The sequence below is a fragment of the Callorhinchus milii genome, unplaced genomic scaffold (genome assembly GCF_018977255.1).
Source record: "Callorhinchus milii isolate IMCB2004 unplaced genomic scaffold, IMCB_Cmil_1.0 Scaffold33, whole genome shotgun sequence".
NCBI lineage: Eukaryota > Metazoa > Chordata > Chondrichthyes > Chimaeriformes > Callorhinchidae > Callorhinchus > Callorhinchus milii.
In genome coordinates, this window is record NW_024704774.1 from 1,343,376 (window position 1) to 1,395,717 (window position 52,342).

General features: G+C 48.2%; 1 protein-coding gene and 2 long non-coding RNA genes across 3 annotated transcripts; all 3 read left to right on the top strand.

Moving 5' to 3' along the window:
- The first annotated feature begins 686 nt into the window (after window positions 1-686).
- Window positions 687-8,470, top strand: LOC103171579. The gene is made up of 4 exons (XR_486832.2): window positions 687-1,297; window positions 3,445-3,517; window positions 5,566-5,677; window positions 7,853-8,470. It is a non-coding gene; the product is annotated as an uncharacterized LOC103171579 (long non-coding RNA).
- A 21,646-nt stretch (window positions 8,471-30,116) lies between these two features.
- Window positions 30,117-34,727, top strand: LOC103191513 (NLR family CARD domain-containing protein 3-like). Its single transcript, XM_007912505.2, has 3 exons — window positions 30,117-31,223; window positions 32,909-32,995; window positions 34,653-34,727. Exon 1 carries the CDS (start codon window positions 30,338-30,340, stop codon window positions 31,082-31,084), a length of 747 nt encoding a protein of 248 aa, XP_007910696.1. The 5' UTR covers window positions 30,117-30,337; the 3' UTR covers window positions 31,085-31,223; window positions 32,909-32,995; window positions 34,653-34,727.
- A 1,176-nt stretch (window positions 34,728-35,903) lies between these two features.
- On the top strand, window positions 35,904-38,258 carry LOC121851369. Its single transcript, XR_006085892.1, has 3 exons — window positions 35,904-36,068; window positions 37,579-37,746; window positions 37,909-38,258. It is a non-coding gene; the product is annotated as an uncharacterized LOC121851369 (long non-coding RNA).
- The last annotated feature ends 14,084 nt before the right edge of the window (window positions 38,259-52,342 follow it).

Genomic DNA, 52,342 nt, shown 5'->3' on the forward strand with positions numbered 1-52,342 from the left:
AGGAGAGAAAATGGGATGGAGAGAGGCGGAAAGGGAGGGACAAACGGGGCTGAATGTCCTCGCAGGTGAAGCTGTTTCTCAATCACCTTCAGTGGAACAGCGTCAACTCCAGTCTGTATCTGGTCACATTAGGAGATAAGAGTCTCTGTGTGTCTGTCTGTGTGCGCGCCAGTGTGTGTGTGTGTGTTTGTGTCTATGTGTGTGCCTGCGTGTGTGATGTGTTTGTGTGACTGTGTAAGTCTGTATGTGTTCCGGTGTCTGTCTGTGTTTGTTCGTATGTGTGTGTTTGTGTCTGTGTGTTTATATCTATTTGTGTCTGCGTGTGTGTCTATCTGTTTGTCGGTTTCAGCGAACACATATCAGAATATCTCTGCCAGGATAAAACAAATAACCTGCTGAGTTACGACAAGAGATAAAATTCCTTTGGTCACACGGACAGGTAAATTTGGAGAGCGCCTTTGATGCTGGACTTCGCAAGAAAGCAAATGTGTATAATAACAACGATCAGCCTTGCAGTTGTACAGCGCCTCATCACGTCATCGAGAAACGACTTTACATACAGTCGTGGGTTGAAGCGGTCGAATTTTTATCAGTTTTACAAAAAATTGAAGGGATTATAAGCCCCGTAAAAGCCATGCCAATGGACTTTGAGGCTGGTTCCCACTGACAGCTGGTAAACCCAGGCTGGGGGAAAAGAGGGGAGACATGAAGGACTGGGAGGGCAGAAGATTGACAGCTGGGATGACCAATCCAAAGCTGGGAAGTGTTGGAAGGAGTCAATCGGCAGCGAATTGGCGGAGAGATAGTGACGGTTGGAAAGAGTGTGCGAGACAGGAAGGAGGGCAGATAGTTGACCTGGCGAAGGACATATCAGATGAAATAATATTATTGAAAACGCAACTGACCAATGGTAAGCTCTGGCTTTGTGGGCGTGTGTTTGAATGGACCAATGGAAAGCGAGTCGACGTGGAAAGTGTGGCGGGTGGTGAGACCGCGAGGTAGGAGTGGATATGATTGATAAGGACCTGGACCTATCAGAGCGCGACTATTGATTCAAGTGGAGGCAGACCAATGGGAAGCTGCGGCTGAGGGTGCGGGTTTTGGAATGAGCCAATGCGTAGGCGGTGACGTAGTAACGGTGCTCTGACTGAGGGGGCGGTGTTAGGAATGGACCACCCGGGAGAGAATGGGCGGGGACAGTGTAAAGCTTGACGGAGGAGAAGCTCAAACATGGTCGAGGAACATCCGCAGAGAGCGGCCCCGAACTGCTGGACAACTGGGGCTGATAGAGGCTCAGGTCAGTGGGAAAGAATGAGAGAGCGAGAATGTGGTAAAGAGAGAGTCTGTGACAGAGAGGGACTGTGACAGTGTGTGTGTGTGTGTTTGTGTAAGAGAGAAAGAGCGAGAGAGAGAGGATTTGTGTGAGAGTGTCTGTGTGAGGATTTGGGTGAGTTTGAGTGAGAGTGATTATTTTTGGTCACTTTAATTCACCAGCTATGCAGGAACCTGGTTGATAGTCGATTGGTAAATGACTTTCCGTTGTTATATTCCATGCGAAAAATAACAAGTTGGTCCCTCACCAGACGGCAGTTTGTGGGACACTGCTGTGCCCTTGGCTACCGGGTTACACTCACAAAATTTACAGTCACTGCAATCTTGTTAATACCACCCATGCCATTAAAACCACATTGATGCCACACACCTCTTTAATACTCGATACCCCATTATTATCCCACACAACATGAATACCACACACTCCATTGGTACCCCACAACACATTAATGCTCCACAATCCATTAATACATCATATTCCTCATTAATTACCCCCAACACGCACCAATGATAGCCCACACACCCAATTCATACCACATTAGTACCACAAACCCCATTAATAACACATATTCAATAAATACCCCCACACCCATTAATACCACACACCGTATTAACACGACACAATACATTAATACCCAATGCACTATTAACACCAGAGCCTCCAATAATACCACATACACGCCGTTGCTACTCCACAGACCACACTAATACACCACATACCTCATTAATATACGCCAAATTTCCATTAATTCGTCAGACTCTCCATTCCTAGACCACAAACCCAATGATTACAAAACGTACCCCATTTGTACCCAACACCACTTTCATAATCCCAACTAATTAATACGCCGCACCACATTAGTACACCACGTATCCCATCAATTCCATGCATCGCGTTACTAACACCCTGAATTCATGCGCCACATCCACTAATATCCCACATTCCATGAAAACCCCACACCCAGTTAATACCATTCACGCCACAATAATATACCACATACCCCATTAATACCATACACCCCATTAATAACACCACGAATTCATACCCAATACTCTATTAATAACACCAACTCATTAATACACCACAACCCATTGTTACGCTACACTCCACTGTGGAGTCCTGTAGCACAGTGGTTAGAGCACTCGCTTTGCAAGTGAGAGACCTGAGTTCAATTCCAGGAAGAGGGCCAAACATTGGGCAACATTCCTTACTCCACACAGAGCCTAATAATAATCCCTCGAAAACAAAAAACATTAATAAATCGGTCATTTTCAATCTACGGCTGGTTGTGGCACACTGCTGTGCGCAATTGGCTGCCGCGTTCGCCCACAAATATACAGTCAATTCACTTTACAGTGTGATCTGTGAAGCGCTTTGGGACGTCTTACCGACGTGAAAAGCGCTATATCAAAGCAAGGATTATTATTACTATTATTATAATACCCTGCACACCCCGTTAATAACCCCTACACCCAAATAATATCACACATAATACTAATATAGCATAGAGATAATTTATATCCAAACACCCGATAAGTACTACATAAGCCATTAATACCAAATGCCATATCAATACCATACAGCGCGTTAATACTACTCAGCCCTTAATAACACGCACCCCATTAATATGTCACACACCCCACTGATAACCCACAAGCACCATTAATAGCATATACACACAAGTAATACCTCACACACATCATTAATACCACATACCCCATTAATGTCACACTTATTGGCCCTTCACGTGAGGTAGCATCCCACAGCGCCTGACAGCGGAGGAGTCTGAGAGAGCGAGAGGGAGGTGTATGTCTCCGTAAGCACAATCAAAAAGTAGTGGTTTTAGACGAGTTTTGACAGAGGGGAGAGAGGGGGGAAGATGGAGAGTTTGTGGGAATAAGTTCCAGCCACTTAATCGTGGAGAAGACGAGAGATTATCAGAACGTCGGAGCCAGCCGAACGGAGATAGCTGGTGGTGGAGTGGCTGGTAATCAGATGTGAAAGGGAGGGAGGTGCGAGAGCATGAAGGGATTTCAAAAGTATCCAGAAGATCTTGAAATCAATCTGTTTGGAAATCAATCCTTGATATGAGCTGCACTTTGTTGTTTAAGTCTCAGCAGCGAACGCTACAAATTGAGGATGGAAGCCAGGAAGAGGAATCTAGCAAGAAAGAAAAGGGAGGAGGTAATTAGCACAATACTAAATATATTTTACATTTATTTCCAGCACGGAATCAGACCACTTGGCCCAGCGAGTCCATGCCGGTGTTTGCTGTCTCTCCGTGCTCCAACCTCCCTCGCTTCTATTCCCTCTTTCTTCATGTGTCTAACTTCCTCTAAAATCCGTCATATTTGGATCCCATCGTAACAATTAGATTTGTGACCCTTTGTTACGAAATTCATCGTCCATTTTCTAACCTTAAGAAATCATTTTATAGTTGTAGATCCTTCTTTGGCGTCCCATGTTGAACATCTCTTCTCTAGTGATGAGAGGCCTAATGTATACAATCTATCCAGATAGCAGTAATCTGTCACACAAGGATGATCCCAGTAGATTTGCATTTCTTTTCGGGAGAAGCGCTTCTCCGTGGACTGCATATGGATTCTCAAACGAAGGGTGTCACCTCCAACAATGTAGCTCATCCCCAGCATTGTATTACAGTGTCAGTTTAGAATAGGAGGATTCCATGACCCGACGTGGAGCTTCAACACGCAACTTCCTGACACAGAGACGAGAGTGAGTCAAACTGAGTCAGTGTGGCATATGCCTATAGCATTCTTACGTTCCGCATTTCAGAGCAAAAAGTAGAGATCACACATCCCGTCAGGGTACAGTCACAAAAAAGATGTAGCTGAAGCCGCGGGTTCAGTGTATAAAGGAAGCAGTCTGGGTAACAGAGGAGGAATCTCAACAATGAAGATATCAAAACAACGTATTCTTCCTGAAAGAAGCTACACAGAAAGATTGAGCATAAGATGTAAATTATCCCATTGTGTCTTTGCCAACGCCAACTCTATTTTCCCTTTTTATGATTAATCCAACATTCGAATTCCATCCCTCCATGTTCATCTTATTGATGGTCTGAATGAAGGAATTCCTTATGAGCTCTCACGTCTGGTAACCCTCTTGAGACATTTTGTCCTCCTCCTTCCCCCTTAACATCAACCATTCCGAACGATATGAAAAAAGATTTTACCACAATTAAGGACAATAATAGTTCTTTAATTTGATAAAGCGTCTTATCCTTTGTTGAAGCATCTCAAAGTGCTTCACAGGATACACTCTAAACTGGTGTAAATATGCAGTTTGTGGGATGATGTAGCAGCCAATATGCAAACAGCAATGTGCCACAAACACCCTTGGATGGATTGATTAAGGTTGACTGGGGGCGATTGTCTGTAAGCAGGAAATTTCCTCACCCTCACCTACAAGGCCATTCACGGCCTTGCTCCCTCCTACCTTTCCGACCTACTATCCCCCTACCTACCTGCCCGTACCCTCCGTTCCTCTGGCTCCGGTCTGCTCCACATCCCCCGCCCCAACCGGCCTACCATCGGTGGCCGGGCCTTCAGCCTCTCAGCCCCGAGGCTCTGGAACTCTATCCCCCAGTGCCTTCGTCGCTTCCTCCCTTTCCTTCTTCAAGGCCGGTCTCAAGACCTTTCTCTTTGATCGTGCCTTAATCTCACCTTTCGACTCTCTAGCACCTCCTCGCTCCCTCCTTTCCCTCCCCTCACCCTGAACATTTCCCCACTGCTCGGGTCCTGACCCAACTGTACAGCGCCTTGGGAAGTCCTCCCGACGTGCAAAGGCGCTCAATAAATGGAATCTTGTTGTTGTTGTTCTCTTTTCACGCATTGCAGTGGACTTTTAATCCTCATCAGGCACAGACGGACAGAAAGCTTTAACGTCTAATTTATAGGGCTATTCCCACAAACTTTACGGTCAATTCACTTTGCGGTATATTCTGTGAGGGGCTTTGACACGTTTCAAAGATGAGATAATGCTCTATATCAAACGGAAGGATTATCATTATTATTATTAATATAGCACTTCCCCCCAGTGCTGGCACTGAGGAGTCAGTCTGCGCTTTTATTTCAGTTAACACTGAACGGAATTGCCGACAAATTGAGCATCATTTTAATATTGGAATAGTTGCCAGTGTTATAAGGGCTTCATGGACTCTGTGTACACTGTGAGTCTCATTCCTGCAATTTTGTTTATTTACTCCACAGGGGCCGAACCGGAAAGGCTTTGAGCTCTAAAACAAAAAGCGAGTGGAGGAGAGGCCTGAAGCTGCCGATATGGATTGACAAAAAGCTATAGAAGAACTTACGCTGAAGAAAGGTATCAGCTCCAAGGCCTTGCGGAAATCCAAGAACGCATTGTAGCTGATTATCCTCTATATCTTTAAACTTTCTGTGATATTATACAGAGGCGCAACCTGTCCCACACATCGATCAAGGAAGAGAAGCTATTCTGCTCCTTCCTGATCAAACCAGGAGTCTCCAATCCGGCAAACTATGTGTAGTGACTGCCCAAAGCATCACTTTAAGAGCCACTGAAATCAGTGAGATTCCTGGCTGGTTGTAGATCTCATTTATGGAGGACACCACAATTGCCCTCTCGATACTGAATGAGAGGGCGTAGAGCGTGTCCCAGACTTCATGTTGAAGCTTAACATATTACTTCTTCTGGGCTTAACCAGAATTATTTTACCGTCAGATTTCAAATAAATTACACCAATTGGCAGAATTTTTTTTCTCTTATATTTGCTTCCCGTGTGGCCACCCGAGGTATTGCAGGCTGGAGTCTGGCTTCATTATTTGATTGCAATGTTCTCAAAAGCCATCAAAGCAGCAGGACTGAGCAACTCTCAAGTTAAATCTTTATTACTGAAAGCAACAAAAATGTGTGGATAAACACAGCACAATAGTAAAAACATGTTGCTTTATTCACCACGATTTTGCAAATATATGTTTAATTCAACAATATTTGAGATACCACAGTTGAGCTCATTATTGATCCCTAAAAAGTCCCAGTAATTACCAATACAGTGCAAATGTCATAATAGAGTATGAATGTATGTATGTATGTACGTACGTACGTACGTACGTATGTATGTACGTATGTATGTATGTATGTATGTATGTATGTATGTATGTATGTATGTATGTATGTATGTATGTATGTATGTATGTCTGTATGTATGTATGTATGTATGTATGTCTGTATGTCTGTATGTATGTATGTATGTATGTATGTATGTCTGTATGTCTGTATGTATGTATGTATGTATGTATGTATGGAGTCCTGTAGCTCAGTGGTTAGAGCACTCGCTTTGCAAGTGAGAGACCTGAGTTCAATTCCAGGCAGAGGGCGAAACCTTGGGCAAGTTTCCTTACTCCACACAGAGCCTAATAATAATCCTCCAAAACCAAAAACAATAATAAATTGGTCATTTTCAATCTACGACTGTGGGACATTGCTGTGCGCAATTGGCTGCCGCGTTCGCCCACAAATATACAGTCAATTCACTTTACAGTGTGTTCTGTGAAGCGCTTCGGGACGTCCTCCCGACGTGAAAAGCGCTATATCAAATGCAAGGATTATTATTATCATTATTATTATTAACAACGGAATGTCTATCATCAGCTCAAAGATATTCTGGAGAAAGAAAACTCACAACTGATTTGTAAATTATTCCAAACGCTTCTATTTCTCACAAACACTCACCTACTCTCTACTACTCTATTTATGAGCTGCAGATTTTCTCCATTTCAAAATTGGTCAAAGCGGGCCGGTGCAGTTTTGTGTTAGTGGAATGTTGTGTATTGTGGCGCTGGGGAGACCATTGAGGTGGGCAATGGAATAGTCAGCTGGGAAGTGACGAAGGCCTGGGTGAGTGTTTAGGCTGTCGTGGATGTAAGGTATGGATGGAGCTGAGCAATATGGGGGAGGCGGAAAAATTTGTTCCTGGTCAGGGAATGCATGGGGGAAAGAAAGATAAGTGGTTGATGTCCAGTTTTGCTCATTCTGCTGATTACAATTGTGAGTTTCATGTGCTTACTTCCCGTGCTCTGATAGAAATTCACATTGATTCTGAATAATACTTTGTCTGAAATACTGAATACTTCTCTGAAACGTCTCGAAAACGTGTTGAGACATCATATCAAACGCAAGCATTATTACTAGTATTATTAAAAAGCAGATTGGAGATTCGAAGTGAGTTTACTGTCCAGAGTAATACACAGATAAAACTCCACTAATGAAATGCTGCTGTTCTGTTCAGTTTTTTTCCCCTTTAGCAGTTGAATGTTTGAGCCCGTTTTGCAGGGAGGTATTGTGTTCTTTATGCATCATATCCGGAAACGCTGCTAAGTTAACGCTATTACAATGTTTCAGCTATACATCTTCCTTTGCCATTTGCCATCATGTCCCATATAAGCGATTTCATACAGCTGCAATTGAGCTAGTATGGATTTTAACACCTGAAGAAACTCCCTTCTCTTTTTCCAACAGCTTCTCCACATCGTTAGCTTCTGTCCTTAACTCAGCAGGAACTGGACCTTAGTTTATCATTCTTTCTGAAAGACCTCTGGTAGAGCCACCGTAAGACACGGCTCTGAAGAAGCCCACCGGAGGCTCCCTATGAAGAACCTCCGAAGTCCCACCCAGCCAAGACTCCCCCAAAGACAAAGACTCAGTAGACCCGTCCCGAAGAGCCCAACCAGGATATTGGTGGCAGCGACCAAGACTGGCATTGTGCAGCAGCCGAGAGTCGGTGTCTATCAGCGTTGATTTGGGGCTGAGTTGATTTAGAAGTTGAGCATTTTGGATTCAATGGTTGAAGATAGAATTGTTTTGGGAGTAGGATCCACCCTGGACGGTCAGAGCACACAATGTGTGCACTGCTCTGCCTACTCGCGCGCGCACACATACACACACACACAGCCCTGGACACGCGGAGCTCACCGTGTGGCCGTACTATACACAGTGACACACACACACACACCGCCCTGGACATGTGGAGCTCGCAGCTCGCATAAAGATCCAATATACTATCAACACAGATCAACGGGTCAAACTGGAGCCGTTTGTTTCATTGACAATCCAACGATTGAGAATATAAATGTGGTGTAAATCCTGTTAGTTTGAGCTGTAAAACCATGTTGTATTGAGATCTTTTGTGTCACCATAATTGGCGTTATCCACACAGTTTATATCTTTATTAACAGAGAAACAGCGGCATTTTCACAAACAATGGGGTGCAATGGGGTTGCCAGTTGGGCTGGGCTGGGCTGGGGTAGGGTGCGCAGGCTGGGTGGGGTGTTGTGGCCAGACTGGGCTGGTGTGACCAGAATGGGCTGGGTTGACCAGGATGGGCTGCGTTGGGGCAGCCAAGCTGGGGTGGGATGGACGGGCAGGGCTGCAGTGGTGTGTCAAGGCTGGGTTTGCGTTTGCTGGGCTGTGGTGGCCAATCTTGGGTCTGGTGGCCAGGTTGGGCTGGGGAGGCAGAGCTGGAAAGGTGGGGTGGTTAGGATTGGTTGGGCTAGTGTGAGTTGGCCAGGCTGGGATGCGACGTCCAGGTTGAGGTGGGGTATCCAAGCAAGGATGGCGTGGAAAGGCTTCATTGAGGTGGCAAGGATGGTGTAGGGTGCGCTGGCCAAGCTAGTCTGGGGTGTTCAGGCATTTATGGGCAAAGAGGTCTGAGCTGGGTAGGGGTGGCCAGGCTGAGTTTCCCAGGCTGGTATGGGATGGCCAGGCTGGCCTTGGGTGGGGACGCCAGGCTGCGCTGGAGTGGGTTGGCCAGGCTTCGCTGTGTGTGTTCGCAAGGCTAGGGTGGGATGTCTAGGCTAGTGTTGTATAGCCAGGCTGGGGTTAGGTGGCCAGGCTGGGGTTGGGTGGCCAGGCTGGGATTTGGTGGCCAGGCTGCGTTGGGGTGGTGTGGCCTGGACAAGCTGGTCTGGGGTGGGCTGGGGTTGCCACGCTGAGCTTGAGAGGAGTGGGGTGGCCAGATTGAGCTGTGTGGCCATCATGTGCTGGGTTGGTTAGCCTGAGGTGAGTCGGGGTACCTAGGGCAGGATGATGTGTCTGGACGTATGTGGTGGGCGGGCTGGTTTGGGATATGGTCGCCAGAATGGGCAGGGTAAAACAGTCTGGGCTGCGCTGGCCTGGCTGGTGTGGTGTGTCCAGGCTGGGCTGGGGTTGGTTGTGATGCGATGACGAGGCTGAGCTAGGGTCGGGAGGGCAGCCTGGAGTGATCAGGCTCGGCTGGGGAGGCCAAGCTGGAGTCACTATACTGGGCTGTTGAGCGGTGGCCATCCTGGGGTGGAGTGGGCAGTTTGCTCTGCGGTGAGGTGGCCAGGTTGGGCCGGGTTGGCCAGGCTGGGCTAGGTTGGCCAGGCTGGGGTAGCCAGGCTGTTTGCGATGGCCAAGCTGGGCTGGACGGGCGTGGCCTGGCTGTGGTGAGTGGGATGAGGGAACAGGCTGGGGTGAGTTGGACAGCCTGGGATGTGGTGGCCAGGCTTGGGTTGGGTGTCGACTTTTGGATTGGGTGGCCAGGCTGAGATGGGCTGGGAAGTGATGGCCATGCTGGGATCTGACGTGGTACCCAGGCTGAGGTGAGGTGGCCAGGCTGCAGTGAAGTGGGCATGCTGCTCTGCGGTGGGGTCGCCAGGCTGCGGAGTAACCAGGTTGGTTTGGGTTGGCCAGGCCGGAGTGTGATGGGTTGGGATGGGGTGGGCAGACTGAGGTGGCCAGGCTGAGGTGGCCCAGCTGGGATGCCCATGCTCGTTTCGGATGGCCAGACTGGGCTGGTTTGGGGTGGTCTGCCTAGGGTGGGGTGGATAGCCTGGGGTGTGGTGGCCAGGCTTGATGGGGTGTCCAAGCTTGGGTGGGGTGTCCAGGCTGTGGTGGGGACGCAAGGCTATGATGTAGTGGTGTGGCCAGGCTGGGTTGACCAGTCTGGTCTGGGCTGGATTGTGGTGGTCAGACTGGGGTGGGTTGGTCAGAATGGGCTGGACTGTTGTGGCCAGGCTGGGGTGCGGCGGGGAGGCCAAGCAAGTATTGGGTGGACGGGCTGCGCTGGTGTGTGGTAACCAGGCTGGGCTGATTTAAACATTCTGCAGTGGGCTGGCTAGGCTGGATTGCGGTGGTCAGGATGGGCTGGGCTGGGGTATGCAGAGTGGAGTGAATAGCGTGGCCCGGCTAGGATTGAGCTGCAAGGCTGGTCTGCGTTGGGGTGGCATAGCTGGGCTTGGGCAATCAGGCTGGGGTTAGCTGGCCAAGCTGCGGTGGGGTGTCCAGATAGATGTTGCCAGGCTGGGGTGGCCAGGCTGATTTGAGATATCCAGGCTGGAGAGGTCTGCGGTAGCCTGGCTCGGGTAGCCAGGATGTGGTGGTCAGGTTTGGGGTGGGTGTCAAGTCTTGGAGTGAGTGGTCAGGCCGGGGTAGAGATGCAATGCTGGGATGGTGTCGGGTGGCTAACCTGGGATGTGGTGGGGTGGGCAGGATCGGCTGGGTGGGATGGGGTAGCCATGCTGGGCTGGGGTGCGGTAGCCAGGCTGGGCTATGGTGGCCAGGCTGGGATGGACTCATATGATCAGACTGCGCTGACCATTCCAGGCCAGGACAGGGCATACACGTACTGGCCGGACACGGTTTGGCCGTTGCTCACTAAACCATTTGACGCCTTGAATCTCCTCATGAAGCCGGGCCTCACCATCATCTCTGCCGCTCCATTATGTCGTTGGGCGTTTGGCTGGCAGTACGTTATCACCGCGTCTGAGTGGGAGGGGAAGAGTCTGGGCATGCGCCTCGGCTCCCTGAATCCCTCCACTTTGCTCCCACTTTCTCCCCCCTTCCTCTCCGTCTCTGTCCAGCTGAATGCCTCCGCTAGGACCCCTCTCTCCACACACTCTCTCCCCCTTCTCTCACTATCTCTTCGCTCCCTGCACACACACACAATTGCATCGACAGGCAGTGCACACAATATGGGGCTGCCCTAGCGACACACAGAGACACACACTGCCCTGGACATGCAGAGCTCTCAGTGTGGGCGCTGCCTACTGTGCTCCATAGTTGTCCACAGTGAGAATTCAGAGGTGTTTTTTGTCAACAAGTAAAGCCTCGGCTTCTTGTCCTGCTTTTATGTCATTGCTTGCTGAAAAAGACAGGAAACCAGGCGCCGGGGTAACTAAACACATCGGATGTGCAGAGCTAAACTTACAGCCTATTCTCCTCTCGGCTGCTGACAGTCACTGCAAGAGAACAAGGAGCAAAAAACAACATGTCATTCATACACAACTGAAATATGCCATCAACACATAGCAAAAGCTCAAACTGGGGCCGTTTGTTTCATTAGCAGTCGAATCACAATGTAGATTTGATGTAAATCCTGTTAATTTGTGCTGTAAGACCATGTTGTATTGTGATCACTTATGGCAGCATACTTAGGCCTTAACCACTTAGCCTGCAGTTTATATCTTTATTAACGGAGTAACACACACGCACAGGGACTGCCAGACTGTTGTGGTGCTTATTAGGCTGGGATGGTGTCGACAGGCTAGTTTGGGTGAGTTGGCCAGGCTGGGGTGAGATAGCCAGGCTTGGATTAGGTGGCCAGGCTTGGGTCAGGTATCCAGGCTGGGGTGAGGTGACCAGACTGGGGTGAGATGGCCACGCTGGGGTGAGATGGCCAGGCTGGGCTGGGGGGAGGTGGCCAGGCTGGGGTGAGATGGCCAGTCTGGGCTGGAGTGAGGTGGCCAGGCTGGTGTGACCAGGCTGGGGTGGCCAGTCCAGGCCAGGACCTACACTGTCTTACCGGACACTGATCGGACATTGCTCACTCAACCATTTGACGCCCGATTGAATCTCATCGTGAAGCCCGGCCTCACCATCATCTGTGCCGCTCCATTACGTCATTGAGAGGCTGGCTTCCAGTGACGTCATCACCGCGTCTGGTTGGGGAGGGGATTGTCTGCTCTTTTGTATAGGCAGTCTCTCTCTCAATCCCCCCACTTTGCCCCCACTTTCTCACCTACCGCTCCTTCTCTGTCCAGCTGAATCGCTGCCCGCTATCTACCCAAACGCCGCTCACTCTCTCTCACTCTCTATAATAATAATAATAATAATAATCCTTGCATTTGATATAGCGCTTTTCACGTCGGGAGGACGTCCCAAAGCGCTTCACAGAACACTGTAAAGTGAATTGACTGTATATTTGTGGGGGAACGAGGCAGCCAATTGCGCACAGGAATGTCCCACAAACAGTCGTAGATTGAAAATGACCAATTTATTATTGTTTTTGATTTTGGAGGGTTTATTATTAGGCTCTGTGTGAAGTAAGGAAACTTGCCCAAGGTTTCGCCCTCTGCCTGGAATTGAACTCAGGTCTCTCGCTAGCAAAGCGAGTGCTCTAACTACTGAGCTACAGGACTCCACGTGTCTCTCTTCACTCCCTACACACACACACGCACACACACAGCTCTCGACAGGCAGAGCACAGAATGTGGGGACTACCCAAGCGACACACACACGCACACACAGAGACACACACACACACACACAGAGCCATGGAAATGCAGAGTTTACAGTGTGGGGACTGCCCTCCCTGCTCCATCGCTGTCCACAGTGGGAATTCAGAGAGTTTCCAGGCAACAATTCAAGCCTCGGCTAATTGTACTGCATTTGTCTCATTGCCTGAAGCGAAAGATAGGAAACCAGGCGCTGTGGTAACTAACCACAACGGACGTGCAGAGCTGAACTCACAGCCTCTTGTCCTCCTCGGCTGCTGACAGTCACAGCAAGAGAACAAAGAGCAAAAACAATATGTCAATCAAACAGAACTGATAGATACCATCAACACATAGCAACAGCTCAAATTGGGGCCGATTGTTTCGTTGACAATCGGACGGCTGAGAATATAGATTTGGCGTAAATCTTCTTACTTTGAGCTGTAAAACCATGTTGTATTTTGAACGTTTGTGGCAGCATAAACAGGGCGTTAGACACACAGCCCAGGAATATAAATTATATCTTTATTAACGGAGAAACGCACACACTGGAGTGGCCATGCAGGGCTGGGGTGATCAGGCTGGGGTGTGCTGATTAGGCAGGGGTTGTGTGGCCGTCTCGGCTTTCGTCGGGTGGCCAGACTGGGTTGGCGTGGCAGGCTGGGCTGCGGTGGGGTTCTGTGACCAGGCTGGAGTGACCAGGTTGGGCTGGGCTGGGGTGGCTAGGCTTAGTTTATCAGCCCAGGCCAGGACAAGGCCTAAACTGCTTGCCGGACACTGTTTGGCCATTGCTGACTCGCCGCATTTAATCTGCACCAGAAGTCGAGCCTCACCATTTTCTCTGCTGCTCCATTATGTCATTGGGCACCTAGTGATGTCATCACAGCATCTGGGAGGGGTCTCTCCCTCAATCCCTCCACTTTGTCCATCTTTCCACCCTCTCTCTGCGCTCTATTTCCCTCCCTCTCCCCTTTCTCTATACCCTATCTCCCACCCCTCTCTCTCAATCCTCTCTTTCCTATTCTCTCTCCTCTCTTCTTTCCCCGCTGTCCCATTCTTTCTGCCTCTATCTCCCCCTCTCGCTCCCTCCTCTCTCTCCCCCATGTTCTCACCACACTCTGCCACACTCTCTCCCGCTCTCCCCCTGCACTTTCTCCCCCTCTCCCCCCATCTTCCCCTCTCTCTTCCTCCACTCTCCCACCTCTCTTCCACTCCCTCACCCCTCTCCCACTGCGCTTTCTCCCCCTCTCCCCCCATCTTCGCCTCTCTCTTCCTCTCTCTCCTCACCCTCGCTATGATTCTCTCTCCCCACTTTGTCACTCCCCTCTCTCCGATTCTATCTTCCACACTGTCTACCCCTTCTGTCCGCCTCTCCCCTCTTTCTCCCTCTCTCTCCCATCCTTTCTCCTCCTTTGTCCTTCCCTCAATCCCTCCACTTAGCTTCCTCTCTTTCCTGCTCTATCCAGCTGACTTCCTCCACTTTGCCAGCTCTCTCCCAATCGGTTCCCCCTCTCTCCCCTCAATCCCTCCGCGTTGCCACATTCTATCAGCCCCCACTCTCCCTTAATCCACCACCCTTGAACCACCCCTCTACACCTCCCTCTTCCCGTTTACCACCCCCTTCTTCCTCCCCCCGTCTCTCCCACTCTCCCATCCTCTCTCTTCTCCTCAATCTCTCCGCTTTGCTCCCGCTCTCCCCCCTCTCTCACCCCCTCTTCCCCATTTCGCCCCACTTTCTCTCCCTCTCCTTCATCCTCTCCTCCTTTCTACGTCCCCTATCCCTCCCTCGCTCCGTCTCTCTCTCTCCCCCCTCTCGCCTCTTTCCATCTCTATTCAGCACAATCCCTCTACTTTGCCCCTTCGCTCTCTCTCTCCTTCCTTCGAAATCCCTCCAGCTTGGCCCTCTCTGTCCCTTCTCTCTCCGCTTACCTCTTTCTCTTCCTCACCCTCAAACCCTCCACTTTGCCTATCTCTCCCCCTTCACTTTCCCAATATTAATTTATCTCTCTCCCGCTCATTCCCTCCACCTTACCCCTCTTTATCTCTTCTCTCTTCCTCTCTCTCCCCCTCAATCTATCAACCTTGCCCCCTTTTCCCACTCTGTCCCCCAACAATCCCCCCACCATACTCTCTTTCTCCACCCTCCTCCCTCATCCTCTCACTCAATCCCCCACATTTCCCCCTCTCTCCCACCCCATCTCAACCTCTCAATCCCTTCACATTGCCCTCACTCTCACACTGTTTTCCCCCTCTCTCCCCTCAGTACTGTGATGGCAGGAAGTGGGTTTCGTAAAGACGAAAATTAGGCTGAAGTGTTTTCTTCCTCCAAACTAAAGAAGTCTTTCCAGTATACGTTGAGGAACTGGGGCCAATCAGCATCAGAGAAGAGTTCGCGTCACCAGAAAGCGGGCAGACAAGCAAACAGACTGAGGCTTTGTAAGTCAGTGTGTCTGAAGCAGAAACGGCAATTGACCATTCCCTTTGTTGTTAACAGGAGATCGGCAGCTCAGAGAGAGAGGGAGAGAGAAAGACAAAAGGACCAGGAGATGGCAATTCACACTCGTCAGCGACTGGACAAAGAGAGCAGCACGAAGGTAGGCTCAGGGCATCAATGACATCAACATCGTCATTTAAATTAATGTCTATAATCAACAACCGGTCACTTTACATCTGGAGATTTGTGGAGTCCTGTAGCTTGCCACAGGAATAACAAGGACAACTTGCGTTTACAGATAGCCCATTATGTGAGTTACGTTCCCGGAACGTTTGGCAGTGGTGGAGTCCGACCCGAGCCTGGGGGAGAGGGTGGGGGGAGCTGAGCGTAAGCTCCATCAAAAATGAAGGTCTTTAGGCAGGATTTGAAATTGGGGAGGGAGGGGGCAAGGCGGAGGGTTTGTGGGAGAGTGTTCGTTGCGTCGTTACTGAAGGCACCGCCATCAATAGTGGTGCGGAGGGTACGAGGGACAAACAGGAGGCTTGGGCCGGCTGAGCAGAAGCAGTGGGTAGTGGAGTGGGCAGTTAGCAGGGCGCAGAGGTAGGGAGCTGCGAGTGAATGAAGTCATTTGAAAACGAGTGAGAGGATCTTGAAATCGAAGTTGAAACTTTGTGGTTAGACCATTCGTCTCGCAGTTGAGAGGGCCGTGGTTCGATTCCCGTGAATAGCAAAACCTTTGGCAAGTTTCATTACTCCACAAACACACTTCTGTTTATATAATAATGCGCAATAATTATTCTTGCATCTGATATAGCGCTTTTCACGTATTCTAGACGTCTCAAAGCACTTCACAGAATATAATGTAAGGTGAATTTCCCCTCTGTCTGTATACATATCTGTATATCTCTCCGTGTTTCTGTGTTTCTGTGTGAGTCTCTCTCTGTTTCTCTATATGTGTGTGGGTACGTCTCTGTATCACTCGCTCTGGGTCTATATCTCTCTGTCTCTGTCTGTGTGTGTATATTTCCTTTGACTCTGTCTCTGTGTGTCTCTGTGTTCCAGAATAATAAGTCTCAATGAGGCCCAGAGAGGAAATTGTGTGTTTGTGGAAAGGCTGCTGTTTCTCTGTTAAAAATCTGCTGTTCTGGGCTGTGTGGGCAACGACCAATTATGGTGACACAAATGATCTCAATACAAATTAAATTTACAGCACTTACTAGCAGGATTTACACCTATCCTAGATTCTCAACTTTACGATTTACAGTGAAACAAATGGCTCCAGTTTGAGCCGTTGATGTATGTTGATGGCTTAGTCAAGTGTTTTGATTGATATATTGTTTATGCTCTTTGCTGTCGTGCTGTGACTGTCAGCTGCAGAGAGGAACAGGAGTTTGTGAGTTCAACTCTGCACGTCCACAGTGGTTAGTTACCCCAGCGCCTGGTTTCCTGTCTTTCTGTACAAGCAACGTGTCAGGCACAGAACAAGAAGCTGGGGTTTTAGTTGATTGAAAACCCTCTAAATTCACCCAGTGGCCAACTATGGAGCAGGGAGGGGAGGGGTGGGGGCGGTGGGATTTCAGTGCTTACATTATGCGCTATATCTGTCTCTGCCTGTGTGTGTGTGAGTGTGTATGGGTGTAAGGTGGGCAGTGCCCACACTGTGTGCTGTCTCTTATCAGACCTGTGTGTGACACCAGGAGCATTTAAACCAGACAGTCCTGACAATCAGCTGTTAGTTTAACAACAAAATATATGTTGAGTTTCAGATATATTATATTCAAGCAAACTAATCCTTGAACAGAAACAAACGCTATTGACTATTATCGCGTTACAGATGTGATAGCAGCTGCCCCTTTTGGCGGAGTAGGGTGCGGCGGACATTTCTGCGGTGCCCTCTTTGGTGGAGGGACCAAAGCTGCCCCATTTCGGTGTCCTGCCCCCTTTAAGTGCACAGTTGCCAAATAGCTCTTATACCCCCCTCTCTGTAGTGCTCCTCTTTATGGGAAGTGTGGATAGGTTAACAACACACGTGATGCACGCACATTTTTTGGGATATATCGTTTAAACTCAATTAGGAAACGCTGTCTGTGACCTGCTAACCCCGTATCAGCCTATATATGTCAACCCACACGTAGCTGTTCCTGAAACCCCTTTAAAACTGAGCAATTTATTGTATGTTGCCTCTCCCCCTTCTTGCTCCTATAATGCATCATCTCACAATACTCTACAATAAACTTCATCTGACGTGCGTCTGCCTAATTCACCAGCCTGTCTTTGTCCTGCTGTCACCTGCTGCCATTCTCCTCTCTGCTTATCACATTCCTAATTTCCGTGTCATCTGCCAACTTCAAAATGTTGCTTTTTATATTCAATTCATTCACATATATCAAAAAGAGTAGTGAAACTCCTACCGAACCATGGGGGACACCAAAGTGCACAGTCTGAAAATAAATCATTTTAAACCGAATGGCCTCTTTTTGTGCTGTACGATTCTCTGAGTCTATGATCCTCTGTCCAGTTGAATCACTTTACTTTGCCCCCTCTCTCCCCACTCTTTCTCCCCCATTTTCTTACTCTCTCTACACTCCCTGTACACAACACACACCCACGCAGCCCTCGACATGCAGAGCACACAATGTGGGTCTGCCCTACCGAAACACAGAGACACACCCGCAGCCCTGGTCATGCAGATCTCAGTGTGGGGGCAATGCCCGCTCTGTTCCCTGGCTATCCACAGTGAGAAGTCGGAGGGTTTTCAGTCAACAACTGAACCCCGGCTTCTTGTCCTGCATCTGTCTCATTGCTTGCACATAAAGACAGGAAACCAGGCACCTGGGTAACTAACCACAACGGACGCGCAGAGCTGAACTCACAGCCTCTTGCTCCTCTCGGCTGCTGACAGTCACAGCAAGAGAACAGAGAGCAAAAACAATATGTCAATCAAACACAACTGAAATATACCATCAACAAATAGCAACAGCTCAAACTGGGGCCGATTGTTTCATTGACAATCGGACGGCTGAGAATATAGATTTGGTGTAAATCTTCTTACTTTGAGCTGTAAAACCATGTTGTATTTTCAACGTATGTGGCAGCATACACAGGGCGTTAGACACACAACCCAGGAATGTAGATTATATCTTTATTAACGGAGAGACACACACACTGCAGTAGCCAGTCAGGGCTGGGGTGTTCAGGCTGGGGTGTGCTGATTGGGCTGGGATGGTGTGGCCGTCTCGGCTTTCGTCGGGTGGCCAGACTGGGTTGGCGTGGCAGGCTGGGTTGCCGTGGGGTTGTGTGACCAGGCTGGAGTGACCAGGTTGGGTTAAGCTGGGGTGACTAGGCGTGTGTGATCACCCCAGGCCAGGACAAGGCCTAAACTGCTTGCCGGACACTGTTTGGCCATTGCTCACACGCCGCATTGAATCTGCACCAGAAGTCGAGCCTCACAATTTTCTCTGCTGCTCCATTATGTCATTGGGCACCTAGTGATGGCATCACCGCATCTGAGAGGGGTCTCCCCTCAATCCCACCACTTTGCCCCTCTTTCCACACACTCTCTGCGCTCTATCTCCATCCGTCTCCCCTTTCTCTCTAACCTGTCTCCCACCCCTCACTCTCAATCTTCTCTTTCCTATTTTTTCTCCTCTTTTCTCCCCCCGCTGTCCCATTCTTTCTGCCTCTCTCTCCCCCCTCTCTTCCACTCCCTCCCCCCTCACCCGCTGCACTTTCTCCCCCTCTTCCCCCCATCTTCCCTTCTCTCTTCCTCTCTCTTCTCACCCTCTCTATGATCTCTCTCCGCACTGTGTCGCTCCCCTCTCTCCCATTCTATCTTCCACACTGTCTACCCTTCTGTCCGCCTCTCCCCTCTTTCTCCCACTATCTCTCATCCTTTCTCCTCGTTTGTCTTTCCCTCAATCCCTCCACTTAGCTTCCTCCCTTTCCCGCTCTATCCAGCTGAGATCCTCCACTTTGCCAGCTCTCTCCCAATCGGTTCCCCCTCTCTCCCCTCAATCACTCCGCGTTGCCACATTCTATCAGCCCCCACTCTCCCTTAATCCACCACACTTGAACCACCCCTCTACGCCTCCCTCTTCCCGATTATCACCCACTTCTTCCTCCCCCCGACTCTCCGCTCTCTCATCCTCTCTCTTTCTCTCAAACTCTCCGCTTTGCTCCCGCTCTCCCCCCTCTCTCACCCCCTCATCCCCATTTCGCCCCCCTTTCTCCCCCTCTCCTTCACCCTCTCCTCGTTTCTACGCCCCCTCTCCCTCCCTCGCTCCGTCTCTCTCTCTCCCCCCTCTCCTCACTCTCCATCTCTTTTCAGCTCAATCCCTCCACATTGCCCCTTCGCTCTCCCTCTCTTTCCCTCGAAATCCCTCCAGCTTGCCCCTCTCTGTCCCTTCGCTGTCCCCTTACCTCTTCCTCTTCCTCACCCTCAAACCCTCCACGTTGCCTATCTCTCCCACTTCACTCTCCCAATCTTAATTTATCTCTCTCCCTCTCAATCCCTCCACCTTACCGCTCTTTATCTCTTCTCTCTTCCTCTCTCTCCCCTTGAATCTCTCCACCTTGCCCCACCACTTCAGCTCTCTCCACTTCTTTCTCCCCCTCAATCTATCCAGCTTCCCCCTTCTCCCACTCTGTCCCCCAACAATCCCCCCACTTTGCTCTCCTCCTCCATCCTTCTCCCTCATCCTCCCCTCAATCCCCCGCATTGCCCCCTCTCTCCCATCGCATCTCTGCCTCTCAATCCCTTCACATTGCCCTCACTCTCCCACTGTTTTCCCCCTCTCTCCCCAAAGTACTCTGATGGCAGGAGGTGGGTTTCGTAAAGATGAAAATTAGGCTGAGTGTTTTCTTCCTCCAAACCAAAGAAGTCTTTCCAGTATACGTTGAGGAACTGGGGCCAATCAGCATCAGAGAAGAGATCGCGTCACCAGAAAGCGGGCAGACAAACAAATAGACTGAGGCTTTGTAAATCAGTGTGTCTGAAGCAGAAACAGCAACTGACCATTCCCTTTGTTGTGATCAGGAGATCGGCAGCTCAGAGAGAGAAGGAGAGTGAAAGACAAAAGGACCAGGGGGTGGCAATTCACACTCGTCAGCGACTGGACATAGAGAGCAGCACCAAGGTAGCCTGAGGGCATCAATGACATCAACATCGTCTTTTAAATTAATGCTTAACCTCAGCAACCGGTCCCTTTACATCTGGAGATTTGTGGAGTCCTGTAGCTTGCAACAGCAATAACAAGGACAACTTGCGTTTACACATAGCCCATTATGTCGGTTAGGTTCCCGGAACGTTTGGCAGTGGTGGAGTCCGACCCCGAGCCTGGGGGAGAGGGTGTGAGTAGGTGAGCGTAAGCTCCATCAAAAATGAAGGTCTTTAGGCAGGATTTGAAATTGGGGAGGGAGTGGGCAAGGCGGAGGGTTTGTAGGAGAGTGTTCGTTGCGTCGTTACTGAAGGCACCGCCATCAATAGTGGAGCGGAGGGTACGAGGGACAAACAGGAGGCTTGGGCCGGCTGAGCAGAAGCAGTGGGTAGTGGAGTGGGCAGTTAGCAGGGCGCAGAGGTAGGGAGCTGCGAGTGAATGAAGTCATTTGAAAACGAGTGAGAGGATCTTGAAATCGAAGTTGAAACTTTGTGGTTAGACCATTCGTCTCGCAGTTGAGAGGGCCGTGGTTCGATTCCCGTGAAGGGCAAAACCTTTGGCAAGTTTCATTACTCCACAAACACACTTCTGTTTATATAGTAATGCACAATACTTATTCTTGCATCTGATATAGCGCTTTTCACGTCTTCTAGACGTCTCAAAGCGCTTCACAGAATATACTGTTAGGTGAATTTGCGCTCTGTCTCTATGCATATCTGTAGGTCTCTCCGTATGTCTATGTTTCTGTGGGAGTCTCTCTCTGTTTCTCTGTATTTGTGTGTGTATGTCTCAGTATCAATCGCTCTGGGTCTATATCTCGCTGTTTCTGTCTGTGTGTGTATATTTCGCTCTGACTCTGTCTCTGTGTGTCTCTGTGTTCCAGAATACTAAGTCTCACTGAGGCCCAGAGAGGAAATTGTGTGTTTGTGGAAAGGCTGCTTTTTCCCTGTTAAAAATCTGCTCTGCTGGGCTGTGTGAGTAACGCCCGATTATGGCGACACAAATGATCCCTACACAAGTTAAATTTACAGCACTTACTAGCAGGATTGACACCTAGCCTAGATTCTCAACCTTCCGATTTTCAGTGAAACAAATGGCCTCAGTTTGAGCCGTTGATGTATGTTGATGGCTTATTCAAGTGTTTTGATTGATATATAGTTTATGCTCTTTGCTCTCGTGCTGTGACTGTCAGCAGCAGAGAGGAAGAAGAGTTTGTGAGTTCAACTCTGCACGTCCACTGTGGTTAGTTACCACAGCGCCTGGTTTCCTGTCTTTTTGTACAAGCAACGTGTCTGACACAGAACAAGAAGCTGGGGATTTAGTTGATTGAAAACCCTCTAAATTCTCCCAGTGGCCAACTATGGAGCTGGGAGGGTAGCGGTGGGGGCGGTAGGATTTCAGTGCTTACATTATCCGCTATATCTGTCTCTGCCTGTGTGTGTGTGAGTGTGTATGTGTTTCGGGAGGGCAGTGCCCACACTGTGTGCTGTCTCTTATCAGACCTGTGTGTGAGACCAGGAGCATTTAAACCAGAAAGTCCTGACAATCAGCTGTTAGTTTAGCAACAAAATATATATTGAGTTTCAGATATAATATATTCAAGCAAACTAATCCTTGAAGAGAAACAAACGCTATTGAGTATTATCGCGTTACAGGTGTGACAGCAGCTGCCCCTTGTGGCGGATTAGGGTGCGGCGGACATTTCTGCGGTCTCCTCTTTGGTGGAGGGACCAAAGCTGCCCCATTTCGGTGTCCTGCCCCCTTTACAGTGCACAGTTGCCAAATAGCTCTTATAACCCCCTCTCTGTAGTGCTCCTCTTTATGGGAAGTGTGGATAGGTTAACAACACACGTGATGCACGCACATTTTTTGGGATTTTGCGTTTATACTCAGTTAGGAAACGCTGTCTGTGACCTGCTAAGCCCGTATCAGCCTATATATGTCAACCCACACGTAGCTGTTCCTGAAACCCCTTTAAAACTGAGCCATTTATTGTATGTTGCCTCTCCCCATTCTTGCTCCCATAATGCATCATCTCACACTACTCTACAGTAAACTTCATCTGACGTGCGTCTGCCTAATTCACCAGCCTGTCTTTGTCCTGCTGTCACCTGCTGCCATTCTCCTCTCTGCTTATCACATTCCTAATTTTCGTGTCATCTGCAAACTTCAAAATGTTGCTGTTTATAATCAATTCATTCACATATAATCCTAATAATCCTTGCATTTGATATAGCGCTTTTCACGTCGGGAGGACGTCCCAAAGCGCTTCACAGAACACACTGTAAAGTGTATTGACTCTATATTTGTGGGCGAACGCGGCAGCCAATTGCGCACAGCAATGTCCCACAAACTGTCGTAGATTGAAAATGACCAATTTATTATTGTTTTTGGTTTTGGAGGGATTATTATTAGGCTCTGTGTGGAGTAAGGAAACTTGCACAAGGTTTGGCCCTCTGCCTGGAATTCAACTCAGGTCTCTCGCTTGCAAAGCGAGTGCTCTAAGCACTGAGCTACAGGACTCTTAAATATATCATATATATATATATATATATATGTCAAAAAGAGCAGTGGAACTAGTACCGACCCATGGGGGACACCAAAGTACAGTCTGAAAATAAACCATTTACTACCGAATGGCCTCTTTTGGTGCTGTACGATTCTATGAGTTTATGTTTCTCTGTCCAGTTGAATCCCTCTACTTTGCCTCCTCTCTCCCGACTCTTTTTCCCCCATTCTCTTACTTTCTCTACACTCCCTGTACACAAACACACACCCACGCAGCCCTCGACATGCAGAACACACAATGTGGGGCTGCCCTACCGAAACACAGAGACACACCCGCAGCCCTGGTCATGCAGGTCTCAGTGTGTGGGCTATGCCCTCTCTGTTCGCTGGCTATCCACAGTGAGATGTCGGAGGGTTTTCAGTCAACAACTGAACCCCGGCTTCTTGTGCTGCATCTGTCTGATTGCTTGCACATGAAGACAGGAAACCAGGCACCTGGGTAACTAACCACAACGGACGCGCAGAGCTGAACTCACAGCCTCTTGCTCCTCTCGGCTGCTGACAGTCACAGCAAGAGAACAAAGAGCAAAAACAATATGTCAATCAAACACAACTAAAATATACCCTCAGCACATAGCAACAGCTCAAACTGGGGCCGATTGTTTCTTTGACAATCGGACGGCTGAGAATATAGATTTGGCGTAAATCTTCTTACTTTGAGCTGTAAAACCATATTGTATTTTGAACCTTTGTGGCAGCATAAACAGGGCGTTAGACACACAACCCAGGAATGTAGATTATATCTTTATTAACGGAGAAACACACACACTGGAGTGGCCAGGCAGGGCTGGGGTGATCAAGCTGGGGTGTGCTGATTGGGTTGGGATGGTGTGGCCGTCTCGGCTTTCGTCTGGTGGCCAGACTGGGTTGGCGTGGCAGGCTGGGCTGCGGTGGGGTTGTGTGACCAGGTTGGGTTGGGCTGGGGTGGCTAGGCTTGGGTGATCAGCCCAGGCCAGGACAAGGCCTAAACTGCTTGCCGGACACAGTTTGGCCATTGCTCACTCGCCGCATTGAATCTGCACCAGAAGTCGAGCCTCACCATTTTCTCTGCTGCTCCATTATGTCACTGGGTACCTAGTGATGTCATTACCGCATCTGGGAGGGGAGGAGAAGCGCCTGCGCACGCGCGTCGGCTGTCGCTCCCTCAATCCCTCCACTTTATCCCTCTTTCCACACTCTCTCTCCGCGCTATCTCCCTCCCTCTCCCCTTTCTCTCTACCCTGTCTCCCACCCCTCTCTCTCAATCCTCCCTTTCCTATTCTCTCTCCTCTCGTCTCCCCCCGCTGTCCCATTCTTTCTGCCTCTGTCTCCCCCCTCTCGCTCCCTCCTCTCTCTCCCACATGTTCTCACCCCTCTCTGCCACACTCTCTCCCGCTCTCTCCCCCTCAATCCCTGCACTTTGCCCCCTCTCTCCTCCCTCTCTCCCCATCTCTCCTATCTCTTCCTCCACTCTCCCCTCTCTCTTCAACTCCCTCACCCCTCTCCCCCTACACTTTCTCCCCCTCTACCCCCATCTTCCCCTCTCTCTTCCTCTCCTCATATTCATTTCATTCACATATATCAAAAAGAGCAGTGGAACTAATACCGAACCATGGGGGACACCAAAGTACAGAGTCTGAAAATAAACCGTTTACTACTAGCCGTTGCTTCCTGTCTCCCAGACAATTTCATGTCCATCCTGCCACTACCCCGTTTATCCAGTGAGCTTCAATTTTGCTAACTAGTGTAATATGTGGTACCTTCTCGAACAACTTCTGAAAATCTATATTCACTACATCAACTGCACTACCTTCATGAAACCTCTCCGTTATATCATCAAAGTGCTCAATTAAGTTTGTCAGACACGATTTGCCCTTAACAAATCTGCCTTGACTGTCGTTAATTAGCTCATGTTTTTCTAAGTGAAAATTGATTTTGTTACTGTTTGAGGTCTCGAGAAGTTTCCCCACCACTAACGTTATGCTGTCTGGCTTGTAGTTGCCAGGTTTATCCCTCTCCCATTTTTTGAACAGGCTACTAATACTTGCAACCCTCCAGTGCTGAGGCACTACTCCCATATCCGATGAGGTTTGAAGTATTGTGGCCAGAGCCTGTACTATTTCCACCTGAACTTCGCTCAGCAATCAAAGATACATCTCATCTTTGAAGTACCATCTCGCTATCTATTTTGATACTGTCCAATTTGTTTACCTCCTTCTCCTTTACTGTGACATTGGCGTCATCTTCTTATGTGAATACAGAATCAAAGTACTCATTCAATACAGCAGTGCTTCCACAAGAAGTTTTCCGTTCTGGTCCCTAATCGGCCCCGCCCTTCCTTTGACCATCCTTTTGCTCTTTATTTGTTATTTGTTCGTTGACTCAATTTTTAATCTGGTTCCCTTTTGAAAGTCAATATAAATGCTGCCACAACCACTGCTCCCGCAGGACACTCCAGATCATCACTGCTTTGTGGGTGAAAAAAAGTTCTCCTGATCTCTACCAATCCTCCTTTCAATATATACCTCTCTTTCACAGGTTACCTCTGGCAGGTGTTGAATTCCGTACTGAGGGCTGGCCTAACTGTACACTTTACAACTTGAGTGTGTGTCTCTTTGCTCAGTTGGTAGCTCTCTCGCCTGTGAGTGAGAAGGTTGTGGATCTAAGACCCGCAACCTATGACGAAATCGTGAGGAGATCCAGAGCTGCTTTGGATATAAGTGCACATGACAAGGAAGTAACAGGCCAACCAAGGACAGTTAATTCATTAACTGTATATCTGTGTAACCACATCAACTATCTATAAATCGCTCCATTTAATACTGATCTCAGTTGCAGTATGGGAGGATGCTTTTCGGTACTGTGCTGCAGAAGACAAAGCATCCAGGCCACGGATTGTTCCACTAGATGGGCTGTTATACAGGAAAGTGATCGGCCAACAGAGGGCGGTATAGGTGATGGTTACCGGCCAACGGCGAGCGCTACAATTGATGGTAAACAGGCAACAGATGGTGCTGTAGGTGTTGGTAACCGGAAAACAGAGGGCGCTACAAGTGATGGTGACCGACCAACGGAGGGCAACATATTTGATGGTAACCAGATAACAAATGCCACTACAGATGATGGTATTCAGCCTACAGAGGGCGCAACAGTTGATGGTAACCAGCCAACAGATGGGAGAATGTACGAACCCACAAGAGCCGCAGAAACATGTGGGTACACACAGATGCTTTACAACCCAAGTGCTTCTCCTCCACAAATGACTTCTCGTACAGCCCCTTAACCATTTTGGGCAGCGTTCCTCAGGGCTCTGCCCTTGATCGACTCCTCAGCAAAATTTACATGCTCCCTCTTGGTGACATCATCTGAGACATGGGGTCAATCCACATGTATGCGGACGTCACTTAAGTTTACCTCCGGCCTCCACTCATTAATCCAGGACCACTGCTGTTCTGCCATATTGGCTGTCAGACATGAAGTCCTGGATGAGAGCTAATTATTTGAGGTAAAGATCGAGGCTCTCCTGATTGGGTTCCGTCAGCGCCTCCTCACCTCAGATGTTGACAGCATCACAATCCATGGTTGCACACTCAACCTTGCTAAGCCACTCCGGAAGCTTTTACTCTTGTTTGACTCTCAACCATCCTTTCTTCCCCACATTCGTGTCAGGACACGGTCTATCCCACCTCCGCAAATGGCGCAGCTCCTCCACCGCCTTACCCTTCAAGCCGCCTAAATTCTCATCTATGCAATCGTCATATCAAGGCTTGACTACGCAAACACTCGGATGATCAGGCCTTCAGCCTCTCTTCCCCTACGCTTTGGAATTCCATCCCTTTCCGTTTGATTCACTCCTTCCCTTGCGTTTTTCAAGGCCCATTTCGAGACCTACGTCTTCGTCCGTGCCTTTATTCACCCGCCTATAAACCCCAACCGCCTTACACCCCTCCTGCTGATGGAGGAAGTTAAGAGCGGATGGAAGCTGAGAATTGGTGGGATATGAAAGACGTTGAGGACTGAGAGGGGGTGGGAGTCGACGTAAGACTGGGACTAGTTGTGATAAGATTGGGGAGTGGGACTAGGTGGAGTAAGAGCTGGGGATTGGACGAATTGAGGTAAGAGTGGGAAAGTGGGGCTAGTTGAGGTACGAGCAGCAGAGTGGGACTAGTTGGGGTAACGATAGGGGAGTTGGACTAGTTGAGGTAACATCGGGAGAGTTGGACTAGTTGGGGTAAGAGCGGGGGAGGTGGACTAGTTGGGCAGGAGCAGAATAGTGGAGCTACTTCGGGTAAGAGTAGGGGAGTGGGACTGTTTGGGGTTAGAGTGGGTCTAGTGGAGCTAGTTGGGGTAAAAGCGGGGGTGAGGGATTAGTTGGGTTAACAACAGGGGAGATAGACTATTGGGGTAAGAACGAAAGAGTGGGGACGAGTTTGGGTAAAGGTGGGGCAGATGGTTTAGTTCGGTTAAGAGCAGAGGAATAGGGCTAGTTGGGGTAATAATGGGGGAGAGGGGGTTAGTTGGGGTAATAGTGGGGGAGAGGGTTTAGTTGGGGGAAAGGCGTGGAAGAGCATTTAGTTGTGGTAAAAGTGGGGGAGAAGATTAATTGGGGAAAGAGTGGGGGGAGGGCTCAGTTGGGTTAAGAGCGTGAGAGACGGGTTAGTTGCGGTAAGAATAGGGGAGAGGGCTCAGTTGGGGTAACAGTGGGGGAGAGGCGTTAGCTGGGTTAAGAGCGGGGCAGCGGCACTCGTTGGGGTAAGAACAGCGGTGTTGGATTAGTTGGGGTAAGAGCGGCGAAGTGGGGACTAGTTGGGGTAAGAATCCGGGAGAGGGGTTAGTTGGGTTAAGAGCAGAGGAATAGTACTAGTTGTGTTAAAATCGGGGAGGGGCTTAGTTGGAGTAATAGCGGGGCAGTGGGACTAGTTGAGTTAAGAACAGGGGAGTTGGAGTAGTTGTGGTAAAAGCGAGGGAGTGGTGTTAGTTGAAGTAAGAGAAGGGGAGAGGGCTTAATTGAGGTAATAATGGGGAAGAGGCGTTATTTGGGATAAGTGTTGGGGAGAGGGGTTTGTTGGGGTAAGAGCGGGGAAGAGGTGTTACTTGCGGTAAGAATGGGGCAGAGGGATTCGCTTGGAGTAAGGGTAGGCGAGAGATGTCAGTTGGGCTAAATGTGGGAGAAAGGGCTTAATTGGGGTAAGCGCGCTAGGGGTGGGGGCGCAGGGGGGGCTAAGTCGGTTAATTGTGGGGGAGTTGGCTCAGTTTGGGTTAAGAGCAGGGGAGAGGGCTTAATTGGGGAAATAGTGGGGGAGAGAGGTTAGTTGGGGTAAATGTAGGGGAGAGGGATTAGTTGGGAAAAGTGTGTGGGAGACGGGTTTGTTGGGGTAAGACTAGAGGAGATAGGTTCGTTGCGGTAAGTGCGGGGGAGGGGTCTTAGTTGGTGTATGAGTAGGCGAGAGAGTTTAGTCGTTGTAAGTGCGGGGAAAGGGCTAAGTTAGGGCAATATTTGGGAGCAGGGTTTAGTTGAGGTAAGAGTTGGGAGAGGGATTAGTTGGGGTAAGTGTGGGGGAGAGGTTTAGTTGGGGTAAGAGTGGGGGGAGGGTTTCGTTGGTGTAAGAGTGGAAAAGAGGGGCTATTTGGTAGCGTTTTCAAAGGGCCAGAATAGGTATGATGAGCTGCAAGTTTGCATAATTGTATGAAAAGCTATCCGCCGACCTTACCGCTGTGACTGCACCTCCCACACCATTCACCCCATCTCTCTCCCAGCTCGGGCTCTCACTTCTTTCTTGTAATGTGGTTTGAGACAATCTCCTCAACGCCAGAGTCTCTTTCCGGAGCTCTGAGAGAATGTGGGAATCATTTGTGGAAATGATGCCTATTTTACCAAACTGAACAAAATGATGTCAGAAATCCAGGACCAAGGTGATATGTGAGGTTCCACTGGGATCCATTCTGTGGTGAGTGACACACTTTGCTGCAATAGAATTGAGACGCCGTTCTTTCAATCTAATGCCATTCACTCTATACAAACAGGTGCCAATCTAGTGAAGGACGCGACTCGTGCTCGGAGTGTAACAGAAGTCCCCAGTGATCTGACAGGTTTGTGACTTGTACAAGATTGAAACCAGTCGATCACTTCTGGGAAACACATTTAGATATTTTACCATTCACTGGTGATTTGCATTCACTACACATGAGTGGTCAGAGAGGAGGAGGGATGAGAGGAGGGAGGGGAGGAGGGAGTAAGGAGCGAGAAAGGAGGGATAAAGGAGAGAGGTGGATGGAGGAGGCGTTGGAGGAATGGAGTGGGAGGTGGGAGTGGAGCAAGCAGTGGACGGATGGCAGCAGGGAGGGAAGGAATGGAGGCAGGGGAAGAAAGAGAGGGAGGGAGAGGGAGCGTAGTAGGTAGGGAATCAGGAAGAGGAGGACGGAAGATGGAGGGGTGGGAGGGGAGGAGGAAAGAGAGCAGGGAGCGGGTGGAGGGAGGGCTGAAGGAGGAGAGAGATGAGGAAGGAGGGGGAGGGGAGCGAGCGGATGAGGGAAGGGAAGTATGGTGGAGGGAGGAGGAGGAAGAATGAAAGGAGGAAAGCGTGAGGGAGGAGAAGGATGGAGGAGTGGAGGGGAGAGGATGAGGGAAGTTGAGGAGTTGGGGTAGGAGAGAGCGCAGGAGAGGAGTTTAGTGGTAGGTGGAGGAGAGATGTGGAGGAGTTAGAGGAGGAAGAGCGGTGGAGGGAAGGGGAGGAGGGACGGGAGGATGGAGGGTTCTGATCCTTATTGGATTGCTCAATTACTTCAGCCAATATGGATTTGTAAACATCTTTCTCACAATAAGTCAGGGATGGCTTCTCGTAAGTCATCATAAAATGTATTGAATACCTCTCGTGGTGTGAGTGTAATTCGCATTGTTTAACCTTTATTTTCCCGACTCAGCTACTATTCTTATTGTCTCAGATCCTGAGGTTGTGGGTTCAAGTTCACATCAACAGGACCCGTTGACGTTCAAATGCAGTACTGGGATGTTCAGCACTGTCAGAGATGCGTCACTGGGACATTAATCCTGTCAGATCCTGTCTGGCCTCTTCAGCTGGAAGTTAAAGATCCCGTGGTATTGATTGAAAAGAGAAGAGCGTTTCTCTCTCCACGTGTCCTGGCCAACAATCCCTCAAATCGGTTTGTGCAGTCACTTACCGGCTGTTTCTGGGACGTTGCTGGGCGCAAATTGGCTGCTGAGTTGGCCCACAAAACATTGTATATTAATCCTGGGATTTGTGGGTGAGGAGAGGCAGGAATATTTTCGCAAGTACTTTGAAGATCAGGAGGTGGCGGCTGCTGTTTACAGCCACAGAACGAGCTCCTGTCCACCATGTGCTACAACCCGTCCTACTGCTGGATCCTCGCTATGTCTCTGGGTCCCTTCTTTGCACGGAAACACAGCAACAAAGAGCGAGTGCCCAAGACTGTCACACAACTCTTCTCCTATTATATTTACCACATTCTAATGCATCACAGTGTCAAGACGGAAAGCCCCCGTGTTGCAATGCGGAACATTGGTGACATGGCCTTCACTGGAGTCTCCCAGAGAAAGATTGTCTTTAATACTGAAGATCTGAAAAAATCTAACCTCCAACCTTCCCAGTTCCACTCTGGCTTTCTCTTTGAACTTATTGAGAGAGAGTCTTCAGAGCACAGCGTGGTCTATACATTTCCGCACCTCACCATCCAGGAGTTTGTAGCTGCACTCGCTCAGTTCCTGTCTCCAGATCTCGGAACCATCAGGAGATGTCTGGATTTTGCTGACAGAGAGGAGGACGGTTCATTTGAGATATTCCTACGCTTTGTTGCGGGTCTCTCCTCCCCACAGGCAGGTCATCCACTGGCGGAGTTTCTGGGTCCATTTGAGAATGAAACAACCCGCGCGGTGATCGATTGGCTGAAAGAGAAGGTTAAAGCTCAGGTCAGAGACACAGAGACCATCACTGGGAAAAGGAAGCTGCTGAACACACTCCACTACCTGTTTGAGTCCCAGAACCAAGCCCTGGCACAGCTCACACTGGGCTCTGAACAAACACTGATGTTCGGTGGTGGCTCTTCAGGCAAGCATATACACTGACACCGATAGATTGTGTTGTGGTGTCTCAGGCCATTGGACTATGTGACACAATAAAACTACTGGATCTGAGGAGCTGTTACATTCAGAATGAGGGTCTCCAGCGTCTGGTTCCTGCTCTGCACAAGTGTCAGGAGTTGGTGTAAGTTCACTTTGTTTGTAAACCTTATTGTTACATTTCTTATTTCAAAGCTATTCTCCAGGACATTACTGACATTAAACACTAGCTGATCAATGGAAAATTGTATCGCACAGCACAACAGTGGGAGACACTACGGAGGCGTCACACAACATAATCCTGCAATCTGGGATTAGGAGGTGCTCAACACCATGAGCCCTTTGGTGACATTCCCAGATTGCTGATGTTATTGTGATTGGTTCCTGATTCCCGACTGGAATACGCACTTTACTGACTAGATTGTACATGTTTCCAGGTCAGACAGAACGTAGTTTGGGCACAAAGACGTCATTAAGTGGTTCTGGTTCATTTATACAGGAGAGGTTTCTCATCGCCTCGGCGTCACTGCCACAAGCAGAACCTTGTAAATTCTTACCCTCTGATCTTTTCCCAGCCCAGGGCATAGAGCTCACTCCGCTGTACCATGTAGTTGTGCCGGAGGCTTCCTGTTTCCTCTCCTACTGCTAGCAACACGTCCCCATGGTGGGGGCCGGTCGCACCATCAGCCTCGCTGTCCCCACCCTCTGGAACTCCATCCCGTAGCCCCTCCCCATTACCCTTCCCTCACCTCATTCAAAGCCCATCTCAAACCCATTCGTTTCAGTCACCCCCACCCCAATCCCCTGCCTTCCAATCCTCTCTGATTCCAAACCCAGCTCAGGTGCAAACCCCTATCATTGTCCTCCCGCTCCTGAATGTCCTCTAGGAAGATTGCCTCACAGCTTTATAGCCACTTACACACTCAACCTTCTCATTTCACAAGGCTCTCAATAGACAGGAGTTGGTATGCATCATTCGGAGCAGGAGATTCCCTCCAGCCACTTGCGGATTGACCAGGTTATACAATTGCTCACTCGCTCGCTCGGTCTATGATCCTGAGTGAATGTGGCCCGGCACCTCACGGCCTGAACAGCCGCTATGGTAACAGCTGGTCGCACTGTCCTGTCCTTACACCCAGGTCACTTATGCTGTTAAATCGGGCTCTGCTTACGAGCCGCCGGGCAAGCTGGTAAACTAGGCTAAGTGACTGTAAATTCTGAGGCCTTGCAGTCCAGGAGCATCTATGCAAGGCTTTGTTTTGCACTTGGAGTCGAAGGGTCAGGCACCTCTTTAGCGTGTCACACACAAGGGGTGAGAGAATCCATAGGAAGCTTTCTTTGATCTGGACGGCAGCTCGTGGGACGGAGGATAGTTGGCTGTTCAGGGCGGGGAGTGAGTGAGTGCTGTGGGGCCAGTGCTCTTGGAAATAGAGTTCGAGAGAGGCCTAGATGGGGCATGAGCCAACCCAGAGACCTGCAACACTGCGTGGTATGAGTGGGAAGCAGTGGTGTTTTCCAACGCCATCCCGACGTAAAAAATGCTAAAGATGCCATTTTTTTTTACTGTGGTTGCCATAGAGACTGGGGGCCACTCGAACATTCTAACTCATCGTTGTAAAACTCGGAGACATTAGCCGAAGTGAATAACATATAAATTTCAGCTGCTTTCCATGACTTAGGAACGATGTTTCTGTTTGCACGTTGGGGTGTGTCTGACTCTGGTTCCAGCCCATTTAGACTTGCTCCCCTCGTGAAAGGCGACTGTAAATAAATGTCAATTTGTATTGTGTTGTTACAATACATTCACTGTGTTTCTGTCTCTGTGTCCAGCCTGTGGGACAATAATCTGGGAGAACCTGGAGTGAAGCTTCTGTGTGAGGTTCTGAGGAAACCGGAGAATAAAATACAGAGACTGGAGTGAGTAACAGATTCTGGAATTTTATCACACGGGAAAATCTCAGAGGCCTCCAGTGGCCATAAATATACACAACAATTGACATCTTACAGGTCACAGTCAGTGTCGGTATCAACTCTTGCAACCCTCTGTTCCTCACAGTCCTCAGTGCATACACCGCTCTGATAATCCCAGCTCTAAATACACTGAAAACGTCTCTCCAAAACAGCCCTGCCCTCACATGTGGCCAGGCCTCAGCCCCTCCTCTCTCAAGCCCCAGAATGAATGGCCTGGAGCCAGATGCCTCACAGCTTGATACCCACCTATATCCACCCCCTGATCAAACCCCTGGGATCCCAAAAGGCAGAATATGCAGTCCACCATTGGGAGAAGGAGACTCCTTCCACTCATTGGCTGATTGACCATGTTACACACTAACTCGCACGGCCTGACTCCTGACAATATGTGGCCCGGCTCCTCACGTCCTGAGGAGCCGCCCATGACAGCAGTTGGTTCCATTGTCCAGTCCCCACACGGAGGTCACTTATACTGTTATAAGCGGCTCTCAATAACGGCCGTGGTGAATGCTGGTAAACTGGGTCCTCGGACAGTAAAGTCTGAGGACCTGCAGTGCAGATGCAGCTGTTGGGGGCTTTGTGTTGTAATGGGTGGTGGATTGTCAGTTACCACTTTACTGAGTAACACACAGCGGTGAGGGAGCCGCTAGAAAGCACACTTTGCGCTGGACGTTAGCTCGAGGAGGACCTGCTGTCCTGAGGACGGGACATAGGAAGCCCGTAGCCTAGTCTCATGGACCAGAGGAGAATTGGCTATTGAGTGCAGAGAGTGGTTGCTGTGTGGCCTGAGCTGCTGGAACCATAGTAGGAGAGAGGCCTAGAGGGGCAGGACCCAAAGTAGGGAACTGCAACAATGGGGGTGTGAGCGAGGGGAGGAAGTTGTGCTTAGCAACATTACCAACCTGTCCGCTCCCTCCTCAGGGGGGCACTGACCTGCTCCATGCCCCCCGCCCTTCCCGCTCCACCATCAGCGGCCTTACCTTCAGCTTCTCTGCCCCCACCCTCTGGAACTCCAACACGGAGACCCTCAGCCCGGCCCCCTCCCTAAACATCTTCAAAGCCGGTCTGGAAACCTTCTTTGTCAGCCCCCTCCCACCACAATTCCCTGCCCTTCAATCTTCACTCATCGCAACATCCAGCTCTGGTGCAAAGCCCTCATTTTCCAGCCTTAGGACGTCATCGTGATGTGAAAGGCGCTAAAAATACAACTTGGAAATATTTTCACACAACGAATTGTTCGGATTTAGAATCAATGCCTGAATGTGTGATCGAAGGAGATTCGGTAACAACTTTTAAGAGAGAAGCAGGAGGGGAGGACAGTGCTTTCGGGTGAGAGCAGGCCTACCTGGAGAGAGCGGTGGAGTGGGGTTGATTTGGTAAAGGTCTTTTCAAAGAGTAGCCACAGACACGATGGGCCGAATGGCCTCCTTCCATACGGTATAATTCTATCATTATATGCCTCTGTGAATGTATGTGTGTCTGAACAGGGACACAGTACCTTGGCACTTGCTCCCCACGCGAAAGGCGACTATATATGTACATATATGCCAGCTTGTATTTTATTGTTACACTATATTCACAATGTTTCTGTCTCTGTGTCAAGCCTGTGGGGCAATGATGTGAAAGATTCTGGAGTGAAGCGACTGTGCGAGGCTCTGAGGAACCCTGAGTGTAAAATACAGATACTGGAGTAAGTAATACAGACTTGTTGAGTAACAGACTTGAGTAATTAACATAAAAATTGTGGACTTGTCGTCAGTAACTGGTTGGGGATGGGTGAGGTGTGGGGGACTGCTGGAAACCCGCGGGAAATTTCCCAGACGGAGCTCTCCCTCACAGCGGATGTTATTTAGCTTCAGCTGGTCATAGCCCAGCAGTCTGGGGTGCCTTGGCCACGAACTGTGCCAACGTACCCCTTAATCCTGAGTGGATGTGCCAGTTCCGCACTCAGGGACTTTTTCACATGTAGATGGCAAACATGTCACATGCTGTCTCAGACTGCCCAGCGCATTACCAATGTATCTGATAGCAATCAATGTTCGTTTGACTCTGATTCCTGTAGCTCTCTATGTCTCTGATATCCAGCTTGAAGAATAACTAATAATAATAATAATAATACACCTTCCATTTTATACAATGCTTCATCACGTCATCGTTATGTCTGAAAGCGCTTCATAGAATATAATCTTAAGCTAAGTGACTGTATAGTTTGTGAGTGAAACGCAGCAACCAATTGCGCACAGCAGTATCCCACACAAAGTCGTGGATTCAGCGACAACATTGTTTATTTATTTTCAAGGAATTTATCCCTAGAAAACCAATATGCCAATTGACTAACATCCGGGATCGGAGTCCTGTAGCTCAGTGGTTAGAGCACTCGCTTTGCAAGTGAGAGACCTGAGTTCAATTCCAGGCAGAGGGCGAAACCTCGGGCAAGTTGCCTTACTCCACACAGAGCCTAATAATAATCCCTCCAAAAAACAACAACAAAAAAAATTGCTCTTTTTCAATCTACGACTGTTTGTGGGACATTGCTGTGTGGAATTGGCTGCCGCGTTCGCCCACAAATATACAGTCAATTCACTTTACAGTGTGTTCTGTGAAGCGATTTGGGACGTCCCCCCGACGTTAAAAGCGCTATATCAAATGCAAGGATTATTATTATTATTATTATTTATTGCTTGGTAAACATTGGCTGGTGGAGCGTGTAAGAAAACTTGCCCAGTGTTTTGCTGGGAATCAAACCCAGGTCTCTCGCTTGCGAGGCGAGTGCTCTATCCACTGAATTAGGTAATGATCACTGTGTTTACTATGATTTCGCTCATTTTCCTGGGTCTTTGATCTCCAGGCTCTGGGGTAACGATCTGACAGCTGATTGTACCGAGGATCTCGTCTCTGCTCTCAGTACAAACCGCTCACTGACAGAGCTGAATCTGAGTGATAATGAACTGGGAGATTCAGGAGTAAAGCGACTGTGTGAGGCTTTGAGGAACCTGGAGTGTAAGATACAGAGACTGGGGTAAGTTATCGACAACAACAACAACAATTTTCCATTTATAGAGCGCCTTTCACGTCGGGAGGACGTCCCAAGGCGCTGTATAGTTGGGTCAGGACCCGAGCAAGGGGGAAATGGTCAGGGTGAGGGGAGGGAAGGGAGGGACCGAGGAGGGGGTAGAGAGTTGAGAGGGAAGCCGAAGGCTCGGTCAAAGAGAAAGAACTTGAGACCGGCCTTGAAGGAGGAAAGGGAGGAGGCAAGGCGGGCACTGGGTGATAGAGTTCCAGAGCCTCGGGCCTGAGAGGCTGAAGGCCCGGCCACCGATGGTAGGGCGGTGGGGGCGGGGGATGTGGATCAGACCCGAGTCAGAGGAACTGAGGGTACGGGCAGGTAGGGACTGAGATAGTAGGTCGGATAGGTGTATATATATATATATATATATATATATAGACGGTGTGAGAATATAATATTCCGAGGCTATAATATCAGCTCCTCTCCCAGATCACTCCAGCCAGGAAAAACAGCCCCGTTTATCCCAACCAAAAGCTCCTGTCCCAGATCTGTCAATCGCTCCATCCCTCCATCCCTACCTCCCTCCTTCCATCCCTCCCTCCCTCCCTCCCTCTTTCCTTCCTTCCTTCCTTCCTCCCTCCATTCCTCCCTCACTCCATCCTTCCCTCCACACACTGGGAACGGTAACAACATTAATAATAATCACAGACAGAATATTAATTGCCTTTGATTTAACGACTCATCACATCACCCAGACGTCTCCAAGTACTTCACAGGACACACTGCGCAGTGTAGTGACTGTGTGTTCTGTATGCCAAACCGACGATTATTGTAGTCAAACGTGCGAAGCTACGACTGTGTTTTGTGGTTGCAATATCACCTGCTGAGTGTTTGACACTTGTGTGTGTGGCTGCCTTGTACAGAGCTCACTCTCTCCACACAGGGAGGAACCTTCCCTTCTCAACTAATCCTGTAGAGCAGCGATGGACAACTAGCTGCCCTGGAACACATTGCACCAACGTAAAATAATCCCTCCCCTCACCCTGCGAGCCCCAAGCTGCTCATCCCAGCTGTAGATGATTGGGGTCAGACACTAGTAGACCAGGCTCTGGGGTGTTCGGGTGGGGGCACAGTGTGTGTTGTGGTGACGGCTGGAGTTTAACCAGAGAAACCTCCACAGTTTGTCATTGTGAACAATGTCTCGCTTCTCTCTCCTTTTCCATCTGGAACTGCCCCATTATGTATCAGGCTCTGGCTTCCACTGAGGCCTGGAATGGCCCAGACTCACTTCTATACATTGTGTTTCCTTTGATCCCTGTTGTCTCTGTGTCTCTGTCTCCAGGCTGGAGAATAATAATATTCTTTGCATTTGATATAGCGCCTTATCCTGTCAGCGAGAAGGCTCAAAACGCTTCACAGGACTTTATAGTCACAGGACTATAGACTTTATGAACAACGTAAATAGTAAACTACATGGTATTTCCACTGACCTCTGTTATATCTATGTGTCTCTGTTCTCCAGGCTGGACAGTAACAGTCTGAACGCTGACTGCCCTGATGATACGGTCTCTGCTCTCATTTCAAGCCTCTCGCTGAGATAGCTGAACCTGAGGTCTAACTCCTTCACAGACGACCCTGTTCCCGATCTCCGTCGCCTCATGCAGATCTGCACCAGCCTGAAGGAGATTTGGTGGGTGTTTGTGTCAGTGTTTAATGTGATAGACACACAGAGAAAGAGCTGGTTATCGGAATGGAAGCAGTTTGAGGGATTTATTTCTTTATTAAACTGCGACATGAACAGTTTACAGTTTATATTGTTATCAGATAGCTTTTGCTGTTTAATGTGTTTCAGGCTTGAGGGGAATCAGTTCAGTAAACCCGGAAAGAGACAACTGAATTCACTGCAGGAATCCAGAGCTCGACTGAGTTTGAGAGTGTGATCTCAGCCATGAGGAGGGTCCAGAGACTGTTTAATATTAACTGTATTGTCTTCCTATATAATACTAAACACTTTATACTCAGTGCATAATATTCAGTGTATAATAATCCATATCTAATATTCAGCACTTTATACACAGTGTATAATGCTCAGTGTAAAATAATCCATTATAAATCATATCACACACTTTATACTCAGTTTATAATACTTAGTATATAATCATACAAAAAAGTAAACACTTTATGCTCAATGTATAATAATCAGTGTATAATAATAATAATAGGCTTTGCATTTATTGTAGCGATTTTTACGTCTTCTAAACGTCTCAAAGCGCTTCACAGAACAGACTGTAACGTGAATTGACCTTATATTTGTGGGCGAAACGCGGCAGCCAATTCCAACCTATGCATCTCGAAAAAGACCATCTGGAACCACTTCTTCATCTCCTTTCACATCCCTCTCCCATCCACAAAGGCCTAAACCATACTTTTCCACCCATGAAAGAGGCTTCCCCCCGAGATCCTCAAAAAGCTCCTCTCATCAGTAGACCTCCTATCCCTCTGGTAAGCTGCTCCATGATTGCCTCGCCTTCTACCTTCAACTCCCTCGTCCCCTTGAAATCCAGGACAGTCTCAAATCCCATCCGCTCCTCCTGGTACAACAGCCACCTGCGATCCCTAAAATCCCAAATCCGTCTCCTCGAGTGTGGGTGGCAGAAAACCAGCCTCACGGTTCACCACCAATTATGGCTAGATTACCTTCACACCTACTGCCGCTCCCTTTCGGAAGCAGAAACTGTGCACGCATCATACATCATACTGGGGGGAACAATAACTTCAAAATCCTATTCTCCACTGCCAAATACTTCCTCCGTGACCGCTCAAGCCCCTAAATCATCACATAATAATAATAGTAAAAATAATAATCCTTGCATTTGATATAGCGCTTTTCACATCGGGAGGACATCCCAAAGCGCTTCACAGAACACACTGTAAAGTGAATTGACTGTATATTTGTGGGCGAACGCGGCAGCCAATTGCGCACAGCAATGTCCCACAAACAGTCGTAGATTGAAAATGACCAATTTATTATTCTTTTCGGTTTTGGAGGGATTATTATTTGGCTCTGTGTGGAGTAAGGAAACTTGCCCAATGTTTCGCCCTCTGCCTGGAATTGAACTCAGGTCTCTCGCTTGCAAAGCGCGTGCTCTCACCACTGAGGTACAGGACTCCTAACGCAAAGTGCGATCTACGCATGGATACGTAAAATTTAAATCATCCGCCTGGCTGCTTCTCCCCTATGCCCCATGTCGCCTATCACATCCCCCATTTCGGCTCCCTCACCCAGCCCTCCGCTACTACCTCGGCCCCGATCCTACATTAGTTTCCTCCATCACCCTTCTTCTCTCTTATCCAGCATCACACCAACGAAAACCACCTCGACCCCCTCGATCCCTGCAACCTCGGCTACTACCGCCCTATCTGTGACCAGGGCTCCCTCTGGCTCCCCGTCCTCCTGGACCTCTCCGCCATTTTCGACAAGAAAGCTGCCCTCGATCCCTCCAAACTCCCCCATATCCGGTCCATGACCAGAATCGCTTTCTCCCACGTCCACCACAAAATCCAGCTCATGCAAAGCTCCAACGCCCACATTCTCAACCGCACCAAACTTCATACCCCAATTACTCCTTCTCAAACAGCACTGGCACTCTACCACAGAGTGGATCGACTCCAAGATTCTCATTCTCGTCTTTAGGTATCTCCATTCCTTGCCCCACCTCCCCATCTCTCTAATTTCCTCTGTCCTCACTGCAGTACAAGCTGCGTCCGCTCTACTGGGTCCTGCCTCCTCCGCGCCCCACCGAATTTTCCGCTCCACTATCGGCAGCCCTGCCTTCAGACACAACGTCCTGAATCTTTGGAGCTCCCTCCCTCAACCCGTTGTCCTAGCTCCCTCTTTTCCGACCTTCCTTTCCTACCGCGCCGAGGCCTTTGGCTGCGCCATTGTTAAGCTCTTAGATTCCGCCCGACCTGGTAGGCGCGTTATAAATGCAAGTTGTTGTTATCTGAGTCCACTTGAGCTGCTCAACAGACGATTATCCAAATCAAAAATACTGTGGAACTTGTTTCACATACTCAAACACCAACATTTAGGTGTCCGTTTCCGAATCACACAAAGTTTTGTCACAGGAAGGACATTGGTTGCCAAGAACAAAAAGAGCGTACCGATCTTGAAGCATACGTTTGTAACACTGAGCTACATAAATCACAATCACATGTTCATCTCCACAAGTTCATGACACACAACTGCCTTTGTCAACTCCAACTTTGAACCCATCTCCTGCTGTTATGACCGATAGATTGTCAGCCATAAAGTGGTGCACGAACTGGCAGTTTCTTCAAATCAATGTTCATCATACTGTTAATGCTGTTGTACAGATGGTTTTACTTGTGGCTATAACAGGCCTGGACTCTGTATAAACGGAATGGTTTCTGTATAACAGGCCTGTTTTCTGCATAATAGACCTGGTTTCTGCATAACAGACTGGTATCTGTATAACTGTTCTGGTCTCTGTATGATAGTACTATTTTCTGTATAAGAGGCCTCCTTTCTGTATGACAGACCTGATCTTTTCAATATAGGCCCGTTCTCTGTATAACAGGCCAGAACTATGTATAAAAAGCCTTGGCTCTCTAACAGGAGCCTGTTTTTTTACAGCAGGCCCCGTTACTCTATTGGGTTCCACGTCCCTTTATAATAAGCATGGTTTATATATGACAGGTTTGTTCTCTGTATGACATATCTCGTCCCTGTGAAATAAACCTGTTGTCCATACAGTGAGACTAGTCCTGGTCTCTGAATAACAAGCATGGTCTATGCGTAACAGGCCTGTTCAAGCTCTAATAATAATATTCCTTGCATTTGATATAGTGCATTATCAGGCCTTCGAGGCATCACCAAGTGCGTCACAAAATATATTGTAAAATTGTGTAAGATATACCGCAGCTATTAGGAAAATTGTCGAAAATGCAACCACAACAATCAAAAAAAACATTTATAGAACGCCTTTCCGTCGGGAAGACGTCGAATAACGCTGCACCGTCAGGTCGCGTCATAACATAACTGAGTATCTGAGTGACTGGTTTGTAAATGCATTTTCTGTTGTTGTTTTTTCCGTGTTAGAGACATTATCAGAATGTTTAACATGTTTGTTCAGTGATGCTGAATAAAACCAATGGGGATAAGAGTGAAATGTTCCCTGGAAATTTGTCACTGTTCTCTTAAAGAGTTTCCAGAAAGCTGTCGTCTCAATATGCTGCTTGAATCCAGTGCCTGTCGAGGTGACCCACAGCAGTGTGTCAAAAATAAAATATGGAATATGTAACCATTTATGAGGTGGAAGCAATTTGCTATCCCATTCTTGCGGTGGTCGGCGTTCCTGGTAGGATAATATCAATCGATTTTTTTATGTAAATATTTATGCATGTTCATTAAAAAGTTATTCATTGCTTAACAACAATTTTGCCTGATTCGATTCGTAATATTCTAGACTCAGAGTGAGTGTTTCGTGCACTCCAATAGCACGTCAGAAACTTTGAGCTGAAAGACCAGCTTAACGTGAATTGGGGGAGAGCGGCAGTGTAAGAACTAAAGTAGTTTGGATAAAACTGTGTATCTGTTAGCCTGTTGGAAAGCTTGCACTTTGCCACCAACTCAGAAGTTTATGGGTTCAAGCCCTCCTTGGGACTTGGAATCAGATGTTCTAAATCACAGCTGCAATTCATTGGATGCATTGGGTGTGTTGCACTGTTGGATGTGCTGTCCTCTGGATGAAACTTTCAACCGAAATCCCAGCTGCCTGTTGAGAACGATGTTAAAGATCTTATGGCACCACAATATTTGGAAACAGAAAGCAGTTTCTCCCTGTGTACTCACTGCCATGGTTGGTGTATGACATTGCGGTTACATCCCCAAAATACACAGACTGTCCTCTTTACAGTGTGAGCCTTGTCGCATATTGAAACATCCCAAAGAAGTGATAAATCGCATTACCAAATCCAAATAGTATCGTTATTAGTAAATTGCACAGAAACTCCACTTTAACTATTCCCTCTTGAGGGCAATTAAGTGATGATGCGCTGTATTAAACGCAAGAATTATAAATTTTATAACCTTAAACGGAAGATCCGACTGTTCCAGTTTAGATGTACTGGGACAGTATTCGAAAAGAGAAGGAATTTTATTCCGGTGTCATAGCCAACAATCTCCCAGATGCAAATTGAAGTTCGCTTCATTACTGCTTGCGGGAAGTGATTGTATGCAAACTGAGTATCCTATTTGTTTAAAAATAAACATCCACCACACTACAAAGAATATAAATGCCCGATGTTAGACTTGATAACAATTTGTGTCAATCATAAATTGTGTTAATTCGCCAACAACACCACACTTCAATACTTGGGTCCAAAACAATACCAGCATCTACCATGGCCAATGTTTGACATGACAAATGTGTGGCATGCAATTTGATAAATTTAGCACCAATCTGACAGTCACTACTCTTTACTTTCCTTGCAGAGAACCTGTTGGCGATTCTCATCCTTTCCCGTGGAAATTGCGGTCTCTCAAAAGGCGTCACTCTCTACTTGATATCCATGGCTGCGGCAGATCTGATGGTCATTATCACTGATGTAATATTCAATCGCATTAATACTTTTTATTTCCCCATTAGTTTCTTGTTCTACACTCCCGTGTGCAGCCTCAGACTCGTTTTGATGGCCACGGCCACAAAATGTTCTGCCTGGTTTACAGTCGTTTTCACCTTCGATCGTTTTGTGGCGATTTGTTGTCAGAAGATGAAAATTACATATTGTTCTGTGAAAACTGCTAATTTGGTTATAATAATCGTGAGTGTGTTAAGCTGTGTGCAGTGCATTCCCTGGTACTTTGCTTCTACTCCTCATGTGATAATTAACAATGTGCCATTTTATTGTATTGCAAAACCCAGCTATTTTATTTTGCCAATATGGAGAGTTTTCACATGGTTTCACCGAGTTTTTACTCCTCTATTTGTTTTTCTTTTGATTTTCCTTTTCAATGCTCTGACCATCAGACACATTTTATCAGCCAGCCGGGTCCGCAGGAGAATCAGGGTCAGTAGAATTGGAAAGAAACAGAATGATGCAGAAATGGAAAAGCGAAGAAAATCCATCGTCTTACTCTTCACTATATCGGCCAGTTTTGTACTGTTATGGATGACGACTATTATATGTTCATTGAAATGGCCAATTATAAACTTTGGTTATGAATATCGCATCTATAGCTCCCAATATATCTTCCAACAAATTGGTATTATGCTTCAGGTTTTGAGTTCATGTACCAACAACTTTATCTATGCTGTGACACAGAGTAAGTTTAGGGAGGACCTAAAGAATATGGTTAAGTATCCCTTTACTACTGTTCGATGTAAATAAAAAAAGTTTATATTGATAATAAAGAATAGAAGTTCAGCCAGAAACGCATTGCTTGGTTTTGATCTCCATTTCTCATTTTTCGTGTATACATTACGCTCACAGCAGCTCAAAATGGGTCACGTAAAGTGCATTGTGTATCCAATCGAAGTGATAAGCATTAACCGTTGCAAGGAATATGATAACAATAATCCTTGCGCTTGATGTAGCGCCATATTACGTCTTCGAGTCGTTTCAAAGAGCTTCCCACAATATGCTGCATATTTCACCGATTCTATGTTTTTTGGTCACCTGGTTTGAGTAACCTGAATTGCCCTGCAACTTAATAGTGAGATCAGTCGCCTCGAAAGCGGGAGATCTTCTGTTCCACTTCTGAAACCAGTGAGATTCCGAAGACAATCTGGTAATCACTTGTGTAGCGACACCACAAATGCCCTCTGGTAATGTACGTAAAGGAGAGCGTATCTCAGTCAGAGTCCTGGTGAGGTTTAACATGTTAATTCTCCTGGACTTAATGAACATCAGTTTGCCATCAGATTTCACATTATGTTAATTTGCACAAACATCTGACAAATATCTGCTCGTTTCCTCTCTTGCAAGATGAGAGCTCAATTGCAGCTTGAAATGCATAATTATCTATTCCCCAAGTGGTCATTCGAGTTACTGCTTGTTGGAGACTGGCTTCCTTAACGATTTTAATGTTCTTAAAAGCCGACAGAACAGCAGTCCTGGGGAACCTTCAAGTTAGCTCTTTATTACTCAAAACAACACAAAGGCCTGTACAGATACAGCACGATAGTGGACACATGTCGCCTTATTTACCGTGATTTTGCATATCTATATTTAATTCAACAATATTTACATTATTATATCACAGATTGAGCTGGGCTCATAATTAACCAGAGTACTCCCACTAAAGAGCGATAACTTCACAGATCCCTATTGAGAACAATCGCATACATTAACAATGGAATTTCTATCATAAGGTCAAAGTTTTTCTCAAGAAAAAAAGAAATCGCAAGTGTCTTTACCTGCATTGTAAATTATAATAAAAGCTACCATTTCTCAAAAACACTCACCTGATCTCCTATGTATATATATCTAAGCTGTAGACATTCTCCATTTCAAAATTGTGTATAAACCTGAACGTCAGTGCAGAACTTCTTGTGTGTTGGTACACCGTATACAAGAAATGGCATAGAATGTTCCAGAGAAAAAGGCCATTCCATCCAAACGGGTCCATTTCCCTCAAGTCTTCCAACCTCACCCCACATCCCTAATTCACCTCATATACACTTCTATGCCCCACTCCCACAACCCGCTTCTTCCCTCTCCTACAACCCACTATTCACCTCTCCCACCGCTCTCTATTCCCTTTTAAACACACCACGTTTCCACTTACATACACTGACATTTTCACGTTAACCACAGATTGTGGCAGGAAGCTACACATTCGCCCCATCTTCTACGAGTAAAGATATCTTCCTAAACTCCCTTAATAGATAAAAAATAAGCAATCGCATTGTCTTCCTTAATTTTGATATAGCATTACCTATTTCAGGATCCTTAAGCATTTTGTAGGCTACACTGCATCGTGCAGCTCTCTTTAACAATAACCCGACCTTTGGATTCAGGGCTTGTAAACGTCGACATTATCAAATCGCGTCACAATCTTATCCAACTCTATGAGGGCTCCACACAATCGGGCGAGAAAAGTTGCAATGTTTCTTGATAACTGTATCCACTCATTCTGGTAACTTCCTTGAAAATCTACCTTGTAATTACTGCAACGCCGTGGAACATCAAACATATCTCCTAGTGTGTGTTTCCTATTTCACAGGTTTTTACCAATCTGTTCTGCTGCCTCTGAATTGTCGTTTGGTGTCACATAATACGGTAAAAATTGACATTTATAATGCGCCTTTCACGTCATGTGGATGTCCGAGGGAGCGAAACTATCAGGGATTAGTACCCGAGCGAGGTGGGGTAGTGGGCGTGGGTTGGATGGCGGGATGGGTTGGAAATCAATGAGTACCGATATGGTGGAGACCCATGATATCGGGCTCCAGTTAGAGAGTGTGGAGGTAGGATTAATTTTGAAGCTCTTTTAAAGAGTTGGCACGGACAGGATGGGCGGAACGGCCTCCTTCTGTGTCGTGAAAATTGAATCATAACTCTATTAAAACTTGCTTGTATTTTGAGTGCTTGACGCGGGGTATTGTGCTGGAGCGCTTCCGGGACCTTCCACACCGATCATCTTCCACCAACTTTCATTCCAAACCGCCAAGGTTAAATATTTGCTGGGCTATGGGGAGAACGCGAGGCAGTAAGATTAATCAGGGAAGCTCTTCCAAAGAGTCGGGACAGACACGTTGTGCTGAATGGCCTCCACCTGCGCTGCATCGTTGCATGATTCCTCCACATACTGTGGGCCTGAATTTCTTCTCCGACTTCTGTGCAGCAGTTTATCAAACGCTTCGTGGAAATTCAAATTCACAACGTTTGAAGGCATTGCCTTCATTTACACTTCTAGTTATACATTCTGAGCTACGTATTTCCTGAAGTCAGAGTGTATTTTGACGCAACTGTTGGAGTCAAACGAGCTAAACCCACACAGCTTGCCATTAGGACTCTGTCTGGCAAGCTTTCCTGCTGTTTCCCAGCTCGGACACACTAGCCATTCGTTAGGAGTTTGGATGTATGCTTAACAGGAGCATAGCGGGAGAATTCCCCGCCACCAGTAACTGGTCTGCCCTTTAATATCCTGCCGATGAGCCAGCCTGCGCCACGCTGTCATCCGCAGTGAGTCCGCTGGGGTACTGCAGGTAAGAAATGAAGCAAGTGCCGTAGACAAGTTACAGTGCAAGCTGCTGATAAACGGAAGGTGGAGATCAGACACAGAGGCTAAACTGAAAGAGGAAAACTGTGGTTACTCCATTCTGTACTTTTTTTTACATTTGACTCCAGGCCTGATCGCTCCGTCAAAATCTTTCCTAGTTATCCACAGGAATGATTCTAAAATGTAGTGACTGTATGTTTGTTGAAGAAAACACACACAAACACGCACACAAACACAGACACACATAATTTGCACACAGCAATGTCCCACAAGTAGGCATGGGTTCAATAAGAAAATTTAGCTGAGAAAATATCCAATGTGACAAGAAGCTCACTTCTCTTTTCACACGCACTCAGCGCGCTACGTGTCCAGCTCAGCCCACAACTCCCTTTCAGGGCATTACTCATCTTATTAAGAATAACTTACTGCGGTATGTGTCAGTGTGTGTACGTGAGTGAGACAGGCCTGTGTTGCAAGGATTCCTGTAAAAGAGTGTATGGGTTTCGTCTGTTCCCAACAGAGAGAGAGAGTCAGGCCTTTTTGCTCCGTCAAAACGGTTCCAAGTGCTTCACATGGTTGAGTGTATAATGCAGTGACTGTATGCTTGCAGACGAAAAACACAGAGAAACACGAATACACTCACACAGAATTTGCGCAGAGCAGTATCCCACAAACAGGCATACGGTCAATGAAAACCGACCAGCTGATAAAATATCCATTTTGACAGTTCTTCTCTCACTTCTCACTTCTCCTTTCCCGGACACACAACGCACTGTGTATCCAGCTCAGCCCATATCTCTTTTTCAGGGCATTGCCCATCGCATTAAAAATAACTTACTGCGGTGTGTTTCAGTGAATGCACGTGAGCGAGAGAGGGCTGTGTTGCAAGGATTCTTGTAAACGAGTCGTTTGGGTTCCGTCTGTTCCCAGCAGAGAGATGGAGAGAGAGACTGAGACTCTGATTCCCAGCTCTGAGTGTTGCTCAATATCCGCCTCTAAGTCACAGTTTGTGTCCGTCTTTGAGTTTGCGTGTGTATGTATGTGTGTGTGTGTGTGTGTCAGACTGCTTCTCAGAGTGTATGTGTGCCGAAGCATCTCGGTGTGTGTTTGTGTCAGAGGGAAGTGGATATTCGGGGATCACAGAGCTCAGTGATCCTGGCAAAAGCTGTTCCTGAGATTTACTCTGTTCGACTTAGCTCCAAGTCTGCGGAGAAACGTATCTGCACAAAAACGCACAAACCTCAAGGCTCTGCTATTCACAAGATCTCCTCATCATCTTCGACATGGAGCCATTGTTTCTCATCTTCCGTGAGTATTATTTCTAACCCAGTGACAGGGTCGGCCCAGCCAGCGATGGAAAGGAGAGAGTAGAGTGAGCGTCTTGTTTGACACTCAACTCTCCTTTCTCTAAAACATCCAAAACGTGCCATGACTCGCTCTGCTTTCACCCACCTCTACAACACCACCCGGCTTCACCACTGTCTGACATCGCAGGCTGCGGGCCATTTAATACAGGCATTGATAACATCCAGGCTTGATTTTTGCAAACATCCAGCTTGTCGGCCTCCCCAACTACTCGCTACTTAGGCGGCAGATCATGCAGATCTCTGCAGCCCCTGGGCTCTCCTGCATCAGTTTCCCTGACGGTAACACCCCCATCCACGCCCGACTCATTTCCATACAGTTCAAGACACGGATCGTCGCCTTCGACGGCATCCATGGCGTTGCTCCCTGCTCTATCAGCCTACCCACCACACGATCTAATCAGCGGGTTCGTGGTTGCTTCACTTCACTGAAAATTATTGGGTGGGAATTTAGCCACTTTGCCCCAACCCTCTGGAATTTCATCCTACAGCGCACTCCAGCACCCCCACCCCAACCCGCGCCTCGCCGCCTGTTTGCTTTCTTAAAGACACATCTCAAGAATTTCCTCTTTGACTTTTTCATCAACCGCCTTCCCAATGGGCCCTCAATATTCTTTAATCCAAACACTCAACTCAGGTCCGAAAGTGTATCCAGCGACTTGGGACGTACACCCGACCTGAAAGGCCATACACAAATGTGATTCTTGGAAGGTGAGTTAGGAGATGCGAGTGAGGAGATAGAGGAGAGAAGGGAGCGTGGGGAGTTAGAGTAGAGAGGTGAACGTAAGAAGAAGAGAGAGATCATAGGAAGGAGAGAGGGGAGTGGAGGGGGATATAGCAAAGAGCAGACAGTTTAAAAGAGCGAGAGACGGTAGAGAGCAGAGTGGAGTGAGAAGTAAAAGGGGAATATAGAGAGGAGAGAGGGCGGATAGATATAAGTGTTAGAAGTGGAGAGACAGTGGCTGGTTGGTTTGTGAGAGGGATGTTGAGTTTAATTGTGGGAGGGAGGGGACAACGAGGAGGAGAGAAAAGGTTAGAGAGAAGGTTTGAGGGATACGTATGTGGGATGGAAGAGGGAAGGGATGCGAGGGAGGCGAAGGAGTAACAGACGTAGGGGCAGTAGTTAGAGCGACGGAGATCACGTTGGGGTGATGGAGGTGTAGATGGTGAAGGGGAGGGATGGGGAGACGAATAGTATTGAGGGAGGGAAAAGGGAGTAGGAGATAGAGGTGGAGAGATAGCGTAGAATGGATTGAGAGGGAAGGGGCTAACGAGGGGAAGGCGTGCATTGGAAGCAGGCGGAAATGCAGGGGGAGTCGGAGTCAGGAATGAACTCGGGCTGCTGTTACTGGTACAGAGAAGGTTGAACCGGGAGGCAGATCGTTGCAATGATAATGTCCTCTGGGTCGCTTTGTCCGCATGAAGCTATATTTTGCTATATTGCTACATACATGGAATTTGTCAAAACTCAAGTTGTTGTTGATGGGGAACGGGAGAGGTTCGACAATAGCCAGTGAACGCAATCCTTACCGAAAGGAACAAACCGTGTATTCTGCCTATTAAAGATTGTTGAGATAAGTGTCTCTCTTTCTGGGGGGAGGGAGGTCACCAAACCCAATCTTCTGGAAGACTCTAAACCGAAATAGAAATAATCCGAGAACAGAACATGCCGTTCAGCCCAGTGTAGCATTTATGAGTCTATGAAGGAGTTCTTGGTTCAGTCCTTATTGTCGCCTCTCCCCATTGTGCCTTTGTTGGTGCTCACTCCATCACTAAATCTTACCAATATAATCCCGTTCCCTGATCTATCTTTCCCCATCATGTCTGTGCTTGTGCTCGCTCCTCCACTGAAGCCCCCCAATCTAATCCCATTCCCTGTTCTTTCTCTTCCCTTTTGTGTCGTTGCTTGTGCTCATTTCCCCACTGGAGACCATATTTGCGATAACATTTAATGGCTGCCCTAGCGATTGACCATTCATGGTGTAATCAGATCCCTGTTTGTATGAAATATTTATTAATGAATTCTGCTTTGATTTTGTTTTCTTGTGCAGTGATATTTCTGGAGAGAAAAACAGTGGAATCTGCAGGTTAGTCACGCAATATCGCAGAGAGAAGCTGCTGTGGAAGCATTAACTGCTCAGAGTTACTCTCTGCCTCTATTCATCTCTGTCTGTCGAATAGGAGGAAAAGCCGTCACACAATCCACAGGCCATGTTAGTAGAATGGCTTAAAACTTCCGTTTCTACCTCGAACTAACTTCACGTGAGAATGTGAATGTGTGAGTGTGTGTGTTTGTGAGAGTGAGAGTGTGTGCTTGTGTGAGCGAGTGTGGGATTACGAGTGTTTGTGTGTGAACGAGTGTGTCACTATATGAGTGGTTGTGTATGTGTGCGATGTTTGTGAGTATGAGTGATTGTGTGTGTCCTTTTGTGTGGGGAAATGAATAGGTGTTTGTGTGAGTGTGTGTTAGTCAGTGCGTGTGTGTAGGAGTTTGAGTGTTTTGGGGTGTGCGTGCGTGTGTGAGTCAGTGTGTGCGAGTGCTTCTGGTATAAACAGACAGAACAGCTACACCCTCCCAAGCCACAGCAGCGCTGGCCAGCACTCCCCCCATCAGCATGGACAGCACTGAGCATCAGGCTGGACTGTGCACTCCCACCTTGACATGGGGTGGTGGGGGCAGCTCAAGTGCACAACCTTCTGCCTTGGAGGCAAGAGGCCTAACAAAAACGAGTCAAGCGAGCGGGGCTGAGAGTGCCGGTGATGCCGAGCACGATGCTGGCTTACCCGTGCAATATGGCGTGGATCTGACGAAGTTACGCAACATCTTGAAGGAGGAGGTCAGGTCGGTGTCTCTGCCAAGGCCTCGCTCTATCTCTACCAAAAAGCGTTGGGAGATGTCCTGTAGCGTCTCGTCAGACAAGTACCTGCACCACCTGCATATAGATGGGGATGGAGAGGTGGGGAGGTGTGGGGGTAAGAGAAGGTCAGTGGCAGCAACTCAAACAATACCTATACCTGGGGTCTTTCACGCAGATGACAGTGTCTACAAACACCTGGGTCCCCAAAAAACTTTGTGCATTGATAGTTTTTACTGTGACACTTTTTACATCTTTGTCGCTCTCTCGCACCAGCCCACCCACCCCCGAGTCAACATGTTGTGGATTCAAGCTCCGCATGCAGACAGACTCTCACTCGCAGTGACACACACACATCCTCCCACAACACATTGCTCTTTAGTCGGTTGTCGCAGTATATAATTTGTCTACTTACACAATATGCTGCCATTCAATCCTTGTGAAATCTTGGGAGTGATGGGTGGTGGGCGGGGTGGGGGGAGGCCGGTGGGGGTTCTCAGAGGTCAGATCAAATACGAGGCTTAAAAATTGGGATCTTTATGCCGGCGTATGAACAAGGCAGAGCTGGGAATGTCCTCACGCAGAACCTTCCCCACGGATATATTTGCCGTGTGTCTGGACGCGTTACAGTTAACATCTGCCACCGTCAGGGAAGAGGTGGTGCCTTGTGTCTGGAGGTGCATAACACTGTCCTGTGATGGCTGTATCCCATCAGGCAGTCGCTGAGCTTCGCGGCACGTCTTGTCCTGTGAGGCAAGAGCACCATAACCCTGACTGACTGACGGCCCGCGGTCGCACCACACGTCCGGTGAGAGGAACTGCCGCTCGGTCCATTTTTCTCACCTCAGACGCTGACAGCATCACCATCCATGTTTGCTCACTCCAATTTGCCAATTCAGTCCCGAACCTTAGGGTCTTGTTTGACCCTCAACAATACATTCTGCCCCCACATCTGCGCCATGACCCGCTCTGCCTCCCCACCCCCCCTACCCCACATCCGCAACGACTCCCGGCTCCGACGCTGCCTCACACCGCAGGCCCACGTTTGTTTCCGCAATTTCAGCCACCGATGCGTACATATGTCCATCTAACGCTCTGCCTTATCCCTTCCTTCTCCATTCTCAAGTGGCACCTGAAGATTTTCCTATTCGACCATGTCTCAGGTCACCTCACCATCCCTCAGACCACGAGTCGTGTTCCGCCTTTGTCAAGTATTCTGTGTTCGAAGGGGCGTGGGGGTGATGGTGGTGGGGGTGCGATGGTTGGCGGTGGAGAGGGGTGTTGTATAGGGTGGTGTTATGCCTCGGGTGTTCTGTGAATTTGGGTGCTGTGCCTGGGGCTTGTGGTCTCTGCTTGGGATGTGGGGGCACAATCTCTGGGGATGTATGTGCCCCGGTGTCCGAGGTTGTGCCTGGGCGGAATATTGGGTTTTCTAGCGGGTCCAGGCCTGGGTGTTGGAAGAGCGTGTGGGAGGCTGTGCCCACGTAGGTAGAATGGTACCACGAAGGGAGGATTGTGCGATTGGGGAGGTGCTGTGCCTCGGGGGAGCTGCACCTATGGAGTGTTGTAGACTGTGTGGGGGAGCTGTGCATTGGCTGGGGTTTGCTGTTTGCTGGCGAGGTCTGTGCCTTGGGGTAATGTGCGCTGAGGTGGAGTTGCCTCCCGGTCTATGGCTTGGGGTCTGCGACCTGTTTGGTGTGTTTGTGGCGTGTCAAAGTGTGGTGAGAACCGTGCCCGGGGTTTTTGTTGGTGCTTTGGGTGTTGGCTGAGGTTGTGCTCTGTTGAGAGGAGCTGTGCCTAGGGGTATAATGGGGTATA

Coding starts and splice junctions, on each gene's coding strand:
- LOC103191513 (XM_007912505.2), top strand. CDS start 30,338: ATGTGCTACAACCCGTCCTACTGCTGGATCCTCGCTATGTCTCTGGGT.